The 72089-nt window shown below is 36.5% G+C and overlaps 1 long non-coding RNA gene and 1 other non-coding gene across 2 annotated transcripts; one reads left to right on the forward strand and one right to left on the reverse strand.

Annotated features, from left to right (window-relative positions):
* Positions 1-16215: 16215 nt before the first annotated feature.
* On the reverse strand, positions 16216-16369 carry LOC125101453 (small nucleolar RNA SNORA62/SNORA6 family). The gene has a single exon (XR_007127852.1). It is a non-coding gene; the product is annotated as a small nucleolar RNA SNORA62/SNORA6 family (small nucleolar RNA).
* A 4613-nt stretch (positions 16370-20982) lies between these two features.
* On the forward strand, positions 20983-35564 carry LOC125099990 (uncharacterized). The gene is made up of 3 exons (XR_007127412.1): positions 20983-21015; positions 32017-32120; positions 35453-35564. It is a non-coding gene; the product is annotated as an uncharacterized LOC125099990 (long non-coding RNA).
* Positions 35565-72089: the final 36525 nt, after the last annotated feature.

Genomic DNA, 72089 nt, shown 5'->3' on the forward strand with positions numbered 1-72089 from the left:
TTATTTTGCCTATTTGTTCCATACATTAAAAAAAATCCTTTTTGACCTGAGCTGTAGAATTCATTGGTCATTATTCAGGCCAATTGATCGCCTTTGCTGTGACAGCATTGCTCTTGATTCTCAGAAATATGCAGGACCACTCTTTCTTTGACTGGCATTTGACAAGTTAAAATAAGTGTTCAGAATGAAATGCAAAAACATTGCTTTTAATCATATGCAAATTGCTACCAGAGTGTCAGAAATGACTTCTCACCAGTATCAGGGAATTCCAGCTAAGGTTATTAAAAAACAACAACAACAATAAAAAAAAAGACCCCAAAAAACTATCATGATTTTTTTTTAACTGTTTGACTTATATCACAGAAAAACTACATATGTCAATAAGGGCATGTTTAACTCTTTGATAGGATGCAAAATCTGCATTCTGAGCAAATGCAAAGTTTTATTTCCCAAGCCAATTCCTGTGGACATAAAACTTTACTTAAATGTTCTGCCTCTATATATTTTTTCAGTATCTTTATATTATGGTAGGTTATTATGAACAATTGCTCAAAAGATATTTTCTTTTTCAGACTTCCATGCTCATTTCAAGAGTAATCTTTCAAAAATAAAATTAGAGGGGGCACATGGGTGGCTCAGTGGGTTAAAGCCTCTGCCTTCGGCTCAGGTCATGATCTCAGGGTCCTGGGATCAAGACCCCGCATCTGGCTCTCTGCTCAACCCCTTCTCTCTGCCTGCCTCTCTGCCTACTTGTGATCTCTGTCTGTCAAATAAATAAATTAAAAAAATAAAAATAAAAAAAATAAAATTAGAAGAAGAATATTTTGCACTGACAGAGTTAAATTTAAAAATATCTCCCTTTTTAAAGATTTTAATATTTTCCACCATCTGGATTATCTCTGAGCTTATTCCGGATAAGAGAAAATATCATATTTAATCATTTTAGCTTTGTCTTTTTCACATTGAAATTTATATCACTGTGACAATTACACTTTCTTTTGGGTACAAATAGACTGTTACTGATTATGATATAAAATCTGTTTAATCAACATTAGCAATATCACTTATACAAAAGACATCGAGTATAAATCAACTATCTTTTCCATTTCCATTTATCTTATTTATGATAAATAAATGTATCATTTTGGAAAAAATGTACTCTAAGAAAATTTTCTTGTTTTTCTTTGGCATTTGAACAAGGCGAAGTGGATTATTATAAAGGGAATCGTGAGAGAGATTATCCTAGGGTTGCAGATATCCTGCCTTCATGGCCTTCGAGAAACAATCCACCAGGAGTTCTTCAGTGCAAGTGCGTGAATTCTTCCAACAACCCTATGAGTTCGGGGGAAGCCCAGGGCCCTCAGATGAGATCACAGCCCCAGACAAGCCCATGCTTACATGCTTTGAGACCCTGTACAGGGGATTCAAGCTATGCTTGAACTCCCCAACCCACGAAACTGTGAAATAATCAATTGTGGGTGGTTTTGAACTATTAAAGTTTTGGTAATTTGTTATACACTAACAAAGCTTATATACTCTGTAACCCTCCTTTTACTTTAGATAATAGGACCTCACTTTCCAGTATGGAAACCATTTTGTATAATTCAGTAGAACCTGACCTTAAACTAATCCTAATCAGCATACTGTGTTCCTTTGAGTATGGTGATAGGTTCAGAAATAGAAAAATGATGAATGCATTTGAGGAAAACCTGGTGTCTCAATTAGTTAAACATCTGATTTGAGCTCAGGTCATGATCTCTGTGTCCTGGTATTGAGACGGAGTTGGACTGCATGCTCAGCAGGGAGTCTGCTTGTCCCTCTCCCTCTGCCCCTCCCCTTGCTCTTGCTCTCTCTCTCTCTCCCTCTCAAATAAACAAATAAAATCTTAAAAATAAATAAATTAAATAATTAAAAATTAGCAGCTACTATTTTAGAAAAAAATAATTTATATTTTATTATTGATATTTGATACTAAATTCAGTAGATTTACAAATTCAAAATCTTAGCTCTTTCTTAAAATTTAATGTTCCGTTGATAAATTTTATTCTATTTCTAAATCCATAAATATGTAACTACTTTTTTTTTCTTTTTTCAATTTTTTTTTTTTTATTTTATAAACATATATTTTTATCCCCAGGGGTACAGGTCTGCGAATCGCCAGATTTACACACTTCACAGCACTCACCATAGCACATACCCTCCCCAATATCCATAACCCCACCCCCCCTCTCCCAACCCCCCTCCCCCCATCAACCCTCAGTTTGTTTTGTGAGATTAAGAGACACTTATGGTTTGTCTCCCTCCCAATCCCATCTTGTTTCATTTACTCTTCTCCTACACCTCAACCCCCCATGTTGCATCTCCTCTCCCTCATATCAGGGAGATCATATGATAGTTGTCTTCCTCCGATTGACTTATTTCGCTAAGCATGATACCCTCTAGTTCCATCCACGTCGTCGCAAATGGCAAGATTTCATTTCTTTTGATGGCTGCATAGTATTCCATTGTGTATATATACCACATCTTCTTTATCCATTCGTCTGTTGATGGACATCTAGGTTCTTTCCATAGTTTGGCTATTGTAGACATTGCTGCTATAAACATTCGGGTGCACGTGCCCCTTCGGATCACTACGTTTGTATCTTTAGGGTAAATACCCAGCACTGCAATTGCTGGGTCATAGGGTAGTTCTATTTTCAACATTTTGAGGAACCTCCATGCTGTTTTCCAGAGTGGTTGCACCAGCTTGCATGCCCACCAACAGTGTAGGAGGGTTCCCCTTTCTCCGCATCCTCGCCAGCATCTGTCATTTCCTGACTTGTGAAATTTAGCCATTCTGACTGGTGTGAGGTGATATCTCATGGTGGTTTTGATTTGTATTTCCCTGATGCCGAGTGATATGGAGCACTTTTTCATGTGTCTGTTGGCCATCTGGATGTCTTCTTTGCAGAAATGTCTGTTCATGTCCTCTGCCCATTTCTTGATTGGATTCTTTGTTCTTTGGGTGTTGAGTTTGCTAAGTTCTTTATAGATTTTGGACACTAGCCCTTTATCTGATATGTCATTTGCAAATATCTTCTCCCATTCTGTCAGTTGTCTTTTGGTTTTGTTCACTGTTTCCTTTGCTGTGCAAAAGCTTTTGATCTTGATAAAATCCCAATAGTTCATTTTTGCCCTTGCTTCCCTTGCCTTTGGTGATGTTCCTAGGAAGATGTTGCTGCGGCTGAGGTCGAAGAGGTTGCTGCCTGTGTTCTCCTCAAGGATTTTGAAGGATTCCTTTCTCACATTGAGATCCTTCATCCATTTTGAGTCTATTTTCATGTGTGGTGTAAGGAAATGATCCAATTTCATTTTTCTGCATGTGGCTGTCCAATTTTCCCAACACCATTTATTGAAGAGGCTGTCTTTTTTCCATTGGACATTCTTTCCTGCTTTGTTGAAGATGAGTTGACCATAGAGTTGAGGGTCTATTTCTGGGCTCTCTATTCTGTTCCATTGACCTATGTGTCTGTTTTTGTGCCAGTACCATGCTGTCTTGATGATGACAGCTTTGTAATAGAGCTTGAAGTCCGGAATTGTGATGCCACCAACTTTGGCTTTCTTTTTCAATATTCCTTGGGCTATTCGAGGTCTTTTCTGGTTCCATATAAATTTTAGGATTATTTGTTCCATTTCTTTGAAAAAAATGGATGGTACTTTGATAGGAATTGCATTAAATGTGTAGATTGCTTTAGGTAGCATAGACATTTTCACGATATTTATTCTTCCAATCCAGGAGCATGGAACATTTTTCCATTTCTTTGTGTCTTCCTCAATTTCTTTCATGAGTACTTTATAGTTTTCTGAGTATAGATTCTTAGTCTCTTTGGTTAGGTTTATTCCTAGGTATCTTATAGTTTTGGGTGCAATTGTAAATGGGATGGACTCCTTAATTTCTCTTTCTTCTGTCTTGTTGTTGGTGTAGAGGAGTGCAACTGATTTCTGTGCATTGATTTTATATCCTGACACTTTACTGAATTCCTGTACAAGTTCTAGCAGTTTTGGAGTGGAGTCTTTTGGGTTTTCCACATATAGTATCATATCATCTGCAAAGAGTGATAGTTTGACTTCTTCTTTGCCAATTTGGATGCCTTTAATTTCCTTTTGTTGTCTGATTGCTGAGGCTAGGACTTCTAGTACTATGTTGAATAGCAGTGGTGATAACGGACATCCCTGCCGTGTTCCTGACCTTAGCAGAAAAGCTTTCAGTTTTTCTCCATTGAGAATGATATTTGTGCTGGTTTTTTCATAGATGGCTTTGATAATATTGAGGTATGTGCCATCTATCCCTACACTTTGAAGAGTTTTGATCAGGAAGGGATGCTGTACTTTGTCAAATGCTTTTTCAGCATCTATGGAGAGTATCATATGGTTCTTGTTCTTTCTTTTATTAATGTGTTGTATCACATTGTTTGATTTGCGGATGTTGAACCAACCTTGCAGTCCTGGAGTAAATCCCACTTGGTCGTGGTGAATAATCCTTTTAATGTACTGTTGAATCCTATTGGCTAGTATTTTGGCGAGAATTTTTGCATCTGTGTTCATCAAGGATATTGGTCTGTAGTTCTCTTTTTTGATGGGATCCTTGTCTGGTTTTGGGATCAAGGTGATGCTGGCCTCATAAAATGAGTTTGGAAGTTTTCCTTCTATTTCTACTTTTTGGAACAGTTTCAGGAGAATAGGAATTAGTTCTTCTTTAAATGTTTGGTAGAATTCCCCCGGGAAGCCGTCTGGCCCTGGGCTTTTGTTTGTTTGGAGATTTTTGATGACTGTTTCAATCTCCTTACTGGTTATGGGTCTGTACAGGCTTTCTATTTCTTCCTGGTTCAGTTGTGGTAGTTTATATGTCTCTAGGAATGCATCCATTTCTTCCAGATTGTCAAATTTGTTGGCGTAGAGTTGCTCATAGTATGTTCTTATAATTGTCTGTATTTCTTTGGTGTTGGTTGTGATCTCTCCTCTTTCATTCATGATTTTATTTATTTGGGTCCTTTCTCTTCTCTTTTTGATAAGTCTGGCCAGGGGTTTATCAATCTTATTAATTCTTTCAAAGAACCAGCTCCTCGTTTCGTTGATTTGTTCTATTGTTTTTTTGGTTTCTATTTCATTGATTTCTGCTCTGATCTTTATGATTTCTCTTCTCCTGCTGGGTTTAGGGTTTCTTTCTTGTTCTTTCTCCAGCTCCTTTAGGTGTAGGGTTAGGTTGTGTACCTGAGACCTTTCTTGTTCTTGAGAAAGGCTTGTACCGCTATATAGTTTCCTCTCAGGACTGCCTTTGTTGTGTCCCACAGATTCTGAACCGTTGTGTTTTCATTATCATTTGTGTCCATGAATTTTTTCAATTCTTCTTTAATTTCCTGGTTGACCCATTCATTCTTTAGAAGGATGCTGTTTAGTCTCCATGTATTTGGGTTCTTTCCAAATTTCCTCTTGTGATTGAGTTCTAGCTTCAGAGCATTGTGGTCTGAAAATATGCAGGGAATGATCCCAATCTTTTGATACCAGTTGAGACTTGATTTAGGACCAAGAATGTGATCTATTCTGGAGAATGTTCCATGTGCACTAGAGAAGAATGTGTATTCTGTTGCTTTGGGATGAAATGTTCTGAATATATCTGTGATGTCCATCTGGTCCAGTGTGTCATTTAAGGCCTTTTTTCTTTGTTGATCTTTTGCTTGGATGATCTGTCCATTTCAGTGAGGGGAGTGTTAAAATCCCCTACTATTATTGTATTCTTGTCGATGTGTTTCTTTGATTTTGTTATTAATTGGTTTATATAATTGGCTGCTCCCACGTTAGGGGCATAGATATTTAAAATTGTTAGATCTTCTTGTTGGACAGTTCCTTTGAGTATGATATAGTGTCCTTCCTCATCTCTTATTATAGTCTTTGGCTTAAAATCTAATTGATCTGCTATAAGGATTGCCACTCCTGCTTTCTTCTGATGTCCATTAGCATGGTAAATTCTTTTCCACCCCCTCACCTTAAACCTGGTGGTGTCTTCGGGTTTAAGATGAGTTTCTTGTAAGCAACATATAGATGGGTTTTGTTTTTTGATCCATTCTGATACCCAGTGTCTTTTGATTGGGGCATTAGCCCATTAACATTCAGGGTAAGTATTGAGAGATATGAATTTAGTGCCATTGTATTGCCTGTAAGGTGACTGTTATTGTATATTGTCTCTGTTTCTTTCTAATCTACTTCTTTTAGGGTCTCTCTTTGCTTAGAGGACCCCTTTCAATATTTCCTGTAGAGCTGGTTTGGTATTTGCAAATTCTTTCAGTTTTTGTTTGTCCTGGAAGCTTTTAATCTCTCCTTCTATTTTCAATGATAGCCTAGCTGGATATAGTATTCTGGCTGCATGTTTTTCTCATTTAGTACTCTGAATATATCATGCCAGCTCTTTCTGGCCTGCCAGGTCTCTGTGGATAAGTCTGCTGCCAATCTAATATTTTTACCATTGTACATTACAGACTTCTTTTCCCGGGCTGCTTTCAGGATCTTTTCTTTGTCACTAAGACTTGTAAATTTTACTATTAGGTGACGGGGTGTGGACCTATTCTTATTGATTTTGAGGGGGGTTCTCTGAACCTCCTGGATTTTGATGCTTGTTCCCTTTGCCATATTGGGGAAATTCTCTCCAATAATTCTCTCCAACATACCTTCTGCTCCCCTCTCTCTTTCCTCTTCTTCTGGAATCCCAATTATTCTAATGTTGTTTCGTCTTATGATGTCACTTATCTCTCGAATTCTCCCCTCGTGGTCCAGTAGCTGTTTGTATCTCTTTTGCTCAGCTTCTTTATTCTCTGTCATTTGGTCTTCTATATCGCTAATTCTTTCTTCTGCCTCATTTATCCTAGCAGTGAGAGCCTCCATTTTTGAGTGCACCTCATTAATAGCTTTTTTGATTTCAACTTGGTTAGATTTTAGTTCTTTTATTTCTCCAGAAAGGGCTTTTATATCTCCCGAGAGGGTTGCTTTAATATCTTCCATGCCTTTTTCAAGCCCGGCTAGAACCTTGAGAATCGTCATTCTGAACTCTATATCTGACATATTACCAATGTCTGTATTGATTAGGTCCCTAGCCTTTGGTACTGCGTCTTGTTCTTTTTTTTGTTGTGAATTTTTCTGCCTTGTCATTTTGTCCAGATAAGAGTATATGAAGGAGCAAGTAAAATACTAAAAGGGTGTCAAAGACCCCAGGAAAATATGCTTTAGCCAAATCAGAAGAGATCCCAAATCGTGAGGGGGGAGAAAGGGGATAAAAAGGGGTTCAGAAAGAAAAGAGAGAAAAAAAAAGAAACTATTAAAAAAAGAAAGTCGATAAAGAAAAAATATAAAAAGAAGAAAAAAAAATATATATATTAGATAAACTATTTAAAAAACGTTAAAAAAGAAAACGGTAAAAGTTAAAAAAATTTAGCAGAAGAAGAGAAAAAGAAAAAAAAATTGAAAAAGAAAGAAAAAAATTAAATTAACTGCAAGGCTAAAAAATCATGGGGAGAAAGCGATGAGTTCCGTGCTTTGCTTTCTTCTCCTCCGGAATTCCGCCGCTCTCTTTGGTATTGAAACAGCACTCCTCGGTAGGTGAACTTGGTCCTGGCTGGGTTTCTCGTTGATCTTCTGGGGGAGGGGCCTGTTGTAGTGCTTCTCAAGCGTCTTTGCCCCAGGCGGAGTTGCACCGCCCTTACCCGGGGCTGCGCTGAGTAATCCGCTCAGGTTTGCTGGGTTTGCTTTCGGGAGCTTTTGTTCCCTGAGCGCTTTCCGTAGAGTTCTGGAAGACGGGAATGAAGATGGCGGCCTCCTGGTCTCCGGCCCGGAGGAGCTGAGAGCCCAAGGCCCCACTCCTCAGTGCGCCCCCAGAGAACAGTGCCCAATGACTCCCGTCACCCTGGCCTCCGGCCGCGCTCTGAGCTGACCGAGCCTGCGACCGGTTCAAGCCAACCCCGAGCTGAGAGTCACTCCTCGGCTCTGTCTCTGTAGCCGGCTTCCCCGTTCTAATACCAGTAAGCTCTGCGACACTCAGACACCCCCGATCCTTCTGCGACCCTGCGGGACCTGAGGCCGCGCTGACCCCACCTGGGCTTCACCCCAGTTAAGCCTCTGGAGCGATGTCCCTCAGCGGAACAGACTTTTAAAAGTCCCGATTTTGTGCTCCATTGCTCCACTGCTCACCGGGAGCCGGCCCCTCCCCCCGCGGTCTATCTTCCCGTCGCTTTGGATTCACTTCTCCGCCAGTCCTACCTTTCAGATAGTGGTTGATTTTCTGTTTCTAGAATTGCTGTTCTTCTTCTCTTCAATCTCCCGTTGGATTTGTAGGTGTTTGCAATCTTTAGATAAGCTATTTAGCTGATCTCCCGCTACCGAAGTAGTCTCAGCCTGCTACTTCTCCACCATCTTGACTCCTCCTCAATATGTAACTACTTTTGAGAAGCCTTAGATTAATTAATGATTAATCCCTTTTAAAATGTCACTTTAAATAAATACCTCCAAACAGCTTAAATTGCTTTCAAATTCAAAATATTTCTTTGTTTATAAGAATTTTCAAGCACTTGATTTAATAAACACAAAGCCTGTGAATCCTCAAACAGGCTTGAAAGCACAGCTAGTTACCATTCTGCCTCCACATCTAAAAGAAGCCTCTTGAAACTCAGCTTCCTGCTCCTGTGAGAGCTACTTACCAGCTTTGGACCAACACTTTCTCTTTGCAGCAAAGACTCATCTCAACAGGGGGACTTTCTTTCTTTAATTAGGGTCTTAAGCAACCTTAACTATATTCTGAGTCTTTCACATTTTGGGAGACTACCTCAGGTTCTGATTTCATTCTCTTTTTTTAAAGCATATTTCTTTCTGCTTTGTTAATGCAGAATAAGTTCCCCTCTCTTTTCTCCTAAATATTTTTTTTCCTATAATTAAAATTTAAGGCTTGCCTAAGTTTTAACACCTTCACTCTGCAACTTAATGTGCCTTTTTGCATCCTTTCTCATCACTAATTTCTGTATTGTCAGTACACATTTTGGAGGGAAGCAAGTCCTCCATGTCTATGCAATGGGTCAGCTGAGGCTGGGAGAAGTAAGCAAGTTAGTTATCTTTTAGTTGTTAATTTTCTGATCTAACTACTTTTTCTTTTTGGCTTTTCAAAAATCCATTCCAAATTTGCTAACAATTCTGGTCTCAGCTCTCATAACATTCTTTTCCGATCCTTTTTCATACGTACTTTAAGATAAGCTGTAACTTCCAAGATGAATATGAATTCTTATTCTTCTTCTAACTTTCAGTATAACAAAAATGTTATTTGTAAACCACTCTCGGTTTTCCCCCAACATACGTGTGACAAACTTTTAAGGTGGCTGCCTTGTTTCTTGCCTTCTAGTCTTAGACCTTCGTATGATCCTTTTACCTTGACTGTGGGTGAGACTGTGACTTACTTCTAATGAGTAAAATGTAAAAGGAGACAGAATATTTGGATTATGTGAATGTGACTATATTAGACATGATTGTAGTGCTAACTAACTTTAGTCTCTCTCTCTCTCCCTCTCTCCCTCTCACAAGCAACCATGCTGGTGAACCCCACATGGCAAGAAACTGCAGGTGGCCTCTAGGATCTGAGCATGTGACAACAGCCCACAAAGAAACTCAGTCAGGCATCCAAAGAATAGGATACTTCCAACAATCATGTGATCAAGGAGGAATATCCAACCAACTGAATCCTGCAGATACAGAATCCAGTCCTCGCTAACATCAAGACCGCAGTTTCCTGAGTGAGACCCATAAGCAGAGGACATAACAAAGCCATGCAGAGAAACGGTGAGATAATGAACATGTGTCGTTTTAAGCCAAGTCTGTGGTAATACTGTTATGTTATGTAGCAAGATATAAGAAATAAGATACAACACAAAAATTCAGACAAAATCATGGTAACAAGTCTACAGTCCCTGACAAATTTTTGGGTACTGCATCTCACTGAAGTATTTTATTCTCTTTAGATGAAAATGTTTGATTATTTAGTTGATAATTTATTTAAATATTACATCTTTTCTGTGTCAAATATATTGAGCTGACATTGTGGATTCAATCAATTCATTCAACCAATATTCATTAAATATCTTCTATATGCCAGGCACTCTCCCAGGTATTGAAGACATAACATTAAAAGAAATTGCCTGTTCAGATAACTTACTTACCAGCAGCTGCTCTAATCAAATTAATGCATTTTTGGCAATATTGATAAATATTTGATAATTAGAAGTAGGGCTATAGTCCTCATTTGTAAGTAGAATGATGAGAAGTAGGAAATGTATATTTTCCTTATCATTCAATTGATAAAAATCCTAATTTATAGAAAATGGTGATAGAAAGATAGTTGTAATATGACAAACTTGTTTAATGGAAAAATGACCAGTACTTCAGAAAAAAACAAAACAAAACAAAAAAGTGAGTCATTGTTCTTGCTCAGGTTTGCTAACCAGAGGATCACAGCAAATTTTGTGGAATTTTATTTTATATATTTTTTTAACTCTCAGCTGCTGTGCAAGGCAGCTAACTCTATTTGTATACCTCATCTCAATGACCATCTCCATCCATGAGAAGAAACACATAGAACTGTCCCTATAACTAATTCCTTTCTTTAGGAATTATTTTACATATTTGGAGTAAACTTGTTCTTGTGACTTGGATCCTAAAGATATCAATATATCCAGTCCATCTAAAATGTTTTCTCATTAACTGTATCTGCTCTGCCATGTGCTTTCAAGAATACCAGTTAAGGCTCCAAGGCCAACATTATACTTCCCACCTGCTGGCTCACACATATAATTCTTGGAGCAGGAAATTAAAGAATTGATTCCTCAATCAGAAATCAAGTTTAAAATGCAGACTTAAGTGTTGGCATTCCAAAGAGCCAACTTTTGGTTTTGTTTATTTTCTCTATTGTTTTTTTTTTTTTTTTAAGATTTTTATTTATTTATTTGACAGACAGAGATCACAAGTAGACAGAGAGGCAGGCAGAGAGAGAGAGGGAAGCAGGCTCCCCGCTGAGCAGAGAGCCCGATGTGGGACTTGATCCCAGGACCCTGAGATCATGACCTGAGCCGAAGGCAGCGGCTTAACCCACTGAGCCACCCAGGCGCCCTTCTCTATTGTTTTTAATTCTGTTTCATTTATTTCCTCTCCAATCTGTATTATTTCTTTACTTCTGCTTACTTTAAGCTTAGCGTGCTCCTCTTAAAAAAAAAAAAAGATTTAAGTTATTTATTCAGAAAGGGAGAGAGAGAGAGAGAGCATGAGCTGGGGGAGGGACAGAGGGAGAGATAGAATCTCAAGTAGACTCCGCACTGAGCATGGAGCCCCATGCGGGGCTTGATCTCATGACCCTGAGATCATGACTAGAGCTGAAATCAAGAGTCAGTTGGTTAACTGACTGAGCCACCCAGGTGCCCTTCCTCTTTTGTTTTTAGTGTTGTCAGGTGAAAAGTTAAGTTATGGGTCAGAAATCTTTATTGTTTTTTAAAATATAGGCATTTGGTTGTGCCAGGGTGGCTTCAGTTTGTTAAGTGTTTGTCTTGGACTCAGGTCATGATCCCAGAGTCCTGGGATCAAGCCCCGAAATGGGATCCCTAAACAGCGGGGAGACTGCTTCTCCTTTTCCCTCTGCATCCCCCCCTACTTGTGCTCTCTCACACACTCTCTCTCAAATAAATAAATGAAATCTTAAAAAAAAAAAAAAGCCAAAAGGAACTAAAAAAAAATAAACAAAAATATAGGCATTTGTAGATATAAATTTCCCTTTTTTAAAATTAATTAATTAATTAATTATTTTTTCAGCATAACAGTATTCATTGTTTTTGCACCACACCCAGTGCTCCATGCAATCTGTGCCCTCTCCAATACCCACCACCTGGTTCCCCCAAACTCCCACCCTCCGCCCCTTGAAAACCCTCAGATTGTTTTTCAGAGTCCATAGTCTCTCATGGTTCACCTCCCCTTCCAATTTCCCTCAACTCCCTTCTCCTCTCCATCTCCCCTTGTCCTCCATGTTATTTGTTATGCTCCACAAATAAGTGAAACCGTATGATAATTGACTCTCTCTGCTTGACTTATTTCACTCAGCATAATCTCTTCCAGTCCTGTCCATGTTGCTACAAAAGTTGGGTATTCATCCTTTCTGATGGAGGCATAATACTCCATAGTGATATGGACCACATCTTCCTTATCCATTCGTCCATCCAAGGGCATCTTGGTTCTTTCCACAGTTTGGCAACCGTGGCCATTGCTGCTATAAACATTGGGGTACAGATGGCCCTCCTTTTCACTACATCTGTATCTTTGGGGTAAATACCCAAGACTTTATCAGAATTCGATTTTGGCATGTTGCATTCATTTTTATTCATCTCAAGTATTTTTTATTTTCCCTTGTGAATTATTCTTTGACCCATTAGTTTTTTAAGATGAGTGTGTTGTTTAATTTCAACACATTTGTGAATTCACCAGTTTGTGAATTATCAGTTTCTAATTTAATCCCATTGTGGTAAAAGAACATACTTTATATGATTTCAATATTTTAAGATCTATTGAGCTTTATATTATGGTTTAAAGTATGGTCTATCCTGAAGTATGTTCCTCTTGCACTTGGAAAGAATGTGTATTCAAATATCATTGGGTGGAATGTCCTACAGATGTCTGATAGCTCTAAATAGATTACAATGTTGTTCACATCTTCTAGTGTTTGTTAATCTTCTGCCCAACTGTTCTATCCATTATTGAAAGTGAGGTGTTGAAGTATTCAACTACTATTGTTGAACTGACCATTTCTCCCTTTAATTTAGATAGCTAGATATATTACAAACTCTCTCTGACCTATGTTCTTTAGAAGTTTAAATGTTTTATTCAAACTTTGAAAACTGAAACATTTGTATATGATATACAGTGTCTTCTAAATAAGAAAATATAATTGTCAAGACCATGTAAGAAGATTATAACATTCTATATTTAATTGACATTTAGTATCAAAATATTTATAATAAGCAAACATGAGAAGTATCTATTCTTTTTAAAAGATTATTTATTTATTTATTTGACAGACAGAGATCACAAGTAGGCAGAGAGGCAGGCAGAGAGAGAGGAAGGGAAGCAGGCTCCTTGCTGAGCAGAAAGCCCAATGCGGGGCTCGATCCCAGGACCCTGGGATCATAACCTGAGCCGAAGGCAGAGGCTTTAACCCACTAAGCCACCCAGGTGCCCCGAGAAGTATCTATTGAAATAAATTTACATCTGTGACCCCAATAGTTCCCACTCTATTTGTTGTTTGGTAGCCTTATATCTCAGGTTATTGGGAGGTATATACATAATTTACCGCATTATTAAATAAGGAGGTTTATCATATCACTAGTGTTGTGTAGATCTGAATAGGAATCAAAGACCCATCTTTCACAGGTAGTTTGAAAGTTTCAAAGTGTGGCCTGGAGTGAAGAAGTGGTATTATGATCTCTTTATGCCAGGACAAATAGAAATGAGAAACTTGGTAAAATGAAAGATGTTGATGGTTTTGTTATACTCTACAGGGTAAACACACAAGAATGGGATATTATTAATAAATACCGCACTATATCCTTTATGGTTTACCATTGGATATAAACCTCATATATGCACACTGATATAAATTATTTGAATCATATGGATATTTGGAGAAAATAATAAATACTTGCAAATATTTGAGAGCTTCTGCCTACTCCCCCACCAAAAAAATAAAAATTCTTAACTAAATAAAGCAAATTTTCCCTTAGGTGAGAATCAATATTTATTTTCTGTACATATTCACTTAGTAGTACAGAGGATCCACATTGCCAGTATTCAATTGATGATAAAATAATTCATTTGCATAGTAAAAAATGGTTATTAATATGAAAAGGAAGGTAAATGGTATTTGTAATTGTATTGTGTAGAGCTCAAGTATCTGACACTTCCTTTGCCCTTTGTTAAGTTTTTATTTTCACTGTTATAATAGATGCCCATAACGTATAGATGGATAAGGCTGCCATGTTACACAACTTGATGGTGGTGAGAAGCACCATAAAAATCATAGCAAATGCAAATGGCATCCTGGAATGGTACAGTGTACAACATATGTACTATATGTTATGATCTAGTGTGTTTTCAACTTATTATCACATTTATGTCCATGATGTCCTGAAGTTGTTCCAAATTTTGCTTTTAATTTTAGTTGTCTTGGCTTGCAACATTGATTACAGATTGGAGAATACTTTTCATTTTGATTTTTGGCTATACCCAAGACAGTCGTATTTTTTAATTATAAAAAAGACTTCTGGCTTATTATAATTTCTATCCCTTCTACTTGTTTTGGAAGTGAATTTCACCCATATATGAACACTACTTGAATTAGGAATTCATCAGGAAGAAACTGAAGTGGTTTCACACCATCCCCCACCCATTCCACATATAACCCTACAAATGTATTTGTGCAGGTCCACTATAGACATGTGACAGATGGGGAGGTAAAAATTGATTAATGGTAGTGGTAACAGAAATGGAAGTCCATACTCCCTTGGGTTCTCCTGCCATCCCTTAAGAACTCAGAATGAGTCATAGTCACTGTATCTGTTTGCATTTATAACCCCCTAGATAAAATGTTGCATTTCTAAGTTTCTCTTACTATGGTAAAGTGATGTAATAGGTGTGTATGTGTTTGTGCTAATATTCTATTGTATACATTATAATATATATTTATACACTTTTTTCACTTGCAAGAAGAGTTTGTTACCTAAATCTTACAGCTTGCCTTGGGTTGTAACTCATAAAAACTTAATTATTTCTTTCTGAATAATTCTTTCTTTCCATGCATATAGAACACATTTGACCATAATATCATATTTGTATAACCAGATGGCTCATAAATAAATCATTATAGAATCTAAGATCCTGGGTTCTTAAATATTATGTTATTTCATTCACCCTACATTTTAACTGCTTGTGTGTGACTATGATAAGATACACTCATGTAATATTAATGAAAGTTTAAAATTAAAAATCTCCTTTAAAAATAACACGTTTACTGGGTAAATTATTATGCACGTTACTCTTCAATAGAGATCTTATATGTTGTAATTTGAAAGCAAAGACATTGAAATAATTATATGCTTTTTGAAAATATGTGGATAATTTATTTTTTTGAATCTATCATCTTTCTCTACATCAATTTTCTTCCCATCTATTTCTAACTTGTACATAATTGAAAACTCTTATAAAAAGTGACATATAAGAAGACTTCACATAATTTTTTGTCACTTTCTGTTATAATGCCCATTTTTTCCAAACACAAATATATAATTGACTTCTATAGACCCCTTTAGAAAACAGCTTCTCTACACATGGGATCTTCTGTACAGCAGATAGAATAATATGTTCAATAAAGACCTGATGTTCCACCAAGTTTGTTTATAAATCCTTAAATTCAGATTTTCTCCGACCCTAAAGGGACCTTTGCCACATTATGTGGCAGGAACAAACAAGCTTGGGTTCAAATTCTATCTTGACTATTATTTTGGGTCTGGGACCTTCAATGAATTAAATATTCTCTTTAACTTATGCTTTTTCATATGTAAAACATCAATAATCAGACCTACACTCCTGCATTATTCTGAGTATTAATCAAGAACATATATAAAGCTGGTACAATACCTGTTACACAGTAATAAATATTAATTCCTTCTCCCCTGTCTCTCTAAAGTAGGAGTATGGGATTTAGTTTACAGAGTTGTGTATAATAAATAAGATTATGTATATAAGACAATTCAAACTGTACCTTGTGCTAAATAAATAATTTCCCTGGCTCTCTATTCCGTATGTATATATCAGTCAGGATCAGTCAGGATCAGTCAGGATGTTGTTTCCTCCTCAAAATCCTTCCTAGAGCAACACACCTACCTTCTTAAGGTAGAAATTACACATTATTCTTTTTGTACTCACAGAGAAACACACATGAATTTCTACCAGAATATTAGGCATATTATATTTACCCATTTATTCATTCATACATTTATCCTTACTATAAGCTTTTATATAATATTGATTTTTTACTTGTATTAAAATTTTCCCAGAAGGTACTTAGTTCCTAATATGATTTTTGCTGTTCATTTTCTGGTTTTTTGTTTTGTTTGTTTTACTTGTAGCAAAAATTACTATCAAACTCCACTCGTTGGGAAAGAGTCCCTTGCGGTGTTAGTGAAAGGCCCACCCTTCACGCAGCACAGTGTCCACACTTATGAGCCCCTCAGCCAGCCAGCTGCCTTGAATCCAGCATTTAACAACGTGTAGCCTCAGATGACTTTAAGTCCATTTCTCTTTCCTGTTTTGAAGATGGATATAATAATAGATTTTTTTTCTCCTAAGAAAGTACTGTGAAATCGCTAAGTTTGTGATGTACAATAAGCATCTTTTTCTATAAGAGATATCAAATTACACAACAACGTAGAATTCCCTGTGTTCAAATTGTAGGAAGACTAGATATAACCAAGTCATTCATCACAATATTTATTGACTCTGTCCTAGATTCTGAGATAAAATTGCAATTCTAGTGTACAAGAATGCACATTAATCAAATAAACATGTGTGTAAAGACAAATCCCATAGAGAAAAATGATGTGATATTATGATAGCATGGAAAGGGGGATTTGGCCTAATTAAAACAATATAAGATAGCTTTGGAAGGAAGTGAGGATTGGACTCAGTTTGAAACATTAGTAGGACTTTGTGAGATGAAATGGAAAGAAGGAGACTTCCAGACAGATGTAATAGTTTGTGCAAAATTTTTCAGTGGGGAAACAGACAACTAACTCAGGGTGATGCTAATATCTGATACTGAAGTGGGATATGCCAATGTCTTTTATTACCATCTTTCTCAGAGTGTGGGGAAGAGTTTCAGGGGCTTTAACTCAGTATTTTCTAATGAGAAACTCTTGCTCTGTAGACCCCAAACCATCACGGGAATGCTGCCAACTCCCTAGGAAGTTCATTCCAGCAACTCACTGACAGGTAGACATATGATCACTGGGTATCCATGATCCCAGTGGAAGACTCTGCTGAGTGGACTAGTATCAGGACTTCATTCCTTGTCCTCCACATACCCCCACTCCAATAGGGGATTCATGGTGAGGCTCTGAATCCCAGAGAATCAGTATCACCTTTATACTTTGTTTAATTGTCCTTAAAATATCTGGATATTATCTCTCCCTCTCTGTACCAATACTCAAGTAAGTCACCATATGTCCCTTTGAGGAAAGACTGCGGCACTATATAAATATATGCTTGCTCTGATGTTGCAGCATCCTCTGCCTTGGAACAATGACACTCCCTCACAAAATGGGTTTTACGTTTAAAAATTGGTCCAGGACTGGCAATTGGGCAAAGGTTCATAATTTTTTTTTTTTTTTTTTTTTACAGAAGATGACTTCTGATCTTCTTTTCAACCCCCTTGCTATGGGGGTCCTCATTTCTATACAGTATCTTCTACCATCACACCTGCCCATAGACCACAACCATCAGTGAGTTTTCCAGTAGTACTGAGTTTCTACCAATAGTGCAGCCTGATTGCTTCGGTCAATAATATCCTATGTCCCATTCTGGGGACTATATTCTGGGGACTATAGTCACCAAGTGGGCTTCTTAGCTTTTTACAGAATAAAAACTCCATCATATCTAATTCTCAAAATCTTTGACCCTTTCTTCTATTGATCTTGCCAGGACTTTAGATCCTACCCTGTGATAGTATTTCCAATTTGATAAACAATTCCTTGTCCAAACTCATTTTTCCTACTTGATCCAGCACCCTCAGGATCCAGTCCCATATACACTCACCAGTCTCCTGTTGGCACAGAAGTACAAGACTTCTGCATACAGTCTTCTTTTTTCTCCTAGAAAGTTCTAGAGCTTCTCTAACTCTGGTATGTTATGACCACACAAAGAATTATGGATACAAATATTGAGGGGACTATTGTTTTATTGCAAGGTAAGGCTATCTGCATCACCTTCAGGGAAGCCCTTCACCATCCCTCAGTAGGATGGATTTGGGGATACACAATGTTTAAAGGCATCAATCCAGATGTCACCATCCTCTGAATCAGGATCCCACTTTTTCTATCATAGTCCTGGACTCAACATAGTGCCCTTGCCTAATTTGAGAATACATCCTTATTTGGAGCTCTTCTGATTAAGCTCTATGTTGTCTCTTTAGTTTTCTTTGCATCTTCAGCGAATGAGAGCTTCTTCATATTCTGAAAAGGTGGCCCCTGACTTTTGCACATTTTTATTGAATCATAATTAATTACCCTAAATAAGAATCATCCAGTTCCATTATGCTATAATTGTTATTTTTTCAACTGCATTTTTTATGACATCCATGAGTGTATTTCATTCTATAGGCATCTAATCCCAGTCCAGCATTAATGAAAATTGAATAACTGTACTTCAATCTGCCAGAGACTCTCATGGCCACATACTGCCAGTGATGAGGTCCTCATGGCCAACTGGGTAGTGGCAATGCTGAGCAGTCCAACCCCAACATCACACTGTAGCATCTACTTTTTTTTTTTTAAAGATTTTATTTATTTATTTGACAGATAGAGATCACAAGCAGGCAGAGAGGCAGGCAGAGAGAGGAGGACGCAGGCTGCCCCCTGAGCAGAGAGCCCGATGCGGGGCTCGATCCCAGGATGCTGGGATCATGACCTGAGCCGAAGGCAGAGGCTTTAACCCACTGAGCCACCCAGGTGCCCCTGTAGCATCTACTTTTTGAATCCATCCTGTTACGACCTCTAGCAGGTCAGGCTCTTGAATGGATAGATAGGAGTGTGGCTAACTTACACAATAGTATTCTCAACTTCAACAATTCTTGAGGGAAGGAGGAAACAGGGTATGGCAGGAAGAAATCAGAGCTTCAGTGACCTCACATGAAATTCCTCGACCACCCAGTGAGCTCAGCAGCTGGGATTACTCATTGGAGTACTCTGGCAGTTGGAAGAAGGGGCAGGGTTTATGGCCTCCCATCCATGAGGCTGTTACTATATGTGGGCTGCCCCCTGGAGGGATGCATTAATTTGGGCATGACCACCTTCTTCAGCAGAGGGCACACCCTGGAGAAGATTCCTGAGGACAGCCTGCAGCAGCTTTTCCTGTACTGAAGAATAAACTCTTTGGCCCTGAAGGGGAATTGAGGAGAAGCAGCTAAGAGTCCACTACAATCAGCTTAGGACATACCATAAAAGGGTGACGGAACCAGAAAGAAAATTAACCTGTACCAGTATAGAATCAATTATATTAATTGTACTTGGATCAACATTTTTCACTAGATTAAAACTGAAGAGTAACTAGATATATACATTTTTCTCATATACAGGTCTCACTGTGCTATATTCAACAAATCATTTTATTGATTTCATAGTGAATCAAGTCTTCAGAATGTCTTCAAAGTATTATATGTGTATATATAATGCAAAAAATAATATTTAAAATATTATGTAATTCAAAACATTATATAATACAAATCAATGTATAAGACAAAACTGTGTGTGTGTGTGTGTGTGTGTGTGAATTGAACCTACCTATTGCAGGGTATATTTTGTTATTCAAATTTGGCAAAACACAGTAGCAATAAGTTGAGAATTTTACAGGTCGTATTATGGCCTGATATTATTCCATTTTGAAAAAATACAAAAAAATTAGGCAGTTATAGAAAAAGAGTAGTATATTCTTTTAAAATATCCTGCACCCATCCTGTTAAATGAGTAACACCGAATAACAGTGTTATAACTGAATAACACATTTTGTTGTTGTTGTTGTTGTTAACATTTCTCCAATGGGAGTAACAAAGTCTTTCTGCCTCTAGTAAGAAATTACTTTTAACAATTCTGTGAGTACAAGATATTTTGAAAGTATGAAGACAAAAAAGACCAATTTTAATTAAGTTGTTAAACTGAGTGTGTTGCTTTGGTTCACAGGAAACCGAAAAAAGGACTTAAATCTTAGTATTCTACCATATTTGCACCTTGACCTTCACAGAGAATAAAGGTAAAATGCAGTTCACATTCTCTCATCAAAATTGAAAACGAAAATATGCCTGTGCTCTCTAGACTAACAGGGAATTCAGAAGTCAAGCAGAACTGGAACCTAGCATTTCATTACATTCACCAACACAATGTGCAATTCTGCTCAAGGATCAAAGGCAGAAGAGGTGTGTGGCCGCTGCCCCTCAGTGATTAGCTGCCCAGGGCATCTAGGGCTGTTTGAGACCGCTCAGCGCACATGGCCATGAAATGCTAGGAAAGTACATTTCTCCCGTGATTAGATGTATGTCCCCTATTATATTTTTGGAAATGTGAAAAGCAGGCTTTATATATATATTTTTTTTCTTTACACGTCTCCTATTACAGAAATATGGCTCGGCAAGTCCTGGAATGGTGAAGGATCGGTTATTCTCTGACGACAGAAGATGTGTTGTTCCAATAAATCGTGCTGTCTAAACTCCCCCAATCCACTGGCAGCCGTGGCAGAGATGAACATAACAAAGACATGGAGCGGGAGAACGTAGACCCTTGGAAGCTGGAGCCTGGATAAAACCTCAAATGGAAGATGCCGCTGAATTTAGCAATGGTTCATCGCTTCTGCTTGTATATTGTTTACGCGAAACTGGAGCTAAATAAACGAATCCATGACCTGATTTATCTGCCAAATGGATTGAACATTTACTCTCTGCCTCCAAGGCTTGTCATTTCAGTGTAGCTTTGCAGATGGTACAACCATTTCCCCGAAACAGAGCCACTACAGAGCAGCTTGCCAGCGTTTCCTGTTATTTAAAGTTCACCCTTAAAAGTACACATAGCCGTGTTTCACATTCTCAGCCAGCGCGCCGCGGCGTCCATCTGACACTGCTCTGTCTTTCAGGTCGCTCTAGCAGAGTCAGGTGCCAAGGTACCAACCACTTCTCTTAAGTTACTACTGGGAAAATTGTAGCGTTAAGAGGCTTACTTCTGGGACGCCTGGGTGGCTCAGTTGGTTAAGCAGCTGCCTTCGGCTCAGGTCATGATCCCAGCGTCCTGGGATCGAGTCCCACATCGGGCTCCTTGCTTGGCGGGGAGCCTGCTTCTGCCTGCCATTCTGTCTGCCTGTGCTCGCTCGCTCTCCTCTCTCTCTGACAAATAAATAAAAATCTTAAAAAAAAAAAAAAGAGGCTTACTTCTGTTTTTGAGAAATGACTTTATCCCACAAACCTGGAGAATCTTTGCGAATGCGTTTGACAGTAAGTACAGGATGAGAGTTTGTTGGCATTTTTCTAAAATAGTTTATGTGATCAAATATCACATGAAAGAAGCAGTTTTGCTTTTTTTTTTTTTTCCGGATGCTTCTCCTTGGAATATTTCTATTACAAACAGAATTCTACGACTTAAAATATAAGCAAGTAAGACGTATTTCTATTGATGTCATATACTTGAAAGAGTATCTGGGGGTTTGGTGATGTTTTGTTATACATGGAATAAAAATATATTTCGTGAAGCATAGGCTAAGATTGCTTTTGTAAGGAGACAGAGACAATTATATGGTATCAGAGAACTTCAGTCTGTGACATGTTCTCACTTTCAAAACCTCCAACTCTGGAAATTTTAAAAGTCAAATTTTTTTTCCCCATATTAAAATGAAGGCAATATTTCATACTGAAATTTTCATAATTATTTACTTCTACAGTTTATATTGAGAGTAACTTGATATTAAGACTATGAAAAATTATTTAAATGTAGATGCTGGGGGCACCTGGGTGGCTCAGTGGGTTAAAGCCTCTGCCTTCGGCTCGGGTCATGATCCCAGGGTCCCGGGATCAGGCCCCACATCGGGCTCTCTGCTCAATGGGGAGCCTGCTTCCTCCTCCTCTCTCTCTCTGCCTGCCTCTCTGCCTGCTTGTGATCTCTATCTGTCAAATAAATAAATAAAATCTTAAAAAATAATAATAATAATAAAAAAATGTAGATGCTGACCATCAGGGTACTAGGTTGTGCAAGGGAGTTTAGGTGACACAGGGAACAAAAATAAATATTAAAAGGATAGGCTCAGGAAACAAAATCAAACCTCATGATTCAGCCTTGACCAGCACTAGTCAAAGGTACAAGATCGAGAAGATGGGTATTATTACTATTGTAGCAAGTTTATTTCCTTAGACAAAACATTGTTCTGATGAGTCTGAACTTCATTTATTTATATTTAAAGATTTTATTTATTTATTTAACACACAGAGAGAAAACACAGCAGAGGGAGCAGCAGAGGGAGAGAGAGAAGCAGACTCACCACTGAACAGGGAACCCAATGCAGGACTCAGTCTCAGGACCCTGAAATCATGACCTGAGTGGAAGGCAGAGGCTTAACAGACTGAGCCACCCAGGCACCCCCATTTATAAACTTCAATAAAGAAATGATATAAGCAATGTCTATGGATGTCATTGAAGAGAAAAAAAAAATAAAAATAAGAAAGTGGGGGAAAACCTCACAAAGAAATACATATGACATGTAGAACAGCTTTGCACGCAATTTACTTATGTGTAATACACAGCGCCTATTAGTATATCCCTCAGAAAGCTCATTGCATGGACCCAGTATTAAATGTTCTTCATATATGTTAGGTTATGTCTCAGAACTTCTGGGGGCTGGCTTTGTGTATTTGGCTTGCATACCAAAAGTGAAATTTGTAATATTCTCTGGTTATGTATTTTATCCCACAGTAATGAAATTGATTTGGAGGAAGCCAGTACCTATTAACTTCAAATCATTAATTTTATGTGTCTTTTTTCTCATTGTAATGACTTAATTTTTTTAAACTAATACTGAAAAACAGAAGGCAAACTGAAACCTGTTCTAAAACAAGATGAGTGCATCTGTAGGCAATCTGTGATACTTCTATTGATTTTTCATACAAGTACATCGATGTGTCAAGAGATCCATATATAGATATAAATTACTCTGTTAGCCACAAGATTAAAATAATTCTAAACAGGCAGCAGCAAATCATAATCTATTGCTTTATCTGCTTGATCTCTGCATGGTTGATTTAACATTCCAAAATAAAGGTATCTGTATGAAATGTCAAATTAGTGCACAGGTTTTCTATTTTTATGAAGAGGAAGTAAAATCCATTCTTTGCATGGTGCTATCCGGAGTCATTGCCAGAGGCTCTTCAATGAGTCCCAGTCTTTGACTTTACAAAGGCTCTTAAGTAGCTGGCTGTGTGGTTCCTGAGTGCCCAGACTCTCCAGCCTCAGCAGCCCTGAGGCTGTTCACACAGCCCAAAAGTTTCCTTGGTTTTGTTGGTTGCAGACTGGGGACGCTGAGAATTAAAACATGCTGGTCAACGCATTACCTACTACTGGTTCGAAATGTGTGGGTTTACTGCATACACCTATGTTTATCTTTGATGAGAAATCTCAGTTTAATGAGAGGTGACAGGCTGTAGAATATCAAGGAATAAATTTGTTGCTTCCAGTGCACAAGTCCAGATTTAAGATGGCCGTTGACTTACAAACAGCACTCAATATTTCTTCTGGGAGCACATATGATATTTTGCTTTCCCCTCCCCAAAATTGGTGTACTTGAAATTTTTGCATTTACAGAACAGAAGGAAAATAAAAAAGAATATTGATATTAATTATTAATAATTAGTAACATTAGTAACATTAATTCCCAAACTGTAGTACCGCCATGCACTAGAATACTTAGTCATAAAAGGAATGACTACGGGTATGTGCAACAGTACAGATAAATCTCAAATGATTTGTGCTAAGGAAAAGAAGCCTTAAGGTATGTATACTGTACAATGTCATTTATGTGAGAAAGATAAAACTATAGAGGTAGAAAATTAGGTAATTGTTTTCTAGGAGCTGGGGCTGGGGCTAGAGGAATGACCTCAAAGAAACACCGAAAATGTTTTTATGGTTACGGAAATGTTCTGCATTCTGGTGGTGGTAGTGGTTAAATGACTGCGTGTATTTGTTAAAACTTGTCAAACTGTATACTGCAGGGGGGTGGGGATTGACTGTATGTAAGTTGCAACTTAATACACTGGACTTAATAAAAGAACCAAGTAAATATTTATGGCTTTTATTCTGAGCGAAATTGTATTGCACCTCCAAAGTAATTAGACTGAACTTTATTTAAAACAAAGTAAAAATAATAATATATATCAGTTATACAAGAATAGCTTTTAGGGACACCTGGGTGGCTCTGTTTGATAAACGTCTGCCTTTGGCTCAGGTCATGATCCCAGAGTCTCGGGATCAAGTCCAGCATTTGGCCCCTTGTTCAGCGGGGAGTCTGCTTCTCCTTCTCCCTGCCACTCCCTCTCTCATGCTCTCTCCCTCACTGTCTTCTCTCTGTCTCTGACAAATAAATGAATAAATAAATAATTAAAAAAAAAAAAGAATAGATTTTTCTAGAGGAGGTGGTAAAGGGTCTGAAGAAGAAAACATGCTTACTTAAATTTGTCCACAACCTTTTATTTATTGAAAAAACATCTGAGGGGTCCCTGGATGGCTTAGTCCATAAGCGTCTGACTCTTGATCTCAGCTCAAGTCTTATCTCAGGGTCATAAGTTCAAACCCCACATTGGGCTCCACACTGGGTGTGGAATATATATCTATATATAGAGATATGTCTCTATATATAGATATCTATGTCTGAGATAAATATAAATTTGGTAATTTTTAAATGATAGTTATATCGCTTATCAATTGCTTTTATTTCTATAGTGTTTTCTTTTTCAATGAATGCAGTGGTATTTATTCCAATCTTGTAACCAAGAAGATTCTAATAATATTATCTCCTTTCTGATGAATTGGAAACAGACAAAAAAAAGACAACAAAAAAATATTTTTTCTTGTTTTTAGCTTCATTCACTTTTCCCAAGATGTGTCTTATTTTGGTTTATCTTAAATTAGAAAAGACAGAAAAAAAAAGGAGGAACAAAGTGTGACATATACTGACTACCTGCTCAGAAACCAAACAGGTTTACCTCTTTACATCTTTACCACCTGGTGACACACCTGTCCCGTTGATACCAGTCTCTGGAGATTTGAATGGATCCGTGTAGTTATTTCTGGAACAGCACAGATACACATCAGATGTAGGCCCAGTCCATTTAGCATTCTCTGAGCTCTGATATTCCGTGTTATTTTACCTTCCTGTAGCTTAATGTAGCTCATCCTTATGACTTGTGTAATGTTTGAACCATTTATCTCAAATTTCAAGTTCTTGAAAACATGACCTAGTTTGGAAATAAGGTTATTGTAGATGTAATCATGTCATGATGAGATCCTAGTAGATTAGAATGGTCTGTTAATCCAATACGACTAGTATCTTTATATAAGGACTGGGATCCTGGTCAGAAGAAGAAACTTTAAACTCGGAGACATACAGGGAGAACCCTGTGTGATGGCAGAGGGAGAGACTGGAGAGATCTGTTTATAGGCAAGGAACACCTAGAAGTGCCAGAAATCACCAGAAGCTAGTAAGAGAGTAGAAGGACATCTACAGCCTTCAGAGACAGTAAGAGAGAGCACGGCCCTGATGACACCTGAGTTCAGACTTCTAACCTCCAGAACTATGAGAATACAAATTTATGTTATTTAAAGCTACCTAGTCATTTGTTATGGTAGCCTTAGTGCACGAATGTACCTTGGAGACTACATATTGAAGACAGCAGATCCACAAGATGTAAGAGAAATAAATATTTTAGATTTTATGTACATTAGAAATAAAATGTATTGTTAAGCTACTGAAATTTGTGGTTTTGTTTGTTGTAGGAGCTAGTATTAGTCTAAATAATTAATACGTTTAAACCTAGGGAAAGACTGTGCTGTGGGTATCAACACAATTAATCTCTCTGTGGCAAATACTTCCCCCTCTACCTCACATATCCTAACAGTCAGGCAAACTAAGGGCATAAACACTCTTTGGAAACATTCTCTAATTCTTGAAAAGTCAACAAAACATACATTATTTAAAAATCTGATTTAAAGCTCCCATGTTAAAAGCTTAGAATAGTTTTGCCAAAGAATGTCTGTGAGATTTGGATTGAAGGAAATAGTTGATCTGAAAGAGAGAGAGAGTGAGAGTGAAAGACAGAGAGATTTAGGTAATATGTAGTGATCCTTATAGAGTTCACATGACACAACCATGTCCTAATTATAGCTCCCACCCCATGCTCTAACAAGAGCTGCTTTGGGCTGTGGTCCTGGGTGTTGCGAGTAACGGCTTTATGAGAGGCTGAGAAGCCCACCATTTAGATGACCACATGGGCTTATAAATCAATGGCATGGACAGTGCCTTAGCAATACTGGCAGAGCCATAAATTGTCTCTTAGTCACACAAAATAGAGGGACTCATTTCCCATCTTCCTCTGGTTTGAAATGAAATAAACCTTTATGAAAAATTTGGATGGAAAATTACACTTTCTAATCTTACCCCATTGAGCCCCTAGTTAACTGGAATTCAGCAGTAGGAATCATTTTACTTTGTCCCTAAGCACAAAGAAAAATGACAAAAACAATGTGAAACATATGTGTCTGCTCCAATCAAAACTAGTAGAGAATGTTGCCCGGCTGGAATTTGGTAATATTAAAACACCACTTCTATTTATACATATTGGTGTTACCATCTCTTACTCTCATAAAGTGTGAGTGTGTGTTGTGTTGCGTTGTGTTAGCTGGAACTATGTAGCTCATATTCGGAAAATAAGCATAGAGAGTAAAGCATAAGAGTAAAACAAAGAAACTCACAAGTTGTTAATTGAAAATATAATTTAAATTGTTTTAAACTACATCATATCAAGAAGCGATTTTAATTCCCATAGACCCAATATCAATTTTAGGATAAATAGGTAAATCTCACTTGAATTTTCATCAAAGTCCTTCAGGTAATGACATTATGAGTTTATTAATGTCATTAAATATTGCAACAGTCATTCAGAACTGTGGGGCTGAAATTGATAATTACAGCCTATTTACGAGACTCCCTGAGATGTGAACTCCAAATCATGCTTTTGACAACTCTCAATAATGGACCATAATTCTACCAAAAGCTAAATATGAGACTTTTAGTTATCTTGGTCTTCTTCTTTTTTCACCTAAATCTTTTCAGCAATTGCATTTGTACTTCTCTACTTACAGAGTGCATCTGTTTTGCTTTGATTTGTTTTGTTTACAATCATTTTCTTCTCTCCATCTCTGCATTTAATACAATTGTAGGCTTACCGAAATGATGTCCAAGTACTGCCTTTAATCTTTATCATCACTTTACCTACATACCTTCTATAAATTGTGGCATTGCAAAATCAATCTTCCCTAAGTAAAACTCTTAAGCATTTCCATTGCCTCATTCACTCAATCCATATTCCATAGTCTTAAATTTTCAAAATTCCCCATGTCCTGGCACCCCACACTTTCTCTGCCTTAGAGCTGGTTACACTTTAACAGCATTCATGTAATCTATACAAATGGAGTAAGTGTGTTTTACTAATAGTGACTCAAACTTTCTAGCCTCTGAATATTTGCCCACTTAAATATGCTTTTTTTCCATCTGAAATGCTTTCTTTTTCACATATCTACCTATCAAAATCTTATTCATTCTTTAAAAAGTAATTCAAATATTATTCCTTTTGTAATGTACACATAGGTCCTTGTGATGCACTTTGAATTCTGCTTTGTGCTTATTAATCTATATACTTGTTCTTCACCCTGAAAGTTTATATTTTCCTTAAGCTTCAAGTTGAAACCATGTTATATTTATGTGTATCTTTCAGAGAAACTAGAATGGAGTCAAGGACATGGAACTTTCCAAACAGTAATTATTTATTTTAATGTAATTTACAAACTTCCAATTTTAAAATGTTTTATGTTTCTAAAGAGAAGACTTTGACAAATAGAAAATGTGGATTACATTTATTTTGTAACACTACCTCCAATCTGTTAAAGTACAGAAATATATTACTAGAAGCGTAACAAGAAACAGCTGGGAATTAATTATGAAATATTCTTATCTCCTAAAAGTAGTTGACAGAAAAAAATTGTCTTTAGGAAATAGCCATAATTTGAAACACTAAAATCCCTTCTGCTGAATGAAAGTAACATTATCCTGTATTCTTCTGAAAACCTCATTGCCAATTTCCTTGTAGATTTCTAAATGCAACCATTAGAAGAGTAAAGAAACCACTGTGATTCATGATAGGATAAAAGTTGGCCTCACTTCTCATAATAGTATTGCTATATGCTTGAGATAAAGAGAAACTTTGTTACATAAATATACTTAAACTGTTATCTTAAGCTATAATGCAGATTTTCTTCATTTTATACTAATTTTTGGTTTTAATTTCATTTAAATTGGCTAGATATTACATTGTTGGCAAACCTATATGACCCCTGATAAAAACTGCTTGTTTACATTTAAGGTAAGACCAAACAGGACCTTATCAAATGTTGGCAATACGTTGACGGACTGAGGGAAGTGTGGCTAGCACATAGTATCCAGATGAGATAACTTTTGCATTTCCATTATTATTATTTACATGTGAACACATTTGGAAAACTATCAGCATTATCTCCATCTCTGAATATTCCTTTCCAAAAACCATATATTTTCCTCTATTTGAGTATTTCCATGCTACCTACATATAAATATGTTTTTTTAAAGATTTTATTCCGGAGAGAGAGAGAACACACACACCAGTGCGGGGCAGGGTCAGAGGGAGCCGATTCCCCACTGAGCAAAGAACCTGACATGGTGCCCTATCCCAAGACCCTGAGACTGGGACTTGGGCCAAAATTAGACACTTAACCTACTGAGGCACCCAGGAGCCCCTCCATGCTATATTTGAAGATTTAAAGCTTTCTGCATTTTGCAGAACATCTTTCTTCTTCTCACCAACCTCAGTCAAAAACAAATAATCATATTTATGCTTATATTCATGTTTATATTTACAAATACACCCTCAGTAAAAACAAAAGTTCCTTAGAACTTACCTCACAATCTTGCTACTAGCCAAGAAACCCACTTTCAAACAAAATGATAAGGAAAGGTCTGATACTCATGGCATTTCCCATTGGTCCTATAATGTATCTCATTAAATAGAAGTAACTCCCCTCACCTGAAATAGTGAGATGGTTTGCCAGGATTTAGATGCAGAGCTGGATGGATAATTAAACTTTATGAGACTGGGAAGTCATCATATAGATGGCCGTGTATGCTTGGAATCAGAGAACAATATTTCTCACTGTCAGATCTATTCTACCTGAAAAACATGCCTTTTCTCGATACCCTGAGGTCTTCTTAATTATAGATTTTTACCCTCAAAAGAAATTAAAAAAAAAATGTTTCTCCCTTGTGAACAATAGTGGTTTTATTAAACTGAAAGTTAACATTTCAACCTGGCAAATTTAAGCTTTGAAGGGGGGAAAAAAAAAGAAAGGTGGGTAATATGAAGATTTAGGTGAATGAAATCTGCCTATCAAAGGAAATTCAGTTGCTATTGCAAATGGAGTTTGTGTTACCACATGCTGCAGGACCTACAAATGGTTAGAATCTTCAGAAATTGAAGGAGAGGGGAACACAAGGAAAGTAGTAAGACCACAGGTTGTGGCGAAAACCAAGGAGCTGTGCTTCTCACAAGAGGCAACATGTTCATGGGGAGGATCATCTAAAAGCAAAGGCATAGATGCTGTCCTTAGCCCTCAGACTGGGGGCAGTTCTACTTTCTAGATGCATATAATTAACTTTATGATGAAGGTCAGTGATGTCAGATCCTTAGTTGAAAATAGTAGGTGATTAGAAACTCTGACAGAACAATTTATTAGCTTTCAAGTTACCAAAATTTCTGATTTGAATGGTTACTTTCTGTTGAGTAGTTTATTATGGTAAACTGAGTATTAAATCGACAGTAGTTAATGGCAGTCATTCATGGGGAAAGAATCATTATCAGCTACACTGAGAAACCAACCTTCTTGAAATGCCTGTGGAAAATTTCCCAGACTTTGGAATCCATCACCCGACCAGACTCTGGAAGATGTGTTTTGTTCATGTTGCTACTGATGTAAGTTTCATAAACAATATAAATGTGCCTTACCTACTTTGTTATAAAAAGCAACTAATGTATGTTATTTTTTGATTTATGTTAAACCAAGGTAAGATCGGGGAATACTACATTTTATCATAGAAAAAGATGGCACAAAATGAAGACAAATACAGGAGGGCATGGTCCATTTATGCTTTGTTTAAAGATAAGCTTTACTGTAACAGATATGTTAAAGATATTGCTTTCTAAGCAGCCCGATTAGAAAGGGTAGGCTTAGTTTGGTAACTTGTGTTTCAGGGGTAGGCTGTCTCCAGGTAGGATAACTGGTTTATACAAAAGCAAAATATGAAAGTTGAACATGACTTGCTTTTGGCAGCAAGCCAGTGTGTCAGGGATAAACACTGCTTTAAGTAAGCTTTCTCAAGGTGCTTGAGTTGTACCTGTCTTTATATTCTCTAGGATATCTAGGGATATCCTAGAGTTTGGTATGCTTAAATTTTATTTATTTATTCGTTTGAGAGAGGGGGAGAGCAGAGAGGGCATCTCAGGCACCCTCTCCTCTGAGGGTAGAACTGGACTCAGGACTCAATCTCACAACCTTGAGATCATGACCTGAGCCAAAACCAACTGTCAGATGCCCAACAGACCGAGCTTCTCGGACATCCCTCACATGGGTATGCCTGTGGGTGCAATTGAGTTCTGCAACTTAGCTTATTTTATAATCTAAAACTATGTATGTTTTAATAGAGATACTTTATGAATTAAGGATTGTCATGAATTGAATTTCATCCCCCTCAATTCCTATGTTGAAGTCCTAACTCCCAGTATCGTACCACATGACCGCATTTGTAGATAGCATCTTTAAAGAGATAATTAAGTTAAAATGAGTATATTTGGGTGGCACCTAATCCAGTCTGACTGGTGTCCATATTAGAAGAGGAGATAGGACACAAAAATATGTACAGAGGGAAGATCATATGAAGAATCAGTGAGATGATGGCCATCCAGGAGGCAAAGAGGGAAACTTCAGAAGGAATAACCCTGGCAACACCTTGATCTGGGACTTCTAGCCTCCAGAACTGAGACAATACATTTCTGTTGTTTAAGCCACTCAGTTTGGGGGACTTTATTACTGCAACCTAAGCAAATAAAAACATCCCTCTCTCTCTCTCTATCTCCCTGTAAAACATTATGACCTGTGCCCACAGTTTGTGGAGTTCACCCGGTGAGGCTGTGTTCCTGAAGGCCTGAGCCCCTCTGCTCCCCACACCTGACCTGTGTGATTAAGAATTGTTTTTCTTCCCTAATCTGTTGTCAGTTCACTTGCTATTGTAAACAATTAACTTATAAATGTACACCAAATGAGATATGTCAGTATAAAAAAGAAATGTTTGTTATTTTTATGAAAATTAAGTTAAATGCTATGGAAAATTGATAAGTCACATGCACACACATCCTTGAATTATGTATATAGAAATTAACCAAAATGTTAGAGAAAAAACTATTAATATCTATAAGCAACCTGAATTCAGATAGTATACTTAAATCTATACTCCACTTTAAAGAAACTAGAAATTTAGATGATACATACTGTATTTCCTTGATGTAAAAATATTGATGAAATGATACCAACTCAGTTGTACTAAAAAAAATATTACTTTTTATTTATTACTTTTAAATATTTTATTTATTTATTTTAGGGAGAGAGAGCAAGCACACAAGTTGGGGAAAGGGGAGGGGGAGGTTTTTCAAAGGTATTCGACAGATTTGAAATACTAATGTTATTTAGATACTACTATTATTTAGATAATGTCACTTAGATAAATGTGAGCTTTGAAACCCATAGCAACTTGATTTTTTTTCTCCAACAGGAGGCAAAGCCTCTTGTCTAGGGCAAAGATAGCAGAGAAAGAAATTCATCAAAACATCTTCTTCAGCTGGTTTTCGAAGCATTTCTGGCAGCCTGGCATTGCATGTAGGTCTAAAGTTCATAGTTGCTCAATACCTACTAAGTTGATAAAGGCTAGGGGAAAATATGTGGAAAAAAAAAAAAAGAAGTGTAAAAGCATTTTATTTGGGTCACTTAAAAATGTTAATGTTAAATGTGCTTATCTGTCAACCTGAATTTTTAACCTATATCTGCCTGCATCTCTGGACAAAACCATGGAACCACGCAGAGACAACTTGAAACCCATAGCTTCACTTGTATTTCAGGAGTTGAAAAACTGCTACTTTTCCCTCAGCTTCTCTCCCCTTCACAGGAAAAAGGCTAAGCAGAGGAGATAAGAACTGCCAATTATAAATTATTACAGTTTTCAGTTTTTTGGAGGCAGGGATCAAAACTCCAAGGCAATTGAAATTTTTCATGAAATCCTTTCAAGACAAATACACGATTAATCCATGTAGAGTTCTAGTCAGACCAAATTTCTTAAGTCCTGACTTTACGCAATTAAAAAGTTCCTGTCAGTGTTGATTACATGAAAGTGAAGAAGGAGAAAGGAAACCATTTTTGTTTTATTTTATTATTTTATTTTATTTTATTTTATTTTATTGTGTGCTTGTGAGGGGAAAAAGGCGGCTCAGCAATGATATCAGAAATGGATGTGAGTGTTGCAGAAAAGGAAGTGGACGCAGAGGGTGTTTGGATAATATTGGTAGAACTCAGGGCAATGAAAGGAAGAGTTTACCAGGTTTCCAGCAAGCTGGGTTTGACCCTTTTTAGCAGGATGTTGGTTCAGACAAAACTTTTTGCCTTGCCTCTGGGCCAAAAGAACATCCTGGATAGTTAGGGATCGTAATATTTATTACTCTGAATTGCAATCATAGCTTTATTTATTTTCTTGCCACTATACTGTGAGCTGCTTAAATTCAAGAACTCCAACTTCTAATTTCTTTATCCCAAGGGCATGGTAAGTACACCCACCCGAATATTTTTGTTTGTCAGTGGGGACAGAGAAGACCGATCATTGTGAGGATTTATGAGTTTATATCATGGACTCAATCAACGTTAGTCATCATTACCATCATGCAAATTATTCATTCCTCATCATATATATTTTACTTTTAAAATAGATGAAAGATTACCAACATAACTTTCTAGGTTCCAAAATTATGTTGAGAGCCATAGTGGTTCATTTATAAAACTGTGTTTTTGTGAAATGAAAAGAATAAGGGAAGTATTTATTGTCCATATTACATTAATAGTGATTTTCTATTTTTTGCGTTGTAAGAAAATGGTATTTAAATAGAAATATAACATTGCACAAATACTTACCTATGTAATCTATGACTACATATGATATATCACTCATATTTTGGATGTTCCAACAGGATTTCCATAATTGGGAATCTTCATCGTGAGATTCGTACCTCCTCCTACCCTTGCATTCTCAGTAATCTGATAGTATCTTTAGACTGTTAAAGGGCTGCGTAATCACTTTTCATTTTTCAGTTGCTTAATTTACTTTATCATAATTATTTTTCTATGTATAATGTAATCTGTGCTCAGAAGATAGAATAGAATTACATTGTTTTCTGCCATCTCTACACTTTAGGGTTAACACCAGGGCCCAATAAATAGGTACAGAAGTAGTTTGCCTAAATTATCCTAAAAATTTTGGTGGCATATTTTCATGTAATTCAGGTTTCCGCAACTTTATGTATTGTTAAGCATTATTTATTTACTAAATAATTTAAATGAATCATTATGATGTGAAATCCACTGAGCTTAACACATTCATGGACATAAAATGCACAACCCTTGGCTAACAAGGAGGATTTCACACAAGGGGATGGAGGAAATGAGAGTGTAGGAAAATAAGTCATGAATATATAAAATAGCAACATGAGAAGTAACCAAGCAAAATATTACTAAATGAATTATTGGATTAGTATTATACTTAATTACTAATTAGTAATTAATTACTAATTATTAATTAGTACTAAATTACTAAATGAACAAATGAATGAAGTGAAATGACACATGACATAAATAGAATAGTGTAGGTAAAGTATACTAATACTTCATAAAAACTGAGCTTTCTAAGTCTATATTTATGGGAGAGAAAGGAATGTAAATAACATAAATTAAAGAGAAATTATAGAAATCTAACATGTTTGAGGGCATCTTAGGTTTTTTTTTAACCTGATGATTTACTAAGAACTCTTTATAGTAATTTATGTAATGAATGTGTTACTCTGTTGTGAGAACTTTCTTCAGGTAGTTACTGAAGTTTATCATATGTGACCTGTTCAAGATCACACAGTTTGAAGGTTGTGGAGGTAGTATGCACATATAGAAATAGAGGCTCTTATAATTTCAAAACCTATGACCAGCTTTTTCTACCTGATACCTTCTCAGCTGGAATGTGAAGAAAGAGCAAAATTTGCCATGATAGAATAAAGAAAATAATGTGTTCCAAGAAAAACAAAATAAGGACTTGAATAACGTCCTTGTTTAGAACACACACTCACACACACACACACATACACACAAATGCATTCACACATGCACATATGCACATACACACATACATATACGCAGGAACAGACAGGATTCAGCTTGCCAGGAGGTAGACCAAACTTCAAGGAGTGACGGAGGAATGTTACTTACTAAAAATCATAAAATCATGTGCTACAGATCAAGCCTAGTAAAGATCTTTAAGAACCACGATCCAATGAGAGATTATGTAGATCTATATAGTTAAGAAATTAATAATAAAGTAAGTAAAAAAGAAGAGATCAGAGTGATTAGAGTCAGTATAAGGAGACTTGGAATCTGTAAGTCAAGTGATTATACAGAGGTATTAGGTCATTGGAAGGCAAGCCAGGTCTAGAACAGAGTTAAGGATTAGGCCACATGACCAGTAGTCTCAAAGCACTGACATCAAGAATAAAACAGGAAATTACTTAGAAGTTGTGTGGATAACCTTCATTTCCTTAGCCTCCTAAAAATATGAAGGCATTAACTATGAAAATACTCCTGGCTTTTCTTCACACTCCTCATACTTTCTTCCCTATGGAATTAAACAAAACAAAACAAAACAAAACAACCTGTCTTATTTGCTCAAAGACTTAATCTAATTTTGAAGAAATACTTAAGCACATCCTGCCGAGATCTTCTTGTTTGAGAATCAGTGGAAATTCCATAAGAAAGTTTTCTTCTCTGCATCTAATGATCTATAATTTCATATAAACCAAAGGAAAAGTATTGATAAGACCCTTTCTCTATCAATGTAAAGGTACACTGTCTGATGTGTGTAGCATTAACAGAGCTGGTATTCTGACCAATATCTGACTTCCTTCTAGGTTTGAACTTTGGGAAGAAGGATTTGATTTATTGACTCTCCACAATTCCAACCAAAGACTTCATATGGCAGCTAGCATATGCCCAAAGATATGACTATGATACAGATGCAAGTGACAATTACAAGGAGAATGTTGATATTTTATGTTATATAATTCTTTAAAACATCTATACCTATGTACTTGTTTTATGTATTTTACACTGATTTCAAAACAATCACAAGAGACAGGCTGGGTAGGGATGGAACTCCCTGAGTAAGATAGCATTTTTGCCAAACATGTCAACAAGTAAATATATACAGGTAATGTACTAAAGAGCTGATCATTTCTACTCTGCTGTGGGTCTAGTTGAGAAATGAAACAGCAGTGGCATATACAAATAAAATTTCCACTTTATTTTGAGAAAGTTGATTGGAGAAAAAGACTGTATATCTGTACCTATTAGCAATTGCGGTGGTTAGTACTTCAGCTCTGAATTAGATAGACAACTAATTGTTAGCAAACTGGACAATCTCAAAGTTTCCCTAGGGAGACAGAGTCTCACCACATCTAAGAAGATACATCCTTGCTGGAAGTAGGTCAACTTGAAAAGTTATAATCTAGAACAAACAGGCTGAAAGCTTTCTCCCCACATCTGATAAGATGTCACTCCTCCCATATGGAGGAGTACTGGGGCTGAGCAGAGCTGGGAAGGTTCTTTCCAAACATTCTGTTGTTTTTCTTCCTCCTATGGTCCACCGTGGAAGTTCTCTATCACATATAGACACATGAGTTAGGCAATGAGTTCCTTCTAATAGTCAATAAGGTAACGGATGACTTCAAATCAGTGCTTCTCATCCACCTAATTTTTGTTAAATTCTGTACCCTTCACACATTAGGAAGATGATCAGTTAAGTTGGATAATGTATTTACCCTGTAGTCATATGTGTGCCCTTATTCAGTCATTTTGGTGCTTCTGTCCAGAATCATATTCACATCCCCACAATCATTTAGGGATCATTCTTGACTATAAAGTGGTCTATCTGCAAGGCCAATTTGTAAGTCTGAAAGTTTAGTTTAAAACAAAAGAATAAACATATTTTAAAAAATTTGAAGGTGATCTGGAGTGCCTGGGTGGCTCAGTCAGATAAGCTCCTGCCTTCGGCTCAGGTCATGATCTCAGGGTCCTGGGATTGAGCCCTGCAATGGGCTCTCTGCTCAGCGGGAGGCCTGCTTCTCCCTCTCCCACTCCCCCTGCTTGTGTTCCTTCTATCACTGTCTCTTTCTCTGTCAAATAAATAAATAAAATCTTGAAAAAAATTGAAGGTGATCAAAACCTACATCTCAATGCAGATAAAGTTGGTCTGTAACTTCAATCATGAAGCATATTGTGAATTAAAGGAATATATAAAAGAGGATGGGTACTCTGACTGTAAAATCACGGTTACAATGAATTAGTTTATAGTGTCTTTCTGTGTAAGTGGAAGTGGGCACAACACATGGATTCAGAATCTAATTCTTAAGTGAGTTGTTTGGGCTTAAATTTCAATCAAAAGTGAAAAGGTTGTTTGAAAATGTGACAAGTCACTCTATTGATCTCATAATAAAAGTTATGGTTAATAACTGATGTTGTGAAGGATGTACAACTTCCCAAATTTTTATAGCATCAATATTTGTGAAAACATTTCTCCTCCTGAAATGAGAAAGACTTAACCACATTCTGAAGTGGGTAGAAAAATTATGGCAGTCATAATTATGTAGCTTGCTATTGCTTTAATGTGGAAGGAAATACATTATTTGACAACTCTATACCAGATGGAATGCATATTTTTTGGGGAAAAAAAAAAAACTTCAAATGCTAATCTATAAAGCCCTGAAAAGAAAGACTGATATTTTCGCTTGAGACTAATGTGTCGGAAGATTGCCAAAAGAAATAATTGAATCTTTATCATTCAGCATATCCACGGTTTCATGTATATCCATTTCCAACTCATTTCAAATTCAATTTTGGCAAATGAAATAATTGACTAAGTTGAGGAAAGTCTATATTAATTTAACATTGTTAAACACAATGTCAGATTTCAACCCTAGTCTCTAACTCCAACTTTATCACTCCTACTATGATTCCAGACCAAAGATGAAAAGCAGATACTGAGTCTGTGACCATAGCAAGTTAACTGTAGATGAAACAAAGAGCTGTCCTTTTGAAAATATCAGAATATTTTTATTTTTAGGTAATTTTCTTGGGATCAATTTTTTTTTTTTTTTGAATCACCATATGAGTATAAGTGGGCTGTGGTACTTCAGGGAATTGGTCAGTTTTGTTTTCAGTCTTCTTTGGAAAGCTTAATTTAAGAGTAAGAAATGAGAAATAGGTAAGGGGGTGTCTACTTGAGGATCCAAAATAATTATTCATTGCTTCCCCACCCTATCCCTCCCAGTCTTCCCCTCCTCTACACTGTGCTGCCTTATTGGCCAGGAGGAAAAGGAATGTGATATACAAACCACAAACCTTTGGGGTGCATCCACTTGACATAACCATGCCAGCTGGAGACATGATAGGCAGAGAGCAAGAGTGTGGTTCACCATGGATCTGCACAGGCCACCAATTGGTCACCCACACCTTTTGCATAACATCTCATTCTGTGTTCTATTCATACAAACTCCCAAACACTTACCTGGACCTTCCATCAAGACGAAGCTATTCAAAAATCACTCTGCTTGAAGTAATTATTTGTTTTATTTTCATACATCACCACCCCCCTATGCATGAGACCTTGGTGGGGTTTGTTGTAATCAAGACAACTAGATTGGGTGACTGCCATTTTAGTCTCTGCCAGGCCCTCTGTTTTACTTGTTTACCTCCAACTGTGCACCCACTTAAATATTGCTTTTTCAGGAAAAAAACCAAAAACACAAAAAAAGCAAAAGCCGAACCAAAACAAACAAACAAACACACACCTAAAAATTCTGGATATTTTTTCTCTTCTTGGTTGTTTCTTTCAATGTCTGACTGAATAGCATGTGGCCATGTTCTTCTGAATTTACTTTCATACATCTTAATCCTGTCATTAAATATAAAACATGCAAGATATACTTCACTTACAAATGATAAAAATGAGAGTTTATTTCTTTTTTATAGTTTAAATCCTCCCCCTTCCAAATATACTTCTTTCAGACTCTAAGAGAACTTAGACTAGACCCACTCTGAGGTATGGAGATGAGGGAGTTGTCCACGGAAATGAGCCTACAGGCAAAAGCAAGGCACAGGAGTAACCTCACAGAAATCTTTGTCCAGGGTTGTCTAGAGAAGCAACAGGTAAGCCACCTTTTTGTGGTATATATCCTATCCATAATCCATGATATTTTAGTGGAAATTATCAGAATAGTACTTGGTTTCATTTGTGGTGTGGACAGTTTTTAAAAGGGGGAATGGCTTTTGTGGGCATAACTAATAGAGAAGCATATTCCTTCCCCTTTGACATATACCTTAGTGGGGCAAGAGGAGGCACTGGAAGTCAAATGCTGAGAAAAGGAAACTGAGATCACTGTCTCAAAGTATTTGTGAAACAGCTTCTAAGGAAATGTGGAAATTTCTAGGAAATGATTTGAAGAAGACTACCAACTTAAAATCATTGGAATGTTAGGACATCACAGTCATTTTGACCACAGAAAAGGAATTGGGACTATACTTTTCATCAGCAGTGGTGAGATCTGGGACTTGTAATTGACATGATTTGATTTGGGGAACAATTTAATTAGCATTAGCCTTTGTAGGAGATAGTATGAGGGAAAGCATATAAGTATGTGGTGCTAGATTCTAGATAGCCGTAAAAGTTGGGCAGTGAGATTAACTGTTGTTAAAACCGAGCAGTGAAACCCTGAGATTGATCTAATTAGTTGTTTATGTGGAAACTGGGGAGGAGTGGGTGGGAAAAAGAAGTAGGAAGCTGGAGTAAACACATGAAACTTCCAAGATGTTGACATTGTTTAAGCCATAACACATAAGCTAAATGTCCATTAGACCTTTGCTTAATTTTAAATATTAATCATTAATTATCTGAATGCCAGGTGATCTGGAAAGATACAAAAAGAAATCTTTACTTAATATAATGAATAACTGATTTAAGATAAATCTTTTTTTTTTAAGGTGAGTTTCTTTTTTAAAATTTTTTAAGTCTTTTCGTTATTTATTTGACAGAGAGGGAGAGAGATCACAAGTAGGCAGACAGGCAGGCAGGGAGAGGGGGGAAGCAGGCTCCCCACGAGCAGAGAGCCTGATTTGGGGCTTGATCGCAGGACCCTGAGATCATCACCTGAACCAAATGCTTAGACTTAACCCACTGAGCCACCCAGGTACCCTAAGATAAATCTTTTGATTGATAATTGATTTTAGAAGGTAGCCCTGTGGCTAGGTGTTATTGATTTGATGTAAGTATTTCCTGCTTCACTACTTATTTAAGATGTATCTACTAAATCTCTATTAGTTGAGTGATTGATCTGGAATGAAACAGATGACTGATATAATGAAATTGTGCAAATAGAGGCAGATTTATCTGTATATTCCCTGAAAATTCACTGTGATGCTTTCAGTAGCATGCTAAACAGAATTATTATGTGCAATATTTGCATGCTAAAATACACAAATAATTGGAAAAAATGGTTAAAATACATAGGCAATTCAACTTTCTGAAGGTGTGTGATAGCACTTGGGACAGCAGAATGAGATCTAAAGACTTCTGTTCATGGGAAGATGGAGGAAACGTGCTTTTCCCTATTCCTCTCATTATGTGTAAATAACACCCATGAACATTATACATACAAGAAGCATAACAAGACTTTGAAAGTTGGAAAGAAACAAAGCAGACAAGCTAAAGACCTCAGGCTGAGGAACGACATGGTGGTGAGTTTCCTGGGATTTTTTTTTTTTTTTTTTTTTTTTTTTTTTGCCTCACATATCCCAGAGAAGCCAGCAACTCAGAAACACCAATAGGCAAAGACACACCCTCAAAAAAGAAAGCCTAAGCAAAATCCCACTCTTTTTGGCCAAAGGACCTTATGAAGAAGCCTGGAAGGATGAAAACAGAAAAAAATTGTGTCCCATTCCCACCCCAGTCAGGAAGGCTTGAGTGGGGAGCCCAGAATTCCAACCCTGCCGGGCTGTAATGAGGAGGCTTCTTGGGTTCAGTGCCTTCCCTTCCCTCATTGAGGTGGTACCAGAGAAGAGTGAGGAGGAAGTTGAGAATCTCATTTTGGTGGAGTTAGACACCTGGACCAATGGCAGAGATGCACGAGCCCAGAAGTAAGACCCACACAGATATTCACAACCAATTTTTCAAAATGGTACAAGCAATTAATGAGGGGAAGAGAAGTTCTCAACAAATGATACTGGAAGAATGGAACATCCATAGGCAGCAAAATAAACATTGACCTAAGTCTCACACTTCAGACACAAATGAACTCAAAATCTATCCCAAACTGAGAACAAAATCTTGCCATTTACAATGATGTGGATAGAAAGGGAGGGCATTAAGCTACACAAAATAAGTCAGTCAGAGAAAGAATACCACATAATTTCACCCATTTGTGAAATTTAAGAAACAAACAGATGAACATAGAGGAAAGGAAGGAAAAATAAAATAAGACAAAATCAGAGAGAGAGGGAGACAAACCATAAGAGACTCTTAACTGTAGGAAACAAACTGAGGGCTGCTGGAGGGGAGATGGGTGGGGGCTGGGGTAACTGGGGGATGGGCATTAAGAAGGGCGGTTGATGTAAAGAGCACTCAGTGTTATATGCAACTAATGAATCACTAAATTCTACCCCTGAAACTAATAATACGGTAAAGGTTAACTAAATTGAATTTAAATACCAAATTTGAAAAAAAAGTTGATACTGAACTAAAATGTAAGACATAAAATGTGGAAACCTTTAGAATTAAAAACAAACACAGAAGAATACCTTTAGAATCTAGGACTAGGAAAAGAGTTCTTAAACTTACATAAATGCATGAGATTTGAAAGAAAATAGTGAACTCCAGGAAAATGTACGCCAAAAAATAAAAATGAGAAAGAAAGAAACACCTGTGTCATGCAGCCCTGTATGTGACTAGGGTGAAACTTTATCCATGCAAAGGAATGCCACACTGAGGCATTAACAAAAGCAGACAAATAAAATGTTCCCATTTGTGTTAGATTACCTGAGCACAAGTGGAAGCAAGCACAAAACTTTGCAAGGCCAGGTAGGCAGAGAAAAATTCCCAAAGAATGTGAAGCCAAGCAATTCCCAGAACTCCCAAAATGCTGGAAATGTTTCAATTCTCTCACCAGAGAGAGTAGAGAGACCTCACGAACACACCGGGTGCAAAGAAAGGCAGCAGATTAGGTACACTTCAGTAGTAAGACTAAATTAGTTCTAGAGTAAAGGTTACTGTAGCCCACCAAAAAAATTGTGATCACATTCATAAAGAAAACAACATGTGTCACAGAGAACTACTTGGATGTTATGGTTAAAGTTTAGTGAATGAGAGTTACTTCTTATATAATAAGAAAGAGAAACTGTTAAGATAATTTAAATTCTTGGGTATATCTGTGAAATAATTGTTGAGCTACATTTTTTTTTCAGCACTTTAGGATTGTAAAACATTATACATTTTGATTACTTATTAGTAACTAGAAGCTCAAACTCCCATATATGTATATCACATAGAGAACTACTTCAGAGATTTATTTATTTATTTGAGAGAGAGAAAGGGAGAGAAAGAAAGAGAGAGAGCACGTGGGCAGGAGGAGGAGCAGAGAGAGAGAGAGAGAGAGAGAGAATCTCCAGCAGACTCCCACACTGAGCTCAGAGCTTGACTGAGGGGCTCGATCTCGTGACCTGAGCTGAGATCAAGAGTCAGAGGCTTAACAGACTGAGCCACCCAGGCACCCCTCATAGAGAATTACTTTAATAATATGGCAAAAAGTTTCTGTGAAAAAGAAAGCACGTTGTCTATTAGGTGGCATGACTATTCTATTTTACACTGGGTAAGATAGACACAGGGAGATACACAACTGCAGGCCATGTGGGACTTAGAATCATGAATGGGTTCTGATACAAACAGCAGCAATAATAATAAAGCAGGGATCAAAGCCATGTAGAACAACGCACTGGTAATGCCTATTGTCCAATATAGGAGATAGGAGAGAAGCTTTCAACACCAGATTCAATATTACAGGGACATTACTCTGACTTGTCTCCTCTGCTTGGAGTCCTCTCCAGGTTCTTTGATGGTAATGTTTTTTCATAATAAAGTTCACAATTTTGTAATGACTCTTGTTAAAAACTCAACTTAAAGAAAATGTTTAGAGTAGTTTTAGGTTTACAGAAAAATTGAGAAGATAGTACAGAGACTTCCCATATACCCCACACCCAGTTGCTGCTACTATGAACATTGTATATTAGTATGCTATAAGTTGCCAAAATTAATGAACCAATGCTAATACATTATTGTGACTAAACACAGATTATTTAAATTTCCTTAGTCTGTCTTTCTTTCTTTCTTTCTTTCTTTCTTTCTTTCTTCCTTTTTTTTTTCCCCATTTAAAACCCTTTTTCTGTTCTAGGATCCCATCCAGGAACCCACATTACTTGTAGTCATCAGGTTTCCTTGGGCTTTACTTGACTGTGACAATTTCTCAGACTTCTCTGTTTTTTGATCAACTTGGCAATTTTCAAGAGTACTAGTACTATTTTATAGAATGCACCTGTACATCAGTAACTATTTTGTTTATTTAAAAAAAAAAAGAAGTAAAATACTCCTACATGTATCCTCCTAAAGATGCAAAACATCTAATTTCCTTGTCTCAATATGATTTTTAAGATTATATTCTACAGTAGTTGCAGCTATAATAAGGCTGAGAGTCCCTGACATTCCTGGTTTGGAGTAAGAAATAATCCAATCACTGTGGCTATGAATTAAGATATTATGACTGAATGAACAAGAGTAGAAAAGTATTATAGCACATTAATTTCAATATAGAAGTACAAGAGCTTCTATTACTTAGCGAAAAATAAATCCTTATTTTCCTTTCAAATGTATATGTTCAGCAAATTTTCACTTGTTAAGGTGGCTCTAATCAAGAGATAATATATCGGGGCACCTGGGTGGCTCAGTGGGTTAAAGCCTCTGCCTTCGGCTCAGGTCATGATCTCAGGGTCCTGGGATCGAGCCCCACATTGGGCTCTCTGCTCAGCTGGGAGCCTGCTTCCTTCTCTTTCTCTGCCTGCCTCTCAGCCTACTTGTGATCTCTGTCTGTCAAATAAATAAATAAAACTTAAAAAAGAGAGAGAGATAATAGATCTACAATAATTCCTTAAAACATAATGTTAAATACCCAAAGAGAAACTGGGCATCTTGGAGACTAAAATAATAGGACAGTTTACAAATATAAAAGAAAGAGCTTTGTCGGGAGAAACGTGAATATTATTATAAGAAGATAAATGGATTGGACTTGAAAATGATCCCTTTAATCCATCCCTCGAGCATGTTGATCACGCTCTCACTCAGCTGGAAAAATAATTTAGGACTTGTAAAATAAAATTGTAATGCGTATCGTATTATGTGAATGCAAGTGCATCTGTTAGAATCCTTAAAGTTAAAAATCTTGCCTGTGTGCATTAAGGCTTTGGAAAGATTTGATTCTGAAGGCTATTAGGAAGTCTCAGATTTTGAAAGTCCCTTCTTCCAATCATAAAAGTAACCGAATATTTAAGATGGAAAAAAAAAAAAAAAGAAAAGAGATATATACACACGAGGCCTTTCTGTTATGATGACTGGTACGTGGTAATGATTAATCCTGATCCTCAATAACTCATGAAATACTCAGAGAACACAAACCAGATGCAAGTGTCACATTAATGTAAAACAACAAGGAGAAGAGAGAGATATGTGGTAGAATGCGTTTGTGGGAAGTAGGAAGGAATACCAAGACAGACAACGCGATGAAAATGGTGGTTTCTAGTATTTTATGAACTTCGCTTGTGACTTCTGGCAAGGGAAGAGGTGTGGTTGGTTCCCACTTATCATGGAAAATGTAGTCAGTGTAGTCAGACAACAGGTAATTCGGGGTACAGGAGAGGGAGGCCAGACATCGGGCCGGAAGCTGCTCACATCAACATGACCTTACTACCTAGAGAGAACAACGAAAACTTTTCCCCAAATTATTTTCTCTTCTTAGGTACATACCTGTAGTCAGAATCAAAATTTGAAAAACAGTATGTGTGATCCTCTTTAGTGAAAGGGAAAACCAGAATATTTTTTAAGATGTGCAAGGAAACTAATTGCTCATGGCAAAACATCAGAGAGTCTAATAAGTCTGTAAGAACCACCTGAAATGCAAAACTTCAGCTCTTATATGAATCAGAAAATCCTATCTACATTCTTTGCTACGAAAGTGCATCTTTAACATAAACAATGAATCTTGGAACACTGGAAAAATAAAATAAAATCATACCTAAAAAAAAAAAAAAAAAGAGTTTGCCTGCTGGAAAAGAGAAAGAACATACAGAAGAGGTAGGAGAAGCTGCATGGGACCTGGTCAAGCCCCTCCCCCTCCCCCCAATGACATCTTAGGAAACTCTGCTGTTTTGAATCTTGAATTTACCAGTGGAGAGCTCCTTCACCTGTACTCAGTTTGCTTGCTCAATGTGAAGGACCTATTTCTCCTCCAAACTACAAGACATTTTTTTCCCTCTTCATTTATTCAAACCCTGCCCGTCATATCTATAGTTTTTTTAGAAAGCCTCTTGTCTAGTAGGCCGTGGTCCTCCCTAATGAGCTAAAGTTTGCTGCTATTCACTCTTCTTCATGGTAATGGGGAAAAAATGCTCTAGAGTGCCAAAATCTCTGGGCTAAAAATATTTTACAAACCATTGCAATTAGAGGAATTTCACCTATAATATTTTCCTACATTGTTTTTTGCCATAAAATTTTACTAAGAGTTAATAGGATAATTAATACATTCAGGCAAATGTTTCCTGTTGGATTCATAAGAAACTTTTTTTGGAAATGAGGACTTAATTTTGAAAGAGGCAAATATTTAATTTCAAGCTTTAAGAGATCTGATTACCTTTAAGATTGTGATGATTTGTAAATTGCATCAATATTGGCTTCAAGAAACCCCATGATTTCAATGCTTGACTTTGAATGGATATTTCACATTCTCATAAAATCAGCTTATAGACGAAGATTTATTGAACTAATATAATCAAGGTTAAACAGACAAAAATGCAGTGTCACTCCTGGTCTGTATGACTGATACATGCATTTATATACTATGGGAATTGGGGCATTTGGGTGGTTCAGTCAGTTAAGCATCCAACTCTTGATTTCAGCTCTGCTGTCCATCTTAGGGTACTGGAATCGAGCCCCTAGTCTGGCTTTGTGTTCAGTGGGAAATTGGCATAAGGAGTCTCTCTCTCTCTCTCTCCCACTGCCTCTTCTCCACACTTCTTTCTAAAAATAAGTAAGTTTTTAAAATAAATACTATGGGAATTAACAGGAGAGAGCATTCTGACTAATGCGATATAACTAATTGTAACTATATAACTAATGTGATATAACTAGCCATAACTATAACATGCATTAAAAAGGAAGTACATTTTCCAGTATTTCTTAGAGGAGAAAAAAAAAATATATATATATATGTTTTCTGAAATGCCACTTAAAATTTTCAAGAATAGAGCAGCTGCTTTTACAAGATATTTTTTCCTTGATTATGTACCTTCATCAATCACTCAAGGAAAAATTCCTCAAGTTTTATTGAGGGTTTGCTGGTGGTTTGTAGAACTGAGTGTTCTCTTTGTGGAACTATAAAGGCAAATTATAAACAAATGGATCATAGATCTAGATAAGAAGAGATGATTAGATAACTGGCCCACATTTCAGAGATGAGGAGACTAGAAAGGAAAGGAAAAAGCTGCTTTCAAAAGTCAAGGTCAGTTAGAGTTGATAAAGCCTCTCTAGGGTGACCCAGTTCTCAGGGTTCATTACTGAAATACAGAATGATGTAAAGTCAAATATCCTCTAGGTCTGAGATTACACTTCTTAAGTTCCCTTTACTGTTATCTGATTTTTACTGAAGCAAATTACATGAGTTCCCAGCTGTACTTTGACACTTCCCAACATCTTGAATACAACAACAAATATTTATATTTTGATTATTTTAACCATAAAGGCAATTCTTAGAGAATGAAAAAAAATATTGTCAGGAACATTAAAGATATCCAATAATGTATCAAGATCAGATATAGCTGCTTTTGCTAAACTTTACATTCTAAAACCTACTCTTCTATGTATTTTGGAATAACTCAACCCACTATTCGATATACTTTGGAATAATTTCCTATAATTTGATAGAAAATGATTATATCAAAGAGATGCATTATTGTTCACATAAACAGACTGTATCCTTCCATCACTGCAGTCTTTAAGTTTTAGGACAACAGTGAGTAAAGAGCTTTATCTTACAGCATTTTAAACTATACTTCCCCAAATACTTCTTATATAATTTCCTACTGAGGACCCATTGCAATTAAAAAATTGAAAATGAACAAAAGAAAATAGAACAAATTTTGAAAGCAATGACATATAAAATCAAATGACAATCTTATGGGAGCATTAAAATCTTGTTAACATATTAGATTCTTCAAAAAGGAAAATCACTGAAATTGTAGGAAACCAGGATGAGAAACAAAAATTTCAGTTATGTGTTGGATGATTAACTATGTGCCAGAAACAGTGTTGTATAATCATAATTAAACATCTTTAAAATAATCACAGGAAGAACTTCGTCTTATCCTGATTTTATAAGTGGGAAAGAATGAGGCTTAGAGCTGTTTATTGTTCATTCATTCATGTATTCAGCAAAGAGTTATTGACTATCTGCTATGTTTACTACCTTGTTCAGTGAACATAGATGTGCATAACTCCTATGGCCATGGAGTTTACAGTCTAGCAGGGGAGATAGTCAATGAAATAGATATAGTTTCAAGGTCTCAGTAAGGATTAAGAGGAAAATTTAGGCAGAGCAAGGAATAATGGGTAATAATAACATAAAATTTTAAACAGGTGACTGGGGTTGACAACTGTAATATGCTAGTATCCAAATAGAGATTTGAGTTAAGGGAAGTAGAGAACCTGGTGATGACTGAGTAAGAACATTTCAGACAGCAGAAATTCCAAGGGCAAAACCCCTATGGGCAGATTACCCAGGTGACTGTGCTGGTGAATGGTAAGACCAACATTAGAATCTTCTCCTTAAGGACTTCAAAGCCTGTGTTCTTACCAGCTAGAGATTAGCACTTTCTGGAAAGTTAGCCCCTTCTCAGACACATGAACTAAGGCACTGTGTTTTATGAAGGCATATTATAATGTATGATTGCTATAATGTAGTATAATAGAATGTATATTTAGTTATATTCTTATTATTGTGTTATAACTTTGTGCTTCTAATAATGAGCACTCTGTTTGGAAATTGATTAAAATGATAATTTTGTGTTTCTATGCATTTGTACACTACAGCTACATTCTACTCTAAGAAATTCCAGTATTTGATTGTTAAAAGTTGCAATCACAATTTTTCATCTTGAAAGATTGTTTAAATGATAATTTCAGGGATGCCTGTGTAGCTCAGTTGGTTAAGCATCTGCCTTTGACTCAGTTTGTGATCCCAGGGTCCTGGGATTGAGACCCAGTTGGTCTCCCTGCTTGGTGGGGAGTCTGCTTCTCCCTCTCCCTCTGCCCTTTCTCCTGCTCCTGCTCTCTCTCTCAAATAAACAAATAAAATCTTTTAAAAAATTATAATTTTCAGAAAACATTCACTCCTTTAGGGCATTTATCTTTATTTTTGGTGACTAATTTAGGTTCCTGGACCCAATTTCAATATGCGTGTGTGTGTGTGTGTGTGTGTGTGTGTGTGTGTGTGTGTGTGTTGTGTGGGGTGATATGGGGGGTTCCCACACCTCTAACAAGCAATGCTCTGGCACCAATTGCATATGCTATAATTCAACCCACTTCTGACCCTATCTACGTGGAGATGGCATCAGATCTCACAAGCAAGGATTCAGTCCTACAAGCCTGCCTCCCCCCACTCCCAACTTCAGACACCAATCGAAAGTCCAGGTTGTGAGATCAGAGTATCCAACTTCCCATTTCTTGGGGTGGTATAATTTGCTAGAGCAGTCCATGAACTTAGATAAAAGTTTTACTTCTTGGGCACTGGTTTATTATAAAATCATGTAACTCAGGAACAGCTTGATGGAAGGAATACATTAGGGCAAGGGATGTGGGAAGGGGCTCAGAGCTTCCATGCTCTCTCCAGTATACCACTTAACCCTGATTTCTCCACATGTTCACTGACCTGGCAGCTCTCCAAATCCTGTCCATTGGGGTTTTTAATGGAAGCTTCATTACATAGGCACACTTGGTTAAATCACTGACCATTGGTAATTGAATTCAGTCTCCAGTCCCTCTCCCCTCTCTAGTTGGCTCCATGGCAACCAGCTTCCATCCTTAGGTGCTTCCCAAAAGTCATTTCATTAACACAAAAGATACCTTTATCACTTTTAACACTTAGGAAATTTCAAGGGCTTTGGGATTGGTGAGAAAATGATGGGAACCACATAGGAAGAGCAAATAAGAACAAATATGTAAGAAAAATATTCATCAAGGGTTAAAGCCTCTGCCTTCGGCTCAGGTTATGATCCCAGGGTCCTGGGATCGAGCCCCACATCAGGCTTTCTGGTCAGCAGGGAGCCTGCTTCCCTTCCTCTCTCTCTCTGCCTGCCTCTCTGCCTACTTGTGATCTCTGTCTGTCAAAAAAAAAAATATTCATCAAAATGACCAAAATGTATTTGTCTTATGAATCTTAATGTCACAGTCACCATACTATTATATTTTCAATATAAAATATACAGGTTGTAAGAAGTGAAAAATTTTTTTCCTCCTGGATGCTCTCCACTAATCTCATTCAAAAAGTGTTCATTTTAACAGTTTATCACATATCATATCAAATACCTGATAGCAGATGTTGATCAATACCAGATTCTAAATTGGTCCCTAACAAGCACTATTTTAGACTTGCTTCCACAGTGGAACTTGTCTGGCTTCCCATTTTCTCAGAAGCATTAAATTATTTCAGACATTTTAAGTTTTAAAAGTTAAAAAACAAAAATAATAGGTTATGTTCTTTTCCTTTTGCAATTACTGGTGAAGTTGAACATGTTTTATATATATACCAATTACTTGTATTTTTTCTGTAAATTGTCTATACAAAGTTACTATTTTTTTATATACAGGTGTTTACTTCCCTTAACTTAGAAATATGTGCACACACTTATATATATACACATGCCTACATATAATATTAACACTTCAGGTTACTATTTGCATTAAAATATTTTATCAGCATTTTATTTATCATTTCAGTTTTTATGGTGTTTTGTACAGATAGATGTTCTGAATTTATATACAAATAAATGTTTCAATTTTTAAAAGGCTTAATCTGGGGAATTAAAAGGTATGACATAAAATATTTGTTTTTTTATATTTCAGAATGAAATGGTCACCCTTTATCTGTCATCTCTTTCTACCAACCACGGTAACGACCTTTAAGGTCTTCACTGAACTCAACTATCGCTGTAGACACAGCCACCAGTCTGAACTAATCTTTTCTGGGGGTAAGTGTTCTATACATTATTATTTTGGTGGATTTTTCACATTTTAATATAATTTATGTATTCATGTTCATGGCATATCTTAGCAATTTCTTTAGTAGAATTTTTCCATGTGCTCTTCTTTATTTTTCCAAAAATGTTAGTAAGACATCTCAAAAGAACGAAGTGAAGAAAATAAATGTGTTCTGTAGTCAAATACATTGAGGAAGTGTTATACGTCTGTTATTCTCTGGGATAATCACAAATAACATTGAGAGCTCTGAGAAGTCTAGCAGTAGAAAATGGTTCATCATGCATATTCTAATTTATATAACTATAAATTTTTATAAAACTATAATTTTTCTTATTACATCCATAAACATATAAAATATATATTATATATATAAATAGATATTTATATATAAAATGTATAAAATAAAATATAAAAACATTTTAAGAAAGCTTAGTTTGAAGAGGAACCTCATTAGCATAATGGTAAAGGTGCTATGCTTTTGGCCTCAAAATACCTCTCCTTTTATACCCCCCTCTAAGTTGCTAATACCTTACAATACTAATCATAAACACACCTGCCCTTATTTGCTCTGATGCTTTTACATATACTATACCAGTTTACCTGGTGGCCCATTTCTCCATGGTTCCTTGTTGAGTAGCCAAACTTCTTTAGAGATACCATGTAAACAACAATCCCTACACAAAAACACTCCATTTTCTCTCTTGAAAAGTAATCTCACTTTCAACTTGTAACATTTTAGAAAGCTAATGGTATCCAATCTTATGGTATGGCTATTTGTTGGCAAAACGTCTCCCTTCCTAGCTCATTTTAAGCAGTATTTAATTATGGTACCAGCAAAAGCATTTGGTAGTTGCTCAATGGGATTTGGAACCAACACATTCTGCAGTGTGAGGAAGGTAGATAATACAAATGCTTTGACTTCTCTCTGTGTATTAACACTTCCTCTTTGTTACTTATTCTTTCTCTAATTAAATCTTCATATGTGAGAAGTACTTATTAGTTCTAGTTAGTTTATTGAGGGACAGCTAGGAGAGAGAAAATTTTTCTGCCCAGAGGAGAAAGGTAGTCAATAAACTAATCAATTTAAGTCATGATTAGATGAGCACAAGCTATCCATTTATTTATGTGTCTTAAAAATCAATGATTTTAACAGTGCCATTGAAATGAGTCAGATGGTCTGTACTAAGCTGAATTTGTTGCAGCATTTTAGATATTGTTGTGGGATACACAGACTATCTGCAGGGTCCTTTCTGAATTAGAAAGTTATAAACATTAATAAATTTTTCAGGTAGGGGCTCCTGTGTGGCTCAGTTGATTAAGTCACTGTTGATTTTGGCTCAGGTCATGATCTCAGGGTTGTGATTAAAAAGGTCTTATTTCTCATAATAGACAATGCCCATATTTTGTTCTTTCTGCTCTCTTTGCCCCTCCCTTTATCACACTTTCATTATGTCCTTTTCATTTTGGCAGAAAGATATAAGCATGGGATGATCAGTGAATGTTATGATACCTGTATAATTGCCTAACAGTATTATCATAATAACATTAATTATACAGTAATATTATTTAACATTAATATCATTCAATGGAAGCTATGTTTCTATATAAGTAAAATAAAGCATTGGAAAAGGTAGTATCTATGTTTTCTACCATACTGGTAATTCTTTTTTTTTTTTTTTTTTTAAAGATTTTATTTATTTACTTGACAGAGAGAGATCACAAGCAGGCAGAGAGGCAGGCAGAGAGAGAGGAGGAAGCAGACTTCCCGCTGAGCAGAGAGCCCGATGCGGGGCTCGATCCCAGGACCCTGAGATCATGACCTGAGCCGAAGGCAGCGGCTTAACCCACTGAGCCACCCAGGCGCCCCACCATACTGGTAATTCTATAAATTACAAATAATTTCAAAATGTTTAAAAGAAAGCAATGAACTTGACATTAATTAGTATAATAATTAAGAGCATGAGCCAGGAAATTAAGTCTCTAAGGTTACATCACATCTTAATCTTTTTTTTTTAATTTTTATTTTTTAAGATTTTATTTATTTATTTTAGATAGTAGGGGGAAAGGCAGAGAGGAGGTTGAGGGAGATGGAGAGAATCTTAAGCAGACTCCGTGTTGAGCATGAGCCTGATGTGAGGTTCAATCTCATGACCCTCAGATCGTTACCTGAGCCAAAAATTGAAAGTTAGATGTTAGACCAACTGAGCAACCCAGGAAGCCCCACAGCTTAACCTCTTATAAGCTGAGCAGCAACAGACATGAGCATTTAATGTATTGGTATAAAGTGTTTCATGGTAAATCTTTATAATTCATTTAACATCTTGTAGTCATGGTCCCTCCATTATTCTTGATGTCAGTAATGTATGCCTTCTCTTTACCTTAATCAATGTACAGAGATTTGTCGATTTTCTTATTTATTCCAAAGAATCAGCTTTGGGTTAGTATTGATTTTTTTACTCTTCAGAATTTTCTTTTTTGCTGATTTTAATCATATTTTTGTTTGTTTCTTCTTATCTCTTTACATTAGATATAATTTGGTCTTCTATTTCTAGGTCTTTAGGATGGCATTTTAGACCCTCAATTTTACACCTTTTTTCCCCCAAGATAAGCATTTATAGCTAAAAATAAAGTATTACAACAAATTATAATTTTTTAATGAGTTATATTTTAATTTTCATCCAGTTTACAGTATTTCAAAATTTCTTATGTTTTTTCTTCTTCTCTCTGTTTCATTTGGAAGCATTAATTTTTCACAGATTTATTGAGATACAATTGGCAAGCAGGCATTGCATATGTTTGAGGTGTACATCACCATAACATAGAAGTGTTACACAGTATCCAAATATTTGGGGATTTTCCAAATATCTCTATTTAGTTAATTTCTTTTTGTTGTTGTCAAAGAACATGTTCTGTGCAGTATCAAAATTTTAAATTAATTGAGACCTATTTATAAGCCAATTATTGTCTATCTTGGTACACATATCATGTGCACTTGAAAAGAGTATTTATTTTGCAGTTGTTGAGAAGAATGTTATCTAAATATCCATTAAGACAAATTGGTTGATGGTGCTAAGTCTCCTATATCCTTGTTTGTCTATGTGTTCTATAGTAGCTGAGAAGTATTGAAATCTCCACCTAAAATTGTAGATTTGTTTGGGTTGTTTCCAGTTGTGTCATTTCTTACTTTATGTATTTTGGAGTGGTGTTATTAAGGTCATAAATAAACATTTAATATTTCTATCTCCTTCATTAATAATTAGCCTCTTATTGTTATAAAATTGTCCTCAACATCTGTGATAATTTTATGTTTCAAGTCTATTTTTTTCTGGTATATTAATACAGATATTCAGATTTATTGTGATCACTTTTTATTATTACATGTTTTATATAATTTTCTTTTTATTTTAGCCTATATTAGTCTTCACATTAAATTGGGGTTCTTTTAGACAGCATGTGGTTGGATTTTTCATTTTAATCCAGTTTGAAAATGTCAGTCTAAGGTCATCTGGGTGAGTTAAGTGTCTGCCTTCAGCTCAAGTCATGATCTTAGGGTCCTGGGATTGATTCCCACATGGGGCTCCCCACTTGGTGGGGAGTCTACTTCTCCCTCTGCCCCTCCCTCCTGATCATTTTCTCTATCTCTCTTTTTCTCTCTCTCTCAAATAAATAAATAAATCTTTAAAAAAGAAAAGAAAAGGGCTTTTAGTAGGAGAATTTAGTCCATTTATACTTAGTGTAAATTATCATATGGTTGGATTTCAATATAACATTTTGTTGTTTTCTATCTGCTTGAGTTGCCTTTAGTCTCTCTTTTCTTTTTTCTTTAGATTTAAACTTCAGTATGTTTTAATATTCTATTTTATTCCCAAGAGGCAACTTAAAAGGCATTTTTGCTTAAATTTTAGCTGTTGCTCTTAAGTTAATAATACATATTTTGTCACATAATCTGCCTTCAAATAATAATATAGGCCCTTGACATATAATGTAAAAACCATACAACATTATACTTCCATTTATCTCCTCCCATTCTTGTATTTTCATCTTACATTTTATTTCTACACATGATATAAATATAAGAATATATTGTTATAATTTTACTTTAAACCATCCTTTGTCTTTAAAACAAATTTAAAAATAAGAAAAATCTTTTTTAATCCTTCCCCACAAACTTGCTATTTCTGGAGGGTTTTTTTTTTTTTTTTTCCCAAGATTCCATCTGGTGTTATTTTTCTTCTGTATGAAGAACTTCCTTTAACATTTTCCATAGTGCAGATCTGTTGGCACTAAATTTTCTTACAGTTTCACCAAAAATGTTTGGATTGGCTAAGATTGTTCTGTAGTAGTTTTCTCCAAAGAAAAGCTTGCATGTTCGAAATTATTCAACTATAGCATTTGTTTTTGAGGACTATTTAGTTTGTCCTTGGCTCATCCTTTTTTTTCCCTAAATATCTTATAACTATTGCACCATTGTCATCTGTTCTTTGATTTTGCTATGAAGTTGGCAAAGCCAGAGTTTTTTTATCCCTTTGATATTTTTGCCTCGTTGCCCATATAATTCTTTCTTTAATTTTGAAGATTAGTGATTTAAGTAATACATATCCCAGTGTTAACAAGTGTGGGTCATTTTTTTCTGACATACTAGGTGCCCTTTTGTGGAGTTTGAAGACATCTTTTATTTTAGCAAATGGTCCTGAATTATAAATACTTTTATTATAATTGCTTGAATTTATTTTTGGGATTCCAATTATATATATATTGAATCAACTTAATATTTTATATCTATAATTTCCTCTTAAATTTTAAGAAAAATATTTATTTCCAACACATTTTGTTTACTTTTCTTGTTTCGAGCTTCTGTGTCTTTTACACTTTCCTTAATGCCTCCATCATCCACGATTCCTTCAATTTTACTTTATTTCTGTGATTACTTTTTCTTCTACTTCTTTCTTGAGTTCTGTCAACTCCAGTTCAACTACTTCTGCTGTTTCCAATGCTTCCATGAATCCTTGCATTTCTGCTCTGTACTTTTACTTTTTAGAATTGATTGCTTTATATTTCATGGAGAAAAATGTGATTTCTGTTGTCCTTTCCTGCATGGCAATATTTATCTAGTATGCAGTACTTTATCTGTTGAGTTCATTATCTGCTACTAAGCCACACCCTTCTCTATCCCTCATAAAACATTTTTACATAGATTTTTTATCAACTCTTTTTAATTGTTTATTATTTAATGGACTGGGTTTCCTAGACCAGCTGTTTGTTGGGGATTCTTGTGATATAGTAAGGAGCAGGAAAGTAGTAAGGATCTCTCTCTCCCCCAATGTTTCAAAGATAGGCTATTTCCAATATTTGATATATTACTGAATAATATATTAAATATATGTTAGAAAAAACTTATTTAAATATAAATATATTTTAAAGTAACTTAATGTACTTAAATAAATATATATTAAATATATTCTATATGTAATTAAATTTGGCTTTTGCAACATCTCCTACATTTGTAAAATATGCTGTCTGTAAGGGTACTTTTGTTATTTACCCATTTTGATACCTGCATCCTAGACACAACACATGGTTTTTTCACTGTGTTGTTTCACTGTCAGGAAATACATTCATATTCTTTAGAGACCTGTAGGCCCTGGCCTTTCTCCTTAGCACATTGTGTTCTTCTATTGCATTGTTTTTCTCAGGCATATTCAACAATGGGATATAAAGTGTTACTCTAGATTTAAAGAAAATATTCTCTTTTAGCTTTTTTTTTTTTAAGATCCCCACAGTACATTTACAACCATTTGAGTCATCATATTACAGAATGACCACCAAATACCAAATATTTCAGAAGTCTTGTCTTTATTTAAAAAATGTTTGAAGATGGGGCAGTGGGATAGCTAATAAGGTGGGGAACATGGAGATATGATTTCATAAAAGAGACTGGCTAAAACAAATTTATTTGAGAGTTCCTGCTTCAGAAACCTTATATGAGGTTAATTGATTAACTAATGTAAATTCAAATTGTCATAAACAAAATCAATGTAATTTGAAGATACTTAAAAATATCTAAACTAACATAGTTTGTCTTATAATAACTTTTCACTTTGCTGTTCTTCATATATGCATATTCATATATCCCTCTGTAAACATATATCCCATTGGAGGCATATTTCAAACTTATATCTGTCTTTGTGCATGAGATTTGAAAGATATAGCAATGACTAGGCATTAATTTTGTCTGGTGATTGATTGTCTCTTGTTTCCATGGTAATTAACACAGCACCCAGTTGCCCGCCTATTAAATATAACTTACATTCAGCTACTAGAACTGGAGCCAGATTTTAGCTAACTGTAGTTCTCGCCAGGAAGAACTTCAGTATGGTGATTCCTAGTAAGACCTGGTTTACTGAAACATGTAACAATCACAATTTTTCTTACATTTTCTTACCTTTTTTTTTTTTTTTTTACTTTTTCATATTTATCACATCATCTTCTCACTGGGTACATCAACCTCCTCAGTGAGGATATGAAACTTGATATGCAGCAAGGATCAAAGATTGATAGCCAAGATAAATGAGTTGGTTATGACTTTCATGTCTATGTTCACCTACCTGATAATCCTTATCCACCAATTTTCTGTATTTTCTTAGAGGCAAAACATTGATGTAGTTGTGTTTTCTAGTCACAAGTTAATTTTGATTCATAGAAAATTATTAAATGCTTGTATTTTTGTATATAGGGAAAAATTGGGCAAAAGGTTGCTTACAATTTGTGCATGGTTCCTTTAAGTTCACCACAATAAAATAACTGGTTTTAGTTGCTGAAGTTGCAAGAGGACTTTGAACAAACTGTTGAGTAGATGAGACCTTGATCCCCAGAAGAAACCAATTCCTCAAGAAGACAGCTCTGGTTTGGAGGAAAAAATAATAATTTTCCAATTTTGGGTAGTGAAATGAGGAGAGAAAGCAACAAGGTAATTAGTATTTTATAACAGTACTGAGGAGTTTTTTTTTTTTTCCCTTTTCTCTAACTAGACTCCCAAGTTGGAATTATGCATACTTCTGCATTTTACAGCTCCAAGTTCAGCACATTCCCCAATGTAGCTCAGACATTTAAAAAAAAATTGTATATATCTGGTTTAACGACATTGATATACATCCAGTATTTTACAGGAAGAAGTCAAACCTGTTGCATAGCTCTGTAAAGTAACTTATTCCTGTTTTATAACTTGGCTCAAAGATCTGAAGTGGGTGGATCCAGATTTTATACCTTAAACTCTGATCCTGCGACTGATAATGCAATTCCTTACTATTACGTCTTACTGCCTCACCTGATCTTCTGTTAACCATGTTCCCCCACACAATTACTTCTGCTTAGCTTACACAGAGATGCTGGTAATCATCTATTCCAAACCTCATTTATGTTACAAATGATAAAACTCAACTCCAGTGTGATTGTTAGTAGCCTAAGGATACAGAGTCATCAATTTGAAGAGAAACACAGGAGTGGCCTTATGTCTTGTTCAGTAATGTCTACAGTATTGTATGTGTGTGTGTATGTGCATGCGTGAGCATCCTGGGTATTTGAAAAACAGGGTTGGGAAGACAGTGAATTAAATAGTGCCTACTTCATTGTAGGAGTGCTCTTTAGAAGATATAATAGCATATCCGGAAATCTAAAGGCAAAAAGAAAAAGAAAAAGCCCCTCCCCTCCATTTGCTCTTCTCATGCAATTTCTTTATGTCCTTTATATTTTGAGTAAGGATCTTACTTCCCCAATGAAAGTGGTTACATTTGTCAGGTTTGGTTTTTCACAGTCTTCCTTCTACTAAAAAGACAATTGGTCCTGAACATAACAGCTTCTGCTTCTGTTATTTAAGGACTTCCTGTAAACTACTCAAAATAAAGAACTGGATTTTTGGGAGCAGAGCCCATAAGGTAAGGATCATTTTACCCCCAGGATAATGAGCATGTTCTATATTTTTCTCTCTTTTTTTAAACTCCACAAAAGACTGTCTGATTTATGAGATTTTTTCAAATTGGGCTGGTGATAGTGGCTGGCCTTGAGTATACTGTAAGAAGTTGATGCAATATTTTTAGAGAATCTAAACAATAACGAAACTGACTCTAACACCATGAACTGGCAGTTTTGAACAATTACAAAATAAAATACACCTCTGTGCCAGAATGGAAAAGTTCTCACCATTTGCACACTCATCCATATACCACTGCCAGAGACATAATTCACCAGTCTTTATGTGGATATAACTTCAGTAATTTTGGCCATTTCAAACTTGAAGTAACTTGATCAAGAAAGCTCCTAGGAAAAGTATTTTCTGAGTTCTTGTACTTTCAAACATGTTTGTTTTCATGACCTTCATAAATAAGATAAGTTTAGTTACATGCAGAATAATTTAGTCACAATTTCTTCCCTTGTTATCTTAAATGTACCAAGCCATTGCTTTCTGGAATAGAGAGTTATTGTTACAGCCTGAGGATAATCTGCATTAGTCATTTTTGGCTGGATACCCAGTTGATTTTTATTTTCTGGAAAGGTTAAGTTTTATATTATTGTTTTCCAATTAATAGATTATCTTTGTAACAGTTTTAGGTTTGCAGAAAAATTCAAAGGAAAGTACAGAGAGCTTCCATTTACTCTTTCATCTTGATCCTTATTTCCCTTATTACTAACGTCTTGCATTAATGTACTGCATTTGCTATAACTGATGAGCAAGTACTGATACATTATTACCCTACTAAAGTCCATAGCTTATATTAGGCTCATTCTGTGTTGTGCACTGTGGGTATTGACAAATGTATAATGACACGTACCCACCATTACAGTATCACGCTGAAGAGTTTCACTGCCCTAAAAATCCTCTTGGCTCTATCTATTCATCCCTTCTTATCTCCCTCTCCACTGATCTATTTACTGTCCCCATGGCTTTTCTTTTCTAGAATACCAAATAGTTTTAGTCATATAGCAAGCACTCTTTCAGGTTGACTTTCTTTCATATTCGTTTCTTTCACTTACCAATATACATTTAAAGTTCTTCCATGTATTTTCTATGCCTTAATATTTCCTTCCTTTCTTTCCTTCCTTCTTTCTCTCTTTCTTCCCTTCTTTCTTCCTTTTTTTCTGCCCCCCCTTTCTTCTTCTTCCTCTCCTCCTCCTTCTCCTCCTCCTCCTTCTTCTTCTCCTTCTTCTCCTCCTTCTTCCTCCTCTTTTAATTAGCCTCCTACACGGGATTTGAACTCAAAAGAGCTGAGCTGAGATCAAGAGTCAGACTCTCAACTGATTGAACCACCCTAGTGCACCTTTTCTTTCTTCCTTTTTTCTTTCTTTCTTTCTCTCTCCTTCCTTCCTTCCTTCCTTCCTTCCTTCCTTCCTTCCTTCCTTCCTTTCCTTTCCTTTCCTTTCCTTTCCTTTCTTAGACTCTTTTTTTGTTGTTGTTTTTTAGAGTAGTTTTAGGTTCATAACAAATTTGAACAGAAGGCACAAAAAATTTCCACTTACCTCATTCTCCCTCACACTCATGGGCTCCTTCACCGTCAACATCCTCTGTGAGAGAACTACATAGTTCATTACAATTGGTGAACCTACACTGACACATCACAATCATCCAAAACCCATAGTTTACATCACTCTTGGTGTTGTACATTCTATGTGTTTAAATAAAATTCTAATGACACATAAATCTCATTTGTAGTTTTTTTTTTTAAGGTTTTACTTATTTATTTGACTGAGATAGGAATCACAAGTAGTCAGAGAGGCAGGCAGAGAAAGAGGGAGAAGCACGCTCCTTGCTGAGCAGAGAGCCCGATTTGGTGCTCAATCCCAGGACCCTGAGATCATGACCTGAGCTGAAGGCAGCAACTTTTAACCCACTGAGCCACTCAGGAGCCCTCATTTATGGTTTCATACAGAGTATTTTACTGTGGCAAAAATCCTCTGTGCTCTGCCTATTCATCCATTTCACCCTCCAACACATGGTCACCACTGATCTTTTTCTCCATAGTTTTGCCTTTTCTAGAATGTTATATAGTAGGAATCATACATGTAGTCTTCTTGGACTGGCTTTCTTAACAAAGTAGTATGCATTTAAGATTCCTTCATGTGATTTCATGAGTTGATAGTTCAATCCTTTCTAGCACTGAATAACATGCCATTGTTTGGATTCACCACAGTTATTCAATTCACCTACTTAAGGACATCTTGGTTTTTCTAACTTTTGGCAGTTATGAGGAAAGCTGTTATGAACATATATTGTGGAGGTTTTTGTGTGGACGTGAGTTTTCAACTCCTTTGGGCAAACTGAAAGAGCACAATTGCTGGACAACAGAGTAAATATATGTCTGATTTTGTAAGAAACCGTCCAACTGTCTTCCAAAGTGGCTGCATCATTTTGCATTCCTACCTACAATGAATGAGTGCTCATTTTTCTCCACATTTTCTTCAGTACTTGGTGTTGTCAGTGTGTGAGACTTTAGGCATTTGAATAGATGTATAGTGGTATTTCATTGTTGCTTTAATTTGCAAATTCCCTAGTGACATATGAAGTTGAGCATCATTTAATATGTTTACTTGGCATCTGATGGCTTTTTAACAAAATTATCTGTTCAGATCTTTGACCCATTTTTAAGTTGGGTTGTTCATTTTCTTACTGTTAACTTTTTAACTGTTCTTTGCATATTTGCATATTAGTCTTTTTTTTATTAATTTGACAGACAGAGATCACCAGTAGGCAGAGAGGCAGGCAGAGAGAGAGGGGGAGGCAGGCTCCCCACTGAGCAGAGAGCCCGATGCGGGGCTCGATCCCAGGACCCTGGGATCGTGACCTGAGCTGAAGGCAGAGGCTTAACCCACTGAGCCACCCAGATGCCCCTGGATATTAGTCTTTTAACAGTAATGTGTTTTGCAAAAATTTTATCTGAATCCCTTGGCCTGTCCTCTCATTTTTTTAACAACATCTTTCACAGAGTAGAAATTTTTAATTTTAAAGAAATCCAACTGGTCATTTTCCCCCTTTGTGGTTTGTGTTTTCTGCATTGTGTCCAAAAAGTCATCCTCAAATTCAGTTATCTAGATTTTGTTTTACATATCTTTTAGGAGTTTTATAGCTTTGCATTTTATAGTTATTTATTTATTTATTTATTTTCCATTTTATATTTAGATCTGTAATTTGTTTTGAGTTCAATTTTGTGAAACATGTAAGATCTGTGTCCAATTCCTTCCTTCCTCCCTTTCTTTCTTCCTCCCTCCCTCCCTCCCTCCTTCCTTTCTTTCCTTCCTTCCTTCTTTCCTTCTTCCTTCTTTCCTTCCTTCCTATCTTCCTTCCTTCCTTATTTCCTCCCCTCTCTCTCTCTTTCTTTCTCTCTTTCTTTCTTTCATGTTCATTTTTCCGGCACCATTTGCTGAATAGACACTATTTTCTCCTTTGAATTGTCTTTCTCTTTTATCAATGATTAGTTGACTATACTTGTGTGGGTCTATTTCTGAACACTCTACTCTGTTCCATTGATTCATATGTCTGCTCTTCCACCAGTTCTACATTGTCCTAATCATTGTGGTTTTACAATGTATTGAAGGTGAGAATGACAGTCCTTCCACTTTGTTCTTTCCCTTTGATATTGACTATTGCAGGTCTTTTGCCTTTTCATATAAACTTTAGACTCAGCTTGTTGGTATTCACAAAAGAACTTCCTGGGATTTCTTTCAGAATTGGGTTGAATCTATCTATAAATTGATTTGGGAAGATCACATCTTGACAATACTGAGTCTTCCTCTCCAATGGCACAGAACACGTCTTCATTTATCTGGATCTACAATTAATTTTTACAATTGATTTTGTAACATGTGGTTTTACAAAATTAAGTTTCAGAATTTTCTTAGGTATATATTAGGTCTTTTAAATATCTAGTTTAATGTTTAGTTTTTTTTATTTTATGAGTATTCTATTGAATGAAATTTTTTGTATGAGTCTGTCCATTGCTTTGGTTTTATCTTTTTAGACTTTTATTAAATGCATGTTGCTCCTTTTATCTATCTTCTATGTCTATTACTTTAATTTGAATCCATTTTTATACCTCTCCATTTACTTTTAAATTTTAGAAATGATTCTTCTCATCTTCTGTTAACTAAGGCAGTGCCCATTATATTTATTTGCCCTTCTGTTTTTTCTAGTTTTATGTTACTTTCTGAAATTTTTTTCTTTTCTTTTCCTTTTTTCCTAAATTCTGTGTCACCTCTTCTGAGCTCATTCTTTAGACCAATCTCCTGATTTTGAGATTTCTTAAAAATATTAATTAAGTTATTCTTTCATGGTTTTCATTACTTTTTAATGCCTTTAGTCCATTTTGAAATTTAAGTCATAATCTTGGGGGTACTTTGCCTCTCTAAAGTCTATAAGGACTTTATTATGCCTGATTTGATTGCAATTACTTTTTTAAGGATTTAAAGTGAAATAAGTTTTTCTGTATCTTTAGAATGGGGAAAAAGGGCAAGATAACTTTTCCACTTCTATTGCTTTAAAACTCTCCTGTATCATTTTCATTGAGTGAGCAAAAAATAAAATGTGTACTCCTTCCTTCTGAGATCTGCCTTCTTTCCTTCCTCCCCTTTATCTGTATTTTTTTTGTTTCTTTGGATATTATAGATATCATTATCCCTTTAATGCTAGGCTTTGTTTTGGAAGAAAACTTCAAATTGTTAGTTTCAAATGTGCTTGAATCCCAGCCTGCTTTCAGAATTTACTACGATCTTCTAGCATTCCATTTGCTAATTGGGAATCTCCTAAAACCATTTCAGAGAAGAGAAGTCTGTGTGTTTAATGGAAGACTTCTTTTCTTATTCATCAGATACTCTCTGCTTTTCTCTGCTTCCCCATCCACATACGATTATAGCACATGGGCCCTAGAACTGCCTAGCTTAGCCCCTAGCTGCCCATATATTGCCACCAAGTTTTATTGGAGATGTCATGTTTGGGTTTATTGATCTTGCTATCCTACTGGTTCTGGTTATTTTTTACTAGATAAGTAAGAAGTTTCAGAAACTATGCCACCGTAGCCTTTGTAATATTTTCTGAAAGCTACATGGTGCAATCTGGGTCACTCCCTCACTACACATTCTTTTCTCAGAACACACCATTGTTTATTTTCATTCAACAAACATTTATGGAGTGCCAGGCACTCTTAGGCACAGGAAATTTAAGAGAAAACAAACTTCATAGAGCTTAAGTTGTAATTGTGGGTGATAAAAACAAACAAGAAAATAAATAAGCACCTGCATAATATGTCAGAGTGCTAGGAAGAAAATAAATTATGTATATGCAGAATCAAGAACACAGAAAGAAGGTAGGCCTGTTATTTTAAATAAAGGAAGCAAGGTAGACCTCCCTGGTAGTTTCATTTTAAAAGAGAATTGAAAAAAGGGAGAGAATGAGATCTGTGGTTCCTTGGCTGCACAATGAGTGAAAATTTCAGGCAGAAGGAACAGTAAGCCAAAAGACCCCGAGGCTAGTGCATTCTTGAGGAACAGTAAATGAGCAACATCTCCAGAATGGAAGCAGAGGAGGGGGTGAGAGTCAGAGTATGGGAGGAAAGGCCGGAGATGGCAGTGTGTAAATCGTGCATGGTCTTGCAGATTCTTACAAGTTTGGATTCTTTGCTGAGTGCGATGGGAAGCAACGGTAGAGTTTTGTGTAGTTTAATAATGCTGTGGGGCTGATGTACTTTAGAAAAAAAAAAAAGATGGTCAGTTCTTGAGAGAGTAAGTACAGTTAGGAAAGCAAATGCAGAAGCAGTGCAGAACAGGGAGACCAGTTACCCATCTGCGGCAATAAACCAAATGGGGTGGGAAAGGATAGAGCAGGGATGAGGGAGGAAGGGAACCTAGAGTGATGATAAGGAGGGCGAGAATCTAGATATGTTTTAAGGGTAGAAGGTTAAGGTAGTGATCTTGATCTCAGACCGTAAAGCTGAGTGTCGCACCTTCGTATCCAAAACCCACATGGAAGTCCAGCGTGGAAGTCTGTGTCAGTTACAGACACACAGTTCCCGCCCTTGTTCTGACGTTTGCTTGAATCACTGAATAGGTCCAAAAAGTACAATATTCATAATCTTTATCTTGCATTCAGAGTAAGTTTGAAAGGTAAATCACTATGCAGCAACGTTCCTCACACTCCTGTTTGCTTTCCTCTCAGATATATATACACACACACACACATACATACATACATACATACATACATACATACATATATGATGCTCAGGAACCTGAGAGGAGCCACCGCTCTGAAGCCTTTTCATCCATTCCTAGCTCCAGTTGGTTCTCTACTTTCCTTTTGCTCTCCCTGTCAGGCTCTTCACAGCTTCTTTTACCCAGCTTTTGCTCTCAACGCCAGCATTTTTTTCCCCCCTCTATCTGGTAATGATGCATTTCTGCAACACCAAATACAGCACACTCTGGAAGGTCGCCACAGTGGGAGGTGGAGGAAAGGGAACACATGCACCGAGGAAAAGCGAGAAAGCCCAGTGATATAAACTGCTTTGCTCTGTGTCATGGCTGGAGGTATATTATATACGAATCATCCCCTTTCTTTCTTTCCTTTCTAATTTATCTTGGCATTCTTCCTATTTGACACATCAAAATCATTTGTGATAACCTAACAACTCGAGAAATGAGGAAGCATTTTTGCTTCCTCAAAACCATCTCATATATCGACTAATGGGGGAAAAATGTGAGATTCTGGAGAGCTATGTCAAGGACATGTGGGAAATAGGGGTCTAAAAGGTGAAGAACTATATGTAACTCAATTTTTTTAAAAAGATGTTTAATTATGCTGTGTTAGTCACCATACAGTACGTTAGTTTTTGATGCAGTGTTCCGAGTTTCATTGTTTATGTATAATACCCAGTGCTCCATGCAACATGTGCCCTTCTTAATAGCCATCACCAGGCAAACACTTTCATCCTTTCTGATGGCTGAGTAATATTCCATTGTATAAACAGACCAGATCCTCTTTATCCATTTGTTTGTTGAAGGGCATATTGGCTCTTTCCACAGTTTGGCTATTGTGGACATTGCTGCTATGAGCACTGGGGTACGCATGGCCCTTCTTTTCACTGCATCTGTATCTTTGGTGTAAATAGCCAGTAATGCAATTGCTGGGTCTATAAGTAACTCTTAAATCACTGACATCTCTGTTGGCCCTTCATGCTGTTACTACCAGCCATGAGTTACATGTGTTATTAATAAGCTCCAAGATGAGGGGACAGATAGTTTTAGGGGAGAAACGAGAGGGAGCAGGATTGCATCTCTGTCCTTCAGACTCTTGCAGGCCAAACCCTAAGAAGGACAAAGAAATTAGGAAAAATGAGAGGTTTCTTTTGAGGGCAAGGGTCTCCACATAGAGAAATCTACTTTTCTCTGGTAAGATGTTGAAAGCAGGGAGCACAATTAAGTATTTCATGACAACGAGACATGAGAAAAATGTATTAGCCTTTTCCTAGGAAGGACATGGTGGAAACTGTACTACGAACTGTAGAAAGGGAAGGAGACAGTGTTCCAACCAGAGGCCTAGTGGAGAGGAAGAGTGAATTTCACCAACGATGGGAAATAATCCTGCAGGATAATATCACTTATTTGAAAGTAGAGAGCCTGGGACTCACACACCTGACTTCAGTTCCTTCTGTACAACCTTCTTCAAAGCCTAGCTATGTTTCCGTGTTGTTAGCTACAGAAGAGGTTGTAAAATGTGATTTCTAACTGGGCAGTTGAAATATCATTTTAACTCCTGGGTCCTCTTTCTTAAGGGATAAGAGGACAATGGATAATAATGGGAATTATTAGCCATGTCTCCCCAAATAGGATTAGGCAGAGAGAACCTGGTACATTGGAATGCACTCATTTATTATATTGCTTAACTCACATCAAATTGTGAATTCAGAATCATGAATTATGTTTAGCTTAGAAAGAAGTAAACTAATTTTTTGCACATCAGGTAATATATGTTGAATACAGTCCCAGATATACCTTTAAGAGAATACATGTTCCAATCCAGGTGTGTGACTTGTTTATGCAAAGGCATCTCTGAAGTTTCTTCTCTCCCTTTGGGGGGAAAAAGATAGATTTCTTTAACCTTCCTAGAATATATGAGGTCACCTAAGCAGGTATCCAGCCAAAGTTCTCATTTATATTAATCATGGAGGCCCAGTGGGAGAATTTGAATGTGTCTACAGTTGGGATCCAAAAATATATTGCATTACCAATGGAGTGGGAAGGGAATTAAATGGAATCAAAGAAGAGAAAATGGAATCCCAGTGTGAAAAGCCTCTGTGAAGGGCTAGGTATGTAGAGAGAAAGGTCTGTCCTTTCCAGTCAGAAAGGTGAGTCTAAGATGTGAAGAGGCAAATGATGGGAGAATCTCCAGTCAATGAAAGCAATTTTCTTGGACCATCAGAAAGCAAAGGGGAGTCATTGCTTCCATATGAGAGAATTGGTGGCAGTATTAAGCTCTGGTGCAGAGCTGCCTGGAGAAATGAGAACAAGAGACAAAGCTGGGCCCTTCTGACTATCATCCACCTTGGACTGGATTGATTCATAGTGAGTTGATAGATGGGGGTTTCCTTATAAATACTTTAGCTGGGAAATTGGGTTCTGATATAATGACTCTGCCCCACAAATCTGCCATGGTTTCAAGTTCCATCCAGACTGTCACTCCGCCATTTCTAGGAGGCTGTGCTCCCTGACACCATCAGTTCCACATCCGCGTGACAGGAATCAGCAAGAGGCCACTGCACGGGCCTATGTCGTCATTAGGGAAATCTCTTCCCCAATGCAAATACCCAGCAACAGAACAGAGAAACAGAAATCAATATTCATTCGACAGAATAAAATAGTCTATATCTATCTCTAAAAGAATAATACCCTGAAGAAGTGAAATAGAAATGATACAAAACATTCTCCAAAGTAAGAACTCAACTAGAGTGCTGGAAACACAGAGAGAAAGAAGGGGTTGGGAGAGAGAGAGAGAGATAAGTGTAAATGTAATTGAAGGTTAAAGCTGGATAGTGGGGTTCTAGATACACATAGTCCCTGGTAGTGTATCTAGATACACCTGGCTTTTGCTGAAGACCTATTTAGTACCTATTTACACTACCTAGAAAGAAATCTGAAGGTGATTTTGCTTTTACTGAAAAAAGGCAGAAAGCAAAGATTGTGTCTGGTGTTGGCTTTGCAGGGAACCTTGCAGAGGCTGTGCACACAGAGCACCTGGCCCGGGGAGTGGTGCCACCCAGGTCCCTCCAAGCCCAACCAGGCTCAGCATCTCAGCGCGCAACCCCACAGCTTTGAAATGTGTCTATGAGTATTTGGGCTTCATCTTTGATGTATTTGTGCATCCATTAGCAAGATGCATCTTAAGGTACCAGAAAAACCTAAGAAAGGTGATTTTGGGGGGGTCTGGGAATGCTCAATTTTTTTTTTTTTTTTTTTTTTTCAAATAAAGGAGTGGTAATTGCTTCATTGCTTTAGGTCATTTCAGCCAAACTCAAGGTTTCACAGCCATGTTCTCTTTTTGGATAGTGAGGGAAACCTGCATATATAATTTTTACTTTTTCTCCTTTTGTGAGGATAAAAACGTATTTCTTTTTTACTGAAGATAATCAATGAATACTTCCTTAAAACTTCTACTTCTGCCTTTCCCCAAGATTTTTGTTTAAAAGACAACATTTTTAACATGGAACTGGAATTTTATTTTAACACGTCTTCACCATCCTGTTTCTTCATTTGTTGGCTCAGAGGTAGTAAGATATGAATATTTCATGGCAATTTTTTTGGGCAATTTTTATATATGGAACAGCTTCCCTGCCTGATCACTTGACATCTATAATTTTGGACCTTATGACAATTACAGGACACTTTTGAAAAATCTCACTGAAGTATACATATCTTATATGTTTGCCAAAAATAAATAAATGAATAAAATGAGAAAGAGAAAAGGAAGAGATACATAAAGATCAGAGTCAAATAAGGATACCTAAATTAGAGAGACCTTAATTCAATTTTCACAGCTGTGATTACACTGGCAGAAGCTGAGTGATTTAAACGTTCAGGATGCATTGAGATATTTGTAGAATTCAAAAGCTTTGTCTCAAACTCACACACATCGTGACCTTACGCCATTTTTTTCCTTTCTGATTAGGGAGGGTATGAGTATCTCACTAATAGAAATATGGTCTGGGAGAGTACCCTAAGTAATAGATGATTCCCATGCTGCCCAAATGCTTAAGTGAATTTGAGGCATGTGCTCAGCTTGAAAGCCATTTGGACAGAGCAACCAACCACACACAATTGCTAAGACATTACACAAGGGAAAACGCAGAAAATGAAATTGTTGGTGACGATAATTACTGTGAGTGCCGTCTAAGAGCAGGATGCTTTATACAATACCACTGTGTATTGTGAGCCAGTAAAGAAAAGACGTCTGCTTTAGTTTAGATTTGGAACAAGGAGACAATAGGTAAGACTCCTCAGTGAATTGGGTAATAAAAGTGTAGAGGGTTTTTTTGTTGTTGTTGTTTTATTTTGTTTTATTTTCTATTAAGGTTACCAGGAAGTCATAACCTGAGAGAGCTGGCTCAGTGGGCAGAGTAAGTTGAAAGGGTGACAATCCTGTGGTTTAAGATGGCATGGTTGTGGACTGGGGACACTACAATGCTTCCTGTAGAAGTTCTTTCAATCTCATGAGACAAGAGCAATGGAGAAGATAGTAGAATGGCATTAAGAATACTGAATATGAACAAAAATCCAGATAAAATTATACATTTGAAAAATGATATTATAGTTTTCAATATGGTGGAAAATGAGGAGATAAAATTGAATGAATGCTGAAAATAGAGGTAGTCATGCGTATAGAATTCAGAATGTATCTATTATGAGAATTCCAGTTAAAATGAGCTAGTGTGCTAGATAAAAATAGTCTAGCAGAGACATTCTAAAACAAGGTACAAACATCTGAAAAAATACCAGACAGATAAATCCTGCTTGATAAAAGATATTTGGGTTTTATAAAAAAAAAAAAATAGATTAAAAATCTATGTCCAGTTCATATCAGCTGTCTGAAGTAAAATATTAGCAGGTCAACAATGAAAAGCAATGAAATAGAGTCCAACATCCCTGCATAGAAAAGAAGAGCCTTTAAGGGTAGCATTGGGGTTACCATGATTCATAAAGAAATAATCTTATAAATAAATGAATTTTTAAAAAGTAAAAGTAGGACATTAGCCCATCTCTCTATTTTGAAATTCTATAATCTACAGTTAATTGTAAAATGAGGGAGGTTTTTTGTTTTGTTGTTTTGTTCTCATGGGAGTTGATTTACGAGTGGGAAAAGTAGAAAGGGCTCATCATAGGGATGATAGAAGATGTTCTGATGCAATATTATTATTATTATTATTTTACTTCCTCAAGGCACTATAGTGTTAAGCCTCAATGGTATGGCCTAACAGGTTTTTTTTAATCCCAGTAAATAATTATCTCCAAATAGTCTGTTAATCCACCTCCTGTTTCCTGCTCCTCATCCCAACAGTCTCCATTCAACATGTAGTCCAAATCTCTAATCTCTAATCAAAAGCCAAGAGCCCATTTATCTTAATTCTCATATTCATCAACGAGTTTGTTTTTTCCACCTACCATTATTTCTTTGGTTTCTCACTAAAGTAGACACAGCTGAATGTTAATTTTAGAGGTGGACTTGGGACCTAGGTTCAGAAAAGCTGATGGGTACATCTTTCTTCACTACCTAAATCCAACTAAAATGAAAGAACTATAAGAATAAGAGATAATCAATAGCCACTAGACAACATCAATGGATACCATCAGGGTCAATGTCCAAAAGATAGAAAACTAATTGAATCGCTGAACTTGTAATTGGCAGAAAATATGAGATATGTATGTATATAGAAAAAGGCCCTTAGACAGAGACAGCAGACACTAGGATAAATATCCCATGGGCAAGAGAGAAGTATTGTGACCAAAGATTTCGGAAGGGCTATTTCAGAGTCCGGTCTCAGAGGCCAAGCATTAGTGTCTGCCTTCAGTAAGACTGTAAGGTCAGGTTTGTAAATAAAGTAGGTTGACTGCTTCCTGCAGCATGTGAAATGGAGGCCAGAAAGAGAAACAGAGGAAGGTCCCCCAGGTAATTTCCTGTAACAGTAAACAAGGAGCACCTCCTCACTGAAAGCCAGATCCCTGCCAACTCGGAGAGATCCTGACCAGCCTCACAGGCCAATCTGCTTTCTCGTCGGGCCTCTGAAACCAACAGTGGGTTGGATCACCGTGTAACGCCAAGACTGTAGCAGGTGAGGAAGCCCATCCCACTTGTCAATACTGATTTAGATTCTCACAAATAGATGTTCACAAATCATGAAGAATCAAAGACTATTTGAGGAGAATAAGTAATAAAGTAGGGGTATGAAAAGAGTAACTGCAAGAAATAGAAAAAAAGAGAACTTTAAAAAATCTGTTCCTTCAGCTAGAAGAAACTCAAGTTCTATCTAGTACAATTCTAAAATGAGAAAAGTTGCTAAGAATTAACAATTGTAACATTAATTACAAAACTACTAGAGGTACTAACTCGAAATGCTCAAGACCTGAACAGATACAGTAGAAGGATTAATTATCATGATGATAAGGTTAATTTGCCTAGAACTAAATTTTAAAAAATGAATAAAACCACCCCCCAAATAAAACACATATAAGGGAAGGGAGGTGGGGAGAGAGAGAAAAGAGAGAGAGAGAGAGTGCGCAATCATGTATCCAGAAATCGCCATGTTTACTTAATATTAATCACAGAATTAGAGAATGAAGAACGAGAGGGAACAATAACCAAAGAAGTACCTTTAAATTCTCTAACGGGAAAATGACTCATACTTCAGATCCAAAGTGCTCCCATGATGCCTTCCAAGAGTCTTAGCGTTTCCCCAACAGGTTTTTGGTGTCTGGAGAATTTGGCGCGGGGTCGGGGGGGCGGGGTGGTGGTATCCAGTTTTCCCCGAGGGAAGCCCTTTGCTGCCTGCGCTGGGATAGAGCTGAAACAGATGTGCAGACAATGTATCAGCTCTCCACTTCCTGCTCACGCTGTCTGGAGGGTCTTGGATACTTGCTAGTCAGCGAGGATGCGCTTCTCCCTCTCCATCCCTCACTGCATCTGTGCCCGTGATACTGCCTTAACCACGTTCTGTCTCCTCATTCTGAGTATGCTCTTGTCTATTCTGCTAAGGGACATATTCAACAGACTTTCTGGAAAAAGAGACAAAGAGACCAAACTGTGATGTGGCCTACTTGGAGAACTTGTTCATACCTAATCATGATAAAGCAAAGTGTGCTGTTGGAAACTGAAGGCAATGAATCAGAGGCCACTGTTTCTACACAAAAACTCAGTGGTTAAAAGAAATACACTTTGGAAAAATACAAACTTTGGGGAAAATCCTCTAGCTATATCAGGAAAAAAGAAATCCCTCAAATCAACAATTACAGATTCTATAACCCCAGCGTTTATGTTTTTAGTCAGGTTTGTAGAAATGAAAAGATGGAAAATATATAGAAATAAATAAGCTTCTGTAGTGTGCTTTATTTATACTGTATTCATGAGAAACATATTAAAACTTATGATATTTGTTACTATTTTATTTAAATCCTTCATTTTTCCTCTTTTTCCAAAAGTATAACAATTCCACGGATAGCCTATGTGCTGGGGTACAAAATTTGAGAATTTTCCTTCACTTTACTAAGACTTTTTTTTTAAGATTTTATTTATTTATTTGACAGATGGAGATCAAAAGTAGGCAGAGAAGCAGGCAGAGAGAGAGGAGGAAGCAGGCTCCCTGCTGAGCAGAGAGCCTGATGCGGGGCTTGATCCCAGGACCCTGAGATCA

The sequence above is a fragment of the Lutra lutra genome, chromosome 5, assembly GCF_902655055.1.
Source record: "Lutra lutra chromosome 5, mLutLut1.2, whole genome shotgun sequence".
NCBI classification, from domain to species: domain Eukaryota; kingdom Metazoa; phylum Chordata; class Mammalia; order Carnivora; family Mustelidae; genus Lutra; species Lutra lutra.